The 72,089-nt window shown below is 35.3% G+C and overlaps 1 protein-coding gene across 1 annotated transcript; it reads left to right on the top strand.

Annotated features, from left to right (window-relative positions):
* The first annotated feature begins 20,033 nt into the window (after window positions 1-20,033).
* On the top strand, window positions 20,034-69,567 carry LOC145292110 (uncharacterized protein C6orf118-like). The gene is made up of 8 exons (XM_080138208.1): window positions 20,034-20,325; window positions 33,651-34,345; window positions 37,098-37,226; window positions 38,782-38,966; window positions 42,687-42,754; window positions 49,329-49,507; window positions 60,757-60,872; window positions 69,317-69,567. The coding sequence occupies exons 2-8, from the start codon at window positions 33,683-33,685 to the stop codon at window positions 69,444-69,446; spliced, it is 1,470 nt and encodes a 489-aa protein (XP_079994334.1). The 5' UTR covers window positions 20,034-20,325; window positions 33,651-33,682; the 3' UTR covers window positions 69,447-69,567.
* The last annotated feature ends 2,522 nt before the right edge of the window (window positions 69,568-72,089 follow it).

Raw genomic sequence — 72,089 nt, 5'->3', positions numbered from 1 at the left:
TTATTTTAATTAATACAATTCTATTTTAATTAAAAGGTTAATTTTAAAAACTTACTTTCATTTATAGTAATCATAAAAAGTTTATTTTAATTGAACGATTGCGAAATCTTATTGGAATAGACATGGTTGTGCATGCTAATTCCTTTTTTTTTTTTTACATTATTAGAAGAAAGTCAATTGTAAATTAAACAATTAAAATATGTATGTAATGAAAGCAACATTGATCGCCATAGAATAATTGATGTCATAATTTTGAGTGTAATTTTACAAAGCCGATTATAGGCAGTTTTTTTTTAACGGATAGATCAAAAGCGTAAAATATGAATAATGAAAGTAATGTCCAATAATTAGGAAAAAATAGCAAACGTTTACTCCAAATTCTATGGTTAACATTTTGGAAGAATGGAATCTTTTTTTTTTTATTCCATTTCCACCCCAATCAAGGCACAGTACCACTTTGGTGTAGAGGGCACTATCGGGGTCATAAGTTGCAAGGTAGGGTAGCAATTACACTTGAACTTCAGCATGTCAGTACAGTTGGGAAAGCAGGAACCCAGAAGGGAGTTCCAAAGTTTAGCAGTTCTGGGGAAGAAACTATTAGAGTAGAAGGCCTTACATCTAGGGATCTCTACTGTGTAGAGGTGGGATTTTGCTGTTTGTCGGGGGTATTTACATTGAGGGGGTACAAGGGCATGTAGTTCGTCGGAGCATCCACCATTAAAATACTTGTAGAACAGGCAGAGGGATGCAACATTTTGTCGATGGGACAGAGGCTGAAGCCTAGACGACAGTTTAGGACTTATCAGGTTGGTGACTCCCTGTCCAGGAGCGAAAGACTAGCAGCAGATGCACCAGTCCAAATGTGACAACAATATTCCATACATGGGCAAATAGCGGCCTTATAGAGGTACAGGATACTTTCAGGCATAAGTAACTTTAGCCCATCTTCCTTGCAGCAGCCTTGGCAATGCTCTCAATGTATCTGTTCCAACTTATGTTCCCTGTGAATATTAAGCCAGGGAGTTTGAAAGAAGTACTTTCAGGTAATGTATCTTTAGCCATAGTTATTGATGGTTGGGAAGGTTTCTTGTGATTATTGAAGGAAAGCTTAGTCTTGGCAGCATTGAATGTGACCATCCATTTTTGTCCTCATTCCACTACAGATTGGAGGTTTCCTCTAACGTTTCTACCATTTCAATTTTAATCTTTTAAAAATTAATTATTTTCTAGGATATTTTTTTTCTTTTCAATTCAACAGTTTATACTATGTATTAATAAGAAGTTTTGTTTCAAAACATAATAATGTCGAACTTATTTACATTATTTCTATTTGAATTCATGGTAAACATAAAAATGTAACCTCAGCATATATAATGTTAAAATCTCGAAGGACCGTAATGCATTTTGTTCAGATTTCATAATATGAAATATCGGTGTTGTCAGGTATGAAAAAATATTTCCCCTCATATATTTTGAAAACTGTGTTTAAAGAAATAAATTAATCCTATGGTTAAATATTGATAAGTTTACATAAAACTTATTATAACTTATTTCACACCCTTATGCTGACCAATTTTGTTCTAAAATTTATAATGATTGGTTAATTAGTTTCGGACTTAAACCCCCTCCCCGTCCATATATATAATATATATATATATATATATAGTAATTTATAAAATATATATGGCGATTAAGCTACACTGAATATTCGGCGTTTTGTCCACTCTAGGACTCCTCAGGCTTATGTGCGAATTCTAGAAGAGCATATAAAAACGATAAACAACCACAGAATTCGCGCATAAGCCTGAGGAGTCCTAGAGTGGATGAAACGCCGAATATTCAGTGTAGCTTAATCGCCATATATATTTTATAAATTACTAACTAGCTCTACCTACATATTGAGCACTTTTGAAGTAAATACTTAAAGTTTACGCATAAATCTATACTTTCGTATATTAATTTTATGTGAGTAAATTAAGTAGTTATATATATATATATATATACACACACGTATGTAACTTTATATATAGATAGATAAAATATAAGTGTTTATAGATATAAATTTTTAAATGCAATATTAAAGAATGACACATTTATATATTTTTTTTGCAGTGTCTTTCATTGGAGAAAAATATGTTTAATATTTGTTGTTGAATGTCCACGGAATAAAATACTATTGTTTAATGTCGTTTCTAAAAGTATATATAGGGTGCAATGATAAAATTGTCGTCCTGAAAAAGACGACATGATTCCATTTCCATTTGATGAAAACTGGTCTTATTTTTTTGTTGCAGACCATCAGTTGCAGTTGGTAAGTTGTGTAGAAATCCCAAGAGCGATAGGAGCCTTCTATCATGTCTGAAGGTGACACAATGTTCAACTAGCGAGATCAGAGCAATTCATGCTCTCTAACCATCCAAGTTATGACAACAGGACCATTGCCAGCACCCTCAAGTGCATCGCTGGATTGCCACGAATAACAGGGATATGGTCAGGGAGAAAAATACAAAGTTTCTGGCCACAGTTATGGTCTTTAGTGTGGTTTCAAGTGAAGGCCACATCATGCCCCCTCACATCTTCAAAGTCGGTTTGAAAGTCAACACCAAAGTGTACCTGGATGTGCTGAAGAGTGTGGTGATCCCATGGTGCAATCAGGTGGCCGCTGGCAGACCCTGTGTGTGGCAGCAGGACTCTGCGCCGGCGATAAGTTCAAAGAGTCCCAGGCATCGCTTCAGAAGGAGTGCTACAACTTTGTACCCTTCTCTCACTGCCTCCTCTTCTCCCCTGACCTGAACCCGCTGGACTACTTCGTTTAGTCATACGTCGAGAACATCACCAATATAACCTTCCACAGCACCAAAGCCAGCCTGATCGCTGCCATCCACCAAGTATTCGCCAAGCTCCTGGCGGTGTTTATGGAAAAGGTATGCTTCCAATTCTGAACCCGTATGATGTACTGATTGAGGCTGAAGGCGGCTACATTGAATAAATGTCAGCTCTACTACATAATCAAGTTACCTGAATTGATTTTTTCAATAAAAGTTTTAAAACAAAGCTGTATTTTGTTTTCTTAAGGGTGACACTTTTATTGTTCCACCCTGTATATAGTCTTTTTAAAATTATTCATGACTATATCTATCTGTAATTTTCTTTGCAACTATTCAGTGTTTTAATAGTTCGTCCACAACAGAGTAATATAACATTTGTCTGGAGGGTATATAGTAGCAAACTGAACCCCTTTTCAAAATCAGCACCTTAATTGTAGAGGTGTGTGGATGCCAGAAAGCTTTCTACTTTAACAGCTTCTCTCCTTGAACCCCTTGCCTTTGGAATTCCCTTCCTGCTCCCTGGTTCCCCTGACTGTACAAGCATGCAGAAATTTAAATCAAGTGTGAGCAAACATTTTGCTGCTCAATTCCTCAGTTTTGGATGTCCCTATAAATATGTTGGTTATTTAGCGTGTTTACCGATTTAAAAGTCTACAGAAGTAAAGGGCGTTACTTAATTTGAAAACCTCGAAATATTAGGTTCCTTTACAAATCCTGCTAATATTATATTCCTTTTCTTAATCTATTACGAAGTTCCCTTTCAGTTTCTTTTTCATTTATTTAATTTATTGTATTAATTTACTTTCAATATTAATTATTTCTGTAAAAAAACAAAAAAACGGAACACATATAAGTTACATTGACAGACAGTGTCCGAGGGCTGCCTCTAGGTCACATAACTCGTGTTTATCACAACTCGTATTTTAATGTTACCATTCCAGTCTTCATAATTCTTCAACTTATTTTTTGTTAAAAAATAGGATGCATTACTTTTGTCTAAAATACAAGAAAGTGGATCCTAAACCTGTAGTTCATTTTCCTTTGGCCTCACTCTTTAATGAAGCAGTTTCAATTTATTTAAAGGATATTGACAGATGTAAAATCCTACATATCATTGATTATGCGACAAAGTATAGCGCAGCTATAAGAATTTCAAACAAAGATAGCACCGCAATAATTCGCGCAGTTTTTACGTTCTGGATTCCGTGCTTTGGAACTCTAAGAATTTTTTTAATGGATTTATGCAGATGATACTGCCATCTATGGAAATATTTCAAAGGCCGCCAAAGATAAAGATCTTTCTGATTCTATTTCCTATGATCTATAGTGTGTGTTGTACAATGGGGTAAAAATTACTAGTTTCCTTTAATACATCCAAAACTAAACTTCTATCTTTTCACCACCAACGCTCTAATCCCCACTTGGCCCCAATTGAAATGAATGCCTCTCGTTTTGAGGAAGCATCTTGCTTTGATAAACTTCCAGGAATTACCTTCATTCCTTACCTGAAATACAAAACTTACATCAGATCCGTTGCCAAAATCGTTGGAAAAATGGTTGGGTCATTCTATCGTTCCAGAAAATATCTCACTCCCGACATAATCCTCTACATATACGGTAAAGGCTCCTTCAGTCTTAGACAGATGATGGATACTCACTGCAAGGTTGCCTGCACATGAATTTTTTGTGGCAAGAGGTACGCAATTTTCAACCACATCTCTCCCGAGTCGACATCGTTAAATACCAGTGGCAAGTAGTGTATATATATATATATATATATATATATATATATATGTATGTTCAGAACGACAAATGCTGAGATAAGCAGAGAGCACATACAGCACCTAGAATTCTCAAATGGTCACCCATCTTGTACTAACCAGGCTCAACGTTGCTTAACTTTGGTGATCTGATGATAACTGGTGTGTCAATGCGATTATGCCATATAACATGTACACAAGCCAAATATATCCTAAGATAGAGTACTGTTGCCACATCTGGGGAGGAGCTGCTAAGAGTACCATTTTTCTGCCTCGACAGGATACAAAACCATCTTCAAAATCTAGTGAGTGAGGACCTTTTCACCTGCCTGCTTCCTCTTTCTCACATAAGAAATGTCACGAGTCTCTATTCTATCATTACTTTTATAATAGGTGCTCAACTGAGTTTCAATCTATGATCTCCTCCCTGTAAAACCTTCGCAATAAATACTCGTCTTTCTACAACAACATTCTACAACTTCTCTCAATCTCTATCTGTACCTAAAACTAAACGAAAATTCCATGAGCAAAGAATGTCCACCATAGTATGCATAGGTATAGTCTCAGTCAGTTACTCTTTAAGAAAAACCTAAATTTACCATCTATATTCAATGATCGACCCCCAGCTTTGGAGATAATTTTTACAAGTGAAATTGTGGCTGAAAATTTCTGCTAACAAAATTGTCAGGACCTGTTTTCTATCATAGATAAATGCACCTGCTAGGCGATTTAATCATACACTAACCAATCAACTTTCAGGGCGCACTGATTTCTTCAGCCTCTTTGGAAATCATAGTAAGTCAGCAGAGAGAACACTGGAAAGTAATGAGAAAAGATATCCCTTGTCTCTGTCTCTGTCCCTCTCTCTCTCTCCTTTACCTGTCTCTGTCCCTCTCTCTCTCTCCTTTACCTGTCTCTGTCCCTCTCTCTCTCCTTTACCTGTCTCTGTCCCTCTCTCTCTCTCCTTTACCTGTCTCTGTCCCTCTCTCTCTCCTTTACCTGTCTCTGTCCCTCTCTCTCTCTCCTTTACCTGTCTCTGTCCCTCTCTCTCTCCTTTACCTGTCTCTGTCCCTCTCTCTCTCCTTTACCTGTCTCTGTCCCTCTCTCTCTCCTTTACCTGTCTCTGTCCCTCTCTCTCTCCTTTACCTGTCTCTGTCCCTCTCTCTCTCTCCTTTACCTGTCTCTGTCCACTGGATAATTGCACATTGGCCGTCTTAGCCTAAAGATAACTGCTGACTAATCTTTGTCAGCCTAAAGAATTTTCCTTTCTTCACTTGGACATTGTCCAACTTCTTACACTTATGTAGCAGACGAAATTGCTACAAACATAAGCAGGAGTGAATTCTCACAGCTGGAGATTTTGATTACACTTCCTTCCTAGCTTGTCCAATCAGAAGCCAGCTTTTAGTTACGTGACTGAGTTTATAAAAGGTTAAAACGGCAACACACTCTCTCTTTTTCTTCCTAGACCTTGGACAGACAACGATTCCATGTGGAATGGACCTGCCACCTCCAACTTCTCTCTTGGGACTCAACAGAACCTACCCGGCCTTTGGGCTCAGGGTTCAACTAAGATATAAATACAAACAAGTCAACATAGTTATCTCCACATGTGGTACACAAACTCTCTTTTTACCACAGATCTCTCTAATCTTTTGTCCTCATCTACACACTGACTTCAATGCATTACACACACGTTCTCATCCTTTCATTGTGTAAAAAGAAGTTTTGTTTTCCCTTATGTGTGAAGACTTCCATTTACTACTAATATATATAAATGCATCACAAATCCATGAATGGTGATCCCGGTTTTAATTTACAACTGCTGCAAGTGTTACATATTTGGGACTCTACACCAGTAAGTAGCAATTAAGTCAGCTAGTGTGAATTTTGATAAGGGTCACCTTTAGTGCATGTCAGGATAACCTAGCTGCAAACAGAATGTACCCAGAGACAAGCGACATGAAGTGGGCAACAGAGTTCAAACTCCATAGAGAAACAGTTGAGCACTATCAGGATATGACAGGGCATCACGTTTTTGAGCAAGAAAAACAAAGGTTTTCTGATCAGTCTCTCCGTTGGAAGTGTGCAGACAAGACATTTGTTGCAATATTTTTTAATTCTAATGGGATATGATCCCACACGAGAAATTCTATTTATAAACGATGCTGCTAGGAACTGACGAATCAAATTAATTCACGTTCTGCCACCAACCAATCAGAAACCAGAATTGCTCCATAAAAATTAAACCTTTTCTGTAGCAACTTTGCATATGTTTTCTCTGTGTCAACACGGGAAGAATCTTTTGCTCTGTGGCTTCCAACTCAAGAACTGTCTACTGAGAACCACTAATCTCCAGGACTTATGTAGAACATCTAACTAATCGGAAACTGTTGTGAAACTAAACATGGCTTACAACTCTAGATACAATACTAATGTAGAAATAGCCAAAGCTGAATATTACTGATGCCTCTGTCCATTGTGTCACTAATTTCTGAAGTTAAGGAATTAAGTTTAAGAAGGAAATAGGGTACTTCGCCACTTTAGTGTTCGTTTTTTCCGTGAGTTTTACTGGGCAACAGCTGGTGAATGATGGGAGCTGCTGGATTATATTGATTGAGTAAAAAGAGACGCGAGCAGGCGACCAGACAGTAAAAATTGAAAGAAAAAAAAGAAAGAAAACGAAAGAGTTAAAACATCTTACAGTTAACCACAGTCATGACTTTGTGGCCCTGACGATTAAGGCTACAACAAATTATGTGGAGAGGATGTGGAAGGAGGCAAAATGACAAAATAAAAGAGAGTGTGGAACCAACCTTGACAGTTATTTCAGTGAATTTATGTGGAGGCAAAAATTTGGAAAGAATCCTTTTATCTCTATCATAAAATGTATAGCAGAAAGCTACCCCGTTCAGGAACTTCCTCCTCCTCCTCCTTCTACATTCTCTAACAACCTTTCTCAGCCTACTTTGCCATCATCAGCGTTTACTTCAACCGGTAGAAAATACTATCCTTAAGGAAATAGCCTTAAAAATAACATTTAATGAAAAATATTTCCCAAATATACTTCCAAATCAAAAAAAATGTGTAAATACTTTTTCATTAATTTAATGAACGCAATACCAAAATTACTTTCCATACACAAACATATTTGTTTACGAATTCAAAGAAACAAAACTTTTATTACCCCCCCCCCCAAAAAAACAAATAAATAGAACAATAAAATTTCTGAAATTATTACGGTAGGTTTGTTTTCTTTTTTTTCTTTCTTGTTTGATTTATTGATTTTCGTTTGCTCAGTATAATCTGACGGTTTCAGTCATCCGCCGGACGTTGCCGAGCAAGACTTATGAAATAACAGACACTAAATTGCAGAAGTACCGGAAATAGGTATGTAGTCTCTCTCACCTAAGTCCATGCTCTCAAATAAAACCTTGAAGAAAACTCAGCAAACATCTTCCTTGTGCTTTTCCTGCACGAGACGTTTTATTTGTTTAGTTTAACAGACAAGATGATTGACAACCATTAGACGAAACGACCACATATGATTCAATCGTTTGCTAGGGAGAGTTTCTAAAATGATTGTTATGTCTTGGCACGACACCAGCTCCCTGGATATTAGACATGATCAAACGATAGGCACATCCCCTTTTTATAAAGGGGGTCGGTATGAGTACATGGCTAACAGTTCTGGTCATCGAGTCTTCACTGCATTGTTACGGCAGCAACCATTGTCGGCATTAAATGACAGGGATCGCTTGCTGGAATTGAACGCTGCATAGAATGAGCAAACATCTTTTTTAATAAAAATATATAATTATTCATTTTACATTTAACACTAGTGCAGCATATTTAAATTTGGGGATTGTCGACCTATGTTCGTCATCATCTGCCAAACTGTGGAGTTGGTAAGCCCGAGATTTTGAAATATCTGCTTCTGCCTGTATCTGGACATCTCCCCACAAGTGCAGAACTAGTCTGGCACAAGGTTGATTAATATGGGGAGCTGAGGGCTCCCTCGAAAGGGTTTCTCACCCATTATGCCACACACATATGGCTGTGGCTAAGAGAAACAGCAACGATGCAGAAAAATAAAAGGCCAGCACCCGCACATGTATATATATATAAAGACTTTTTTTTCATCTGGTTTCTTGATCACTCATGGGTGAGAACATAATGTGTGTGATTTCTCGTTGGTGAAAAAAATAAAACAAGTTGTTCTTCCTTCAACTTGTTTAATAACCAACAAGAACATATATTACACTTCCTAGCCAAAAGTGCAACATTTTCAATTGTAAAATATTTAATGGTCTTATCTTCTTTTAATGGAGAAGTAACAATATTTTCCCATGAAAAGCCGATTTTCAGATGAGTAACTATAATAGTCTCCAATCAGATTAGGTATAGGTGGAGAGAAAATAAAAAAAATAATGATTGAACAGAAATACATACTCAAAAATGAAACAGCACAAGAAACAATACAAGACTAAATCCAGAACTCCAATTCCCAATGTAGACCCTCTCTACCAGGCGTCTTTCTCCAACGTCAGGGGTCTATGTTCCAACCTTTCAGAGGTTGAAATCCAATTACAGGAGACCAAACCTGACCTATTGTTCCTGTGCAAAACTGGCATTAGACCGACTGTTTCCCTAGATGAGTTCACGATTAAAGGCTACACAAAATTGACATCCAAATCTGATCCTCAAGATCATCATGGGCATAGAATATGTGCCTATATTAGAGATGGTTTTCTATGTGACCGGGACATCTCCAGAGAAAATCCTAAATCGTCCTATATGTGCTTCAAGTAGCACTGGCTCACAATACCATGTTCATATTTTCCCAGCAAAGCAGAGGTACTATCATGGAGAGTATCTCTGAGAAAATTGATTACGTTTTGTCTGCTCATCCATCGGCTAACATTCTGTGGGATCGTTCTGGAGCTGTTTGGGCTTGTTCAATGTCAGAAGTGTCATATATCATCTCAATAACCTCTTCTTTATCGTGAGATGCATAGTTTGAATCATCCAACAGATGCTTTCTCATCTGATTAAAGTGTGTTTTATGCATGAATTTAAGACCTTAAGTGATGTACACCATATTTCCGATTCTTTTGTCTATTGTGCCCAGTTCCCAGAAAGGCGTTTGTTTGTATGTTTTATAGAAAACTTTTTTTTCCCAGTTCCATAGTGTTTCTTAAGCACAGTAGAAGGCCTTAATTTTGTTTCCTTTGGTAACAGTTTTCCAAATACTTCCATTTCAGCATAATCTTTGTTAGGGATAATGCTGATGGTGTGTTAGGATTAGATATGATCCTATAGACCTGTAGATATTGTTGCAGTGCCGTTTCTGTAGGTGTGCAGCATACTTTTTGAAGTGCTTGTTACAACATGTTAGTGAAATGTTCCACCTGTCCGTTTGATTGTGGGTGGTACTTGGGAGTTGTTACATGATTAACATCTCACAGAACTTGAAATCTGTGGATATAAATTGAGTCCCAATGTTTAATTACCAAGCAGGTGCCAACTTCAAACCAGGTAAATAATTCATGGGGGAAATTAATAACTACCCCTGTGGTGGGCCTCTTACATCTGAACACTTCTGGACATTTCGTATAGCTGCATATGTCACAGGAGTTTCACCATATCAAATGTGCTACTTCTCATCAAATAAGAAAAAGGAGATGTGTTAGTTCAGACATAAAGTCGAATCTTGAAATTCAAACCTGTGTACCCGGATAAGAGATGTACAACTGTTTCAATACATGTCATCCTGTCTTACATAACACATAGGACAGCTGGGGCTTTCATGAATCAATATAGAAACGTTGAGGCGATCATCCCTTTCAATGGTCCTCATAATATCAGTATAATTTTTTTTCCTCATGTTCCCCCCTTACAAAGTATATCGCCACTTAAACATAAGGACTACTATTTGGGGCCATGTCTAGGAAAGATTAGCAAGATATTTGTTTATGTTACATTTAAACTTCTGCATATCAGTACAGCTAGGAAAACAGGAAGCAGGAAGGGAATTCCAAAGTCTAGCTGTTCAAGGGAAGAAACTATTAGAATAGAAAGCTTTCTGGCATTTAGGGACAACAACAGTGAAGGGGTGAGATCTTATTGCTAAGCGAGTTTATCAGGGATATGTACATCGAGGGGGTACAAGTGAAACGAGTTCATCAGAACACACGCCATCAGGATGAGGCTTGACCAGACCAGATTTGATTCCATTCTTGCATTGTTTAGGTATAAGTCCTGTAACCTTTACCCAAGACTTTTGCTATTCCAGTCAGGAAAAATACTTGTCATTGCAGCACCTGCAGCTCCCTCAGTTTCAACAGCAATGATGGGCAGAACCACAAAGAAGAGCTAGAGTACTGTTGTTCACAAGAAGAAAAAAATATCAACAGAAGTCTCCACCAATTCTATATCCTCGAAATTGATCACTCAAGCAAAGCAATCTATTTTGGCAAAAAAGTAGCAATCTCCAGAGATGCAAACGTTTGAAGTTTTTGCTAACAAAATTTCTGCAGAGGAGTTAACTGAAAAGAAGCTGCAACTACAACCATCAACTTTCATAGCCAATATGACTGGTATAAAATAACACATTCAATCCCTTCTTCTGAGTCTGAAAGAAGACCATAAGTTAAAAGGAAGAGACATCAATAACCGTTGAAGACTGGCTTAGCTGAATCAGAAGAAAGTGAGAACAAAAAGAAAACAAAGAACTAAAAAGACGAGAATAAAAGATAGGAGGTTTTGTGATGTAGCGGGGTGAGTGTCTATAAACAGTGTCTATTTAACTGATTCTCTTTAATGTTGTGTTATATACAGTGATGATCATATTTTTGGCACGGTAAAATAAAAGTTAAATTTTGTCTAATAAATTCTAAAAAAGGGATTAAATTAAAGAAAATAACAAAGTATATTATGTATTTTTAACTGGCCTTTCCGATGCAGCAATCGGATTTTAGAAAAAATAAATAACAAAGGAACAACAAACATAATTGCAAAAAACCCTTGTTCAAAATTATTGGCACGATTTATTTAATAATCAATTGTATAGCCTTTGGCCTTGATTACCTTCCTCAGTCGCTTTTCATAGTTTACAACCAAGTTGTTGCACTCTTCAGTAGTAATTTTAGCCCACTCTTCCTGACAATAATCCTCCAATTGAATAAGATTCTTAGGCTTCCTTTGCATTACCCTCAATTTTAATGTTCTCCATAAATTTTCAATTGGATTAAGGTCTGGGCTTTGTGATGGCCACTCCAAAACATTAATATGATTGTCCTCAAGCCATTTCTTAGTCAGTTTAGCCGAATGCTTTGGGTCATTATCTTGCATGAACCACCAACGACGACCAAGTGAGAGCTCTTTAGCAGAGTCTTTCAGGTTTTCATCCAATATTTTAACATAATCTTCCTTTTTTATGCTACCTGTGACCTTAACAAGTCGCCCTGGTCCAGAGGCAGCAAAGGATCCCCAAAACATCAAACTGCCTCCACCGTGCTTCACTGTGGGTATGGTGTTCTTAGGCAGGAAAGCTTCGCCAGATTTTCTGTAAATATAAGACACTTTATTATGGCCAAATAACTCTATTTTCGTTTCGTCAGTCCATAGAACACGTTTCCAGAATGCAACATCTTTATCAATATGACGTTTTGCAAAGGCTAGCCTTGCTTTCAGGTGCATAGGCTTCAATAAGGGAGTCTTTCTCGGACGACATGCTTTTAAACCAGCTCTCTTCAAAACTCTACCAACTGTATGTCGAGATACATTCACTCCAGAGGTGCTCTGTTCATCAACAATCTCCCCAACAGAGATCCTTGGGTTTTGTTTTACTTGTCGAACAATTTTCCGTTCATCTCTTGGGGAAAGAATCCTTTTTCTCCCTCTACCCTCTAAACTCATAACGTGGCCTTGCGATTTGAACTTGTTTATTATGGCTCTAACAGTGGATTTGGGAAGGTTTAGCTTCTTTGAAATCTTATCATAGCCCTCCCCATTGGTATGGCATGCTACAACAAGCTTCCTGACGTCTTCGCTGTGTTCCTTAGTTTTAACCATGGCGATTGAAAATTATAATTTAGTCACTTATAATAGTTTAAATAAATCGCTATCTAAAAATTATCTGAAAAAAATTATTCACTGAATTAGCGTTAAACAAGCATAATATGGCTATAAAAAAGTTCAGAAAGCACGTAAACCGGAAATTGATTGATATTATACTGATACTAAAAGAAAAACAAAGCCGTGCCAATAATTTTGAACAAGGGTTTTTTGCAATTATGTTTGTTGTTCCTTTGTTATTTATTTTTTCTAAAATCCGATTGCTGCATCGGAAAGGCCAGTTAAAAATACATAATATACTTTGTTATTTTCTTTAATTTAATCCCTTTTTTAGAATTTATTAGACAAAATTTAACTTTTATTTTACCGTGCCAATAAATATGATCATCACTGTATACAGTGTGTTTTGTATAAATATTATATATATATATATATATATATATATATATATATATATATATATATATATATATATATATATATAGGTGTCTGTATTTCTTTCATGTGTCAATATATATTACATGGGCTCGTCTGGTTTACATGTATCATTTAGTTGTATACATAACAGTGTCATTGACACCTAATTTTACATGCATTCATTAGGTGTCAATGACACTATTATGTACACAACTAAACCTTGAAAGCGGAGGTTAGAGAAGAAAAGCCATGTAAAGAAACTTTGAATTCCTCACGCGAAATCATGGACCGGTCATGAAATAAAGGATGTCATCCTCTTTGTGTATCTGCGTCTTCATGTTGTGATTCAACAGAAAAGGTATTGTCCATTTATATTATAAGAACTTTGTGAAAATCATCATCTCAAAAATAGGTAAGAAATATATGTATCAATTTTTATAGAAACACTCCCGTTCATACAGAACGGTCTCTCTCTTTATATATACCTGTTTATGTCACCAATATGCTATCTCTTACAACATGAACATCTTAAGACATATGAACACTCAACACATGAACAAACCTAAGACTCTAATCTCCCACTAAGACTTTCTAATACTAAGACGAACAACAACAATACATAATATATGTTCTAATAATAACAACTTATGCAACATACAGAGTATAGAATATTCATTGTGTCCTACATGTATATAAAATGCTCATTGTGTGTGTGGGCGCCACTTCTCAAATATATTTAACAGATGTGATACATAAACCTTTACAGACAACTTTTCTTACAATAAACGGATAACATATATGTCTGCTTCTCTCAGACCAAAAGGGACACACCTTCTTATTTGTCTAAACCCTGAAAAAATGTCAGTTATATTCAAGTCTTTATTCATTTTATGGATTCCCTTGTCAGAGTTTGGCATGTTGAGTCTCTTTCTACATTTTCGCTGGTTCGTCTCCCTTCTGTTTCCAGTGGGGTCGTCCACACATCCACTCATTAACGTGTTTCTTGCCAACTCCTCAACTTGATCTCTGCTGACTAACTATTACGTCAGCAAAACCCCAACCACATGTAAACAGGTGACCTCTCACGTAAACCAAAATTTGTATTTACTTAACTAACCAAATTCTAATCTACTTTAAAATTCCTAAATCAACTTTGTTTATTTTATTTCTGAGTCAGATTCCTGACTGAACATTCCAAGCTATAGATCTACATTTTTCAAAATCTAATTGTTTAATTTTTCTGATAATAATAATAATTGACCAGATCACTCGGCGTTGCTCCAATATGCTAATATAATACTACACTTTAATCCCACTCTTCTTGCGATGTCATTATGAATAAGAACATTACTCATCCTTCTGAACCTCAAACCCAACTCGACTAAACAAACAACCTTTCCCTCTTTACAACTATCTCAGCTTTACCCAATGTGCAATCCTCATACAGATGAAATGATACTTAGCCAGAGCAGGAAATAAACCAATTGGTGTCATCTTCTTACTCACACTGTGAAAATCTGGAAACTTCCCTTCCTACCTGAGGACCAAATTTGTAAGACAGACCCTCTACATTCAATGGCAAATTTAACAGTGTGGCAGAGAAGAAACCTCAGACCATTGCAACTTCTGATCCGAGATTTAGATGTTGACAACTCCAATACATTCCATGATGTCCCTTTACTGACAACCATTCTGTGTATGTGGAGGACAGTGACAGTTGCAAAGAGGGTGATCAATGACTTTAACATCGTGAACAGTTTTGGAAAGGCCTGTTGCGAGTTGCATTCCAGTGAAAAGAGAAAAGGAACTGGAACAAAGATTTGAAGGAGGACACGAACACGCATGTGACGGGTATAAAGAGAAGTATATTTTATTTGGACCAGGAAGAGAAAGCGGGGAGTAAAAAGGGATTATGGGATTACAATGTTAAAAGGGAGGTAATCATAAAAGGGTCCATGATAAGAGTTATCGTACTTACTTTCAGCAAGGCCTATAGCATTTTCACCCAAGAAACTATAGACTATTTGTGATACTGAGTAGGTTCAGTGATCATGGTCTTATATCTAGCTGGTTTAAATACAAGGAGCATGAGATCCGCATGTGAAGAGTACATGTATGTAGCTACAATCGAGCAAACCCACTACTTGTTGTCTGAACATTTTTAACTAATGAGATTCATGTCTTTTCAGCAAATGAGAATCACTGGAGAAGAGATGTCTCCTTTCTCGTTTGTGATGGTGTATATTGCCTATATGAATGTAGAAAACAGGCTGATCATAGCCGATGTTGCCATAAAATTTTCAAATTCTCAGTTTCCACAGTTCATGCAACCAACACAATTTAGGAGATTATTTCCCTTTTTAAGTATTTATACATGTCTGTCATGGCTCCGAAGTGTGTTCTGGTGCTATGTTTTAAAAAATAAAAATGAAGGGATTCAGCATTAAATAACATAAAAAGAGGTGATATGCCGTTAAACAAAAAAGCAAAACAATCTTAATAAACCAAAGGATTTTCTGAATTTATTCCTAAATGGCCTTTCTTGAACCATATCGACCCCATATAAGGCCAGATTTTTCTCCAATAAACCAGTTGAGCTGAAACTGACAAGAAATCGGAGATGAGTATTGCCTCGGCTCCCACCCGCCTATCTGTTAGGCCTTGGGACTGCTGTAATGTCAACTCACTCATATAAATGTCAACTCACTCATATACAGTCATAAACATACGCACACAGACATTAATAAACAAATAGACACACAATTCGTATTACTTGGATTCTTCAGACTCCTATTCTCATCTTGAGTGTCATAGGACATCTATCCAGTCATGGCTGACTGAACGAAATCATGATACCCCCACGAATTAAATAAAGTGTGTCGTTCAAATTCCGTTCAGCAGAAACATTCACGAGTTCGATAAGATACACCTGAAGAAGGTCGGAGGTTACATTAACCGAAACATTGTGAAAATGGCACTCAAAATGAGAACAGTAGTTCGAAGAATCCAAATGATACGAATAATCAATCCCCATTTCAAAAATTCAGACATGTAATAGACACACAACTCATTAACTGTTTCATTATCATCTTCCCATCTAACTCCTAACCTTTCTCATTGAACTTTCTTTCTACAATGAAAAACAAATAAACATTGACTCTTATTAATAATTTTTAATCAAATGTAATTTGTATGGGTGGAGAAGTTTTCAGGCCAATGTAATCCATGGCTTTTAAATTATCGACTGACCTCTTCAATGTCTCGGCTAAAGAACCATTTTACATGGGTTCTAAAAATATTGATGAACATTGTTTATCCTATTCCTGTAAACTTTCATTTTAAACATATCTATATAAATAAAGGATGTAGATATGTGTGTGTGTTTGTGTGTGTGTGTGTGTGAGTCTGTAAATATTTAACTGATAAACTACTGGTTACATAACACTGACATAAACAGGAAACAATAATCATACACTAACGATGGTTTATTATGAGTAAAATCTTTGTTTGTATGGATGAATAACGCGTTAAGACATCTATCGGCAAATTGTAATGCAAAATATTCATTTCAACTTGTCAAAATATTTTTACTTATTTCTGCGCATGCCCAAATTTAGTTTATTTTTACAAGTTATTTAACATGAAATCTTTCTTACTTATCCCTCGATAGCTACATCAGTAGGAGACATGGCTGGAGCACTAAATGTTTTAGTTTCAATTCTAGCTGATGGCACCCAAGTTAATATTTTTAACTTTTGAAATCACTACTATACATTAGGTACAATATAATATCCAATAGAGAAATGTCTCTGTAATAATAAACACGAAATCTGCATGAATTAAAATATATTTAAACATATTTTAGGACTTGGCAAGGCCAGGCGCCCACCTCCTTCCCTGCTAGTATAAAATATCTATTTTACTGTATGCTAGACATTCACCCGCTCTCTCAGACATTTCAACCGAGAGATCGTTTTAAAATTCTAACCGTCCCATTAATTACAGTTGTTTGTATCTCGCTTGCACTTGGTTCACTGGGTATTTTTGCCAGGTAGTTTTTAAAATTATTTTTCATGCGGTGGTTGCTTCTATAATTATTAGAATTATGGAAATCTTCCTAAGATTCCAATTTCTTTCCATATTATACATAAGACCTTGGTATTTCGTTACCTTTTCCCTCTCAGCTCTGTTTAACCCAGCATCATTGGAGACACTAACTTCTACTAAGGTTGCTTCTTTCTCCTTCTTGTCCCCATATTACAATGCCATTTCTGGATACATAGCTGCAGGATTTAAATAGTTCATTGTGAATGCATGCCTCTGAACTATTTATTTTGCTTGCGTTCATCATACAACGTCTTTCACTGTCTAACATGTAATTATGAACCTAAAAACCGTTTCCACTGAAAATGTCTCTCTAAAATCGGCCCCTCCCAAAAATGCTTCCAAAAGAAACCCTCCAAATCCATCTTCCAGGATCTCCATTACTAAAAACTAAAATGGCAAGGAAACTTTCGCAACTTTCTTAGAGGCTACCTTTTCTTTTCTAGTAATTTTTTCAAATTATCGTATCTGTTCTGTCCTTGCTCAGAAGAGGAGAAACACTTTGTAGCGACAGCTATATATGGCTGGAACAAATCTTTGGCAGAGACATTCTAAAAGCAATCATCATTTTCAACACGCACTCGTATGAAGTACGCACAAGCTTACAACGTTGTAATGTGCTTATCCGCACACATGCGATAAATTGAACTATGTTATGCTTCACGTGTAGCAATACAACAAATAGTGCTAGGGTATTCTAGAATATGCGTATATAAGCTTTTGCCAGTGAAAATCAAACTGGTTTCTTTTCAGATTTCTTCAACTCAACCTGGAGCTAAGAGACTCCATCCATGCTGGACATTAAATTACATGAGGACTTCCCATGCATTATGTACCTTAAATTCTCAATATGGAAAAAAACATCATATCTAACGAGGTTTATCTTTCTTGGCAACCCTTTATTGCAAACTACTATTTTCATATGTATTAAACACACGCACGCGCACACACACACACACACACACACACACGTCACTTCAACACGTAATGATTTTATTTTCTCTCCAGAAAATAACCACATGTGCTCCCCCTCAACATGAAAATTCATAATCATGAACTTTTTGCCTTTTCTTCAAAACACTCATTAACAAAGATTGCCTAATGAACACTTCTTGTAAAAACCTTGACGTTGGAATAATTTGAATAACTTTTTTTTAAACAGGCTAGTAAATGTTGTTATTTTATCCCATTACAGCGATGATCTCGAGCTCTTATTCGAATGTCGTTATTTTTTCTGGAGTTATTCACGTCTTTTAAATTTATGTGGACGTGGATGTGACTCGGTAGAACCCTTGCGCGAACCTTTTTTAGTCTCACACAAAAACATGCATTTACATTTCAAGCTATATTACTTGTCATATACATACGCACACACAAACATATGCGCCCACGTCCACACACGTACATATATTCACGTTTGCGTACATACACTCACATTCACGTGTAAACACACACACACACACACACTAACGTATGCACATACACGCATGAATGGACAACGTCACTTCCCCTTTCAAAGGAAATCCACACATGCGCAAAAGACCACCGGAAACAAGTATAAAAGCAAGAGACAAGCTGTTTCCAGCCCTTTTCTACTTAGCTCTCGAGCTGAGCGGTCGTCGGACCATTCGCCCCCCCCCTGTCGGGGCGCCCATGCGTGTCATGTCCCCTGCTACTATGTAGGGGGCATGAGCTAACAGACAGTATGTACACTTTATACGCTTTCTCTCTCCATGAACTGGATTGACATTCTCACTCTTTCTCTCTCTATCTACAACTTGTTCCTGAGAATACCTTCGCATAGCTGACTGCTAACTGATGTCAACCCTCTATCCTTTGTCTTTGTCTACATGCTGGACTATCATTCTCATTTCTACTACATTACTTACTTCTTTTCCCACGCGCGAACAAACGATAGTGAGATGAATACGCATTTCCTTTTCTTTCTACACCACCAGTCCCGCAACAAACGATGGTTACACCCACGCGGACATGAACACGTGTTATACTTAAAACATCCATTCTTTCTACAGGAAAATGGTGACCCCGTTATTTTAAAATGAAATGGATGAGTTTGAACGAAACACTCATACACACACAGACTCTCTCTCTCTCTACAATAATAAACTTTCCCTCTCACCAGCTAATAGCGAGAGACGCACACCAAACTAAACATGTGTAGTACCCTTTTCTTTCATTTGTTTCTTCACGAAATAAATCCTAGCTTGTTTAATTCAATTTAACACGTACTTCGTCTCTTTCTCAATTCAATTCATTTTCCCTATTTTTCACCACCACTACAAAATGGTGACACCCGAACGTGAGAGAAACACGCATTTCCTTCTATACCCTAGACCGCTATACCATTCTGTAAATCAGAGATCTTTCTAAATTTATCTTTAATGGTCTCAGTGATACTCCACTACTTTCGGCATAGATATTCCTTCACTTGCAAACATGATCTCTAATATCGACAGATTCCGACTACGAATTAGTAAATACCGACTCACAAGCCACAGTCATATATCTGGTGACTCCCCCGTGAGTCTTATAACTTCTCCACAGGCAATTTTTTATTGCTGTCCTAATTCAGTGTCGTTTAAAGAGCTGGATTTCCCCTCGCATTAAGAGTTTTTTTTTGTTTAACTTTGACTTCATGCAGGTGCAGTTAAATAGGGACTGCATTAACCATGAAAAATAAACTAAAACTCCTTACTGAAGGAGAGGGTAATGCTTAGGAAATGACCCCTTGAGATCACCAGAAAAAGAATAAGTGTTTGAATAATAAAAAAAGTAATTATTTCCCTTGAACCCAAACTATTAGAGTTACTTCCCTTGAATCGTTGTTATGGCGACGATGAATTCGAATTTAATGGGAAAAACGTTTTCGTCAACAATGCAATTCATAAATTTGCAACAACAAAATAAAGTTTGTGCTTTATATAGAGCAGATATTTTCTGGTGGAATAGTAGCAGAAACTATTTTGTTTAGTTCAAAATATTTATCGATATGTTTTTTATAATTTTAAAAATAATATGCTGTGTTGGAATTTAAAAAAAGATTTTACGAACTTTTTTTTTTTCATAAAGTAAAAACAATAAGCAATTTGTGGTCCGTTGTCAATGATTTATTCACAGTAAGTAAAAATTTTTTTTTTTCTTCTTCTTTTTTTAAATTTTATTCACAATCAGGATTATATTTATAAAATTACTTCAAATAAATCACTTTTCTTGCATACGACTTTAAAAGTTTTGGACATATAATTGTGCTGTACAGTACAGTACCCACACTTACATGTTTATTGTTAACAGCTGGCACATAAACAAAATATATAATTTTTGCAGAAATAATAACGGTATTATTTAGAAACCCATTCTTAACATGGGGAGGAGAAGGTGTTTCGAAACTATACTGTAATTACGCCGAACAGTTTAATAAGCAAATATATCGTAAAAATGGAATTTAACTTGAAAATACTATTTAAAAAATTACGTGGGAACATAGATACATAATTCATTGTTTAATCGAGTAGGGTATTCAGGGCATATGTTGAGGTTTTTGATCCTCCTCTCTCGAAGAGAGATAAGTATCTGTAATTATAGTGTGCATGAAAAATACTTGAGGGTAGAGTTACTTGCTCAGTAGGAAAATTCGTAATAATATAGGTCTTGGTGGCCCTTCCATTCTGCAGCTAGGTGTGATTTGAAGCATTTACTGAGGGGACATTAATTTAACTCGTTCCAAACAGGAGTAACTCTGCTAAAGAAGTTCTGGCCATGTGAGCCAGGATGGTGCTGGATTTGCATCTTCAGGTTATGTCTACTTGTGGATGAGTTGAGGGCTGAAGTGAACGAGCAATTACCACAGTTAGTGTGAGGTCTTTTATGGTGGACATTATCGAAACCCTTTATTACCTTGTAGGTCTGTGTTATATCAACAAGTTGTCTGCGGAATTAAAGAGTAGGGAGGTTGAGATAGGCAAGACATTCAGGCTAAGATAAATCGATGCCTTGTACAAGTTGTGTTGTTCTACACTGGGCCCGATTCAAGGCGTCCTTTTACTTTTTTAATTTCCAGAACCATACCACAGAAGCATATTCCAAGTGTAGATGAGTTTAGGACATAGAGAAGCAGGAAAGATGTTGTGTCCAGAGTTGTAAAGGTGTGTTTGATGGCTTGGAATTCAACATGCTTATTGAAGGACAACCTTTATGTGATGATCATCAAAAACGCAAGTGGCCATGCGTTTGTGTTTTGTGCGAGCGATAAATAGGTGAACAACACTCTGTTGGTTTTAATGGGATGTGCACAAGAACCGCCGTCATTTGAAGCCGGAATCTGTCCAGTACAAAGAAGATATATGCAGATTGTGGTGCTGTCATGGTTGGTGGTTTGCATATAAGGACGTTTTTTTTTTTTTTCTGGCAGGAGAGTCGAGATCTGCGTAGTGTGGACAGTGCTTTGCGTCATATTAAAACTTTTTTTTTTTCTGTCTTGCTACACTTTGGTCAATGATCACATCAAGATCCCTCTCCTCATCGGCTTCATCCAGAGTGCAGCAACTATCGTCACAATGCCTCATGGTGTATAAATGTTTGGGATTGTTATTACCTAGATGCATCGTTGTACACTTCTCGAGATGGAACTGCATACATATGATGTTCACCCAGGACTGGAGTAGGTCTAAGTCACTCTGCGGACTGAAGTGCCAGGTATCTTGTGAATCAGTAATGATTCGAAAAATCTTGCTATCATCCACGAACATCAGGACGAAACTTTTCAGCATCTCTGGGATATCAGCAAGGAAGAGAATAAAGAGCAATGGGCCAAGAACAGAAACTTGTGGCACACCGTTAGTCACATCCACTTAGAGCAAGCTCTATTGACTACAACTCTGTTTTCGGTGTGTAAGGAAACTATGCAACCACAGTAAGGTATAATCCCTGATCCTGAAGGTACTCAATTGTGCAAGGAGTCGCTCATGTGGGATGGTGTCAAAAGCTTTAGGTTAATCTAGAAAGATATCAACTGGTAGATTATTACTCAGCGCTTCTGTCCAGATGCCCAGTGAGGTTAGTGACAGTTGACTTGCCAGAAGTAACTCCGTGTTGTTGTTGTTGTTCACAATTTTTTTTCTTGAGGTGATCAGTAATGCTCTTGAATATTGGCTACTCTATGATCTTGCAAACAAGTGATGTGAGAGAGAGACTGATCTGTAACTGTCCGCGTTCGACTTGTTGCCTTTCTTAAACATAGGGGTTGCAGTGGTAAACTTCTACTGACAAGGTACATATTTATTGGCAAGACTGATATTGAATAGGATGCAGAGGGAAGTAGCTGTTAATGTAGACATTGGTTACCTCCCTTGCTTCAGTTACATGGTTACCTCCCTTGCTTGTGGTGATATAAATAGGAGTCGGCCATCTTGGTTTAGTCAGTTCGTTCGTACAGTTTAGACAGACTACAAGTGTCTCATCAAATGGTAGCAGAGATATCCCTCTGTGTGCGACAAAACGAAAAAAAAAAAAAAAAAAAAAAAAAAAAAAAAAATTTTTTTTTTTTGTACAGCTTGTCTGTAGCACTAGACAGATCGGATATCGGATATGGCAACTTCGAACAAACAACCTCCATTGTTGGAGGGGGAGGATGTTTACGAGAACTGGAAACAAGACGTTGAAATGTGGTCGTTGTTCACGGATCTTTCTGAGGAAAAAAAAGGGCCAGCAGTGTTTTTGACGCTACCACCGAATATTAGAGAATGTGTCCGTGAATTGCCAGCAAGTGACATCGGCGGACGAGATGGCTTGAAGATCTTAATAAAGAAACTGGATGACATATATTTAAAGGATGAACACACGCGCGCTTACATGACTTTTAAGGAATTTTACACTTATAAAAGATCGTCAGGTACCAGTATAAATGACTTTCTTGTTCGTTATGAGTTTTTGTACCAAAGATTAAAAAAATTCTACATTATTCTACCGGAAGGAGTGCAAGCTTTTCTTGTTTTGAACGCGGTTAACATATCGGAAGAGAACGAAAAATTAGCGCGGACAACGTGTTCTGCTTTGACGTATCAAAACATGAAGGAATCGATAAAGAAAGTATTTGGTGACATTTATCGTGATGAAAATGTACCGGCAGTGAAATCAGAGCCCGAAATCGTCAACTATAATTATTCTAAACCGGGTAACAACAAAAGGCGTTTTCGTCGAGGACAATCTAATCCATGTGACCGAAGTGGAAACGTGTTGTTGTGTTACAAATGTCAGTCTCCGAACCATCTAATTAGAGAGTGTCCTAGAAATACGCCCAGGTTTACGGAAGCGACAGAACAAATACACATTACGTTGTTCATTCAAGAAAATATTTATTTGAACAGTACAAATGAAAAAATCTCAAATCTTGTAAAGGAAACATTTGGAATGGCAGTCTTGGATTCTGCTTGTACTCGCACACTGGCTGGCGAAGTGTGGCTTGATGTTTATTTAGATACTTTAAATGAAAGTGACCTGCAACTAGTGAAGTATACGAACTCAGACCGGAGTTTTTGTTTTGGTGATGGAGTGGCTGTCACAGCAATTAAAGTTGCTAAATTTCCGGTTACACTCGGAGGTATAAGAGTTTATATCGAAGCAGATATTGTGAAAAACGACTTGCCTCTTCTATTAAGTCACAAATCAATGAAGACAGCAGGAATAGTGCTAGATTTCCGGAAAGATATGTGCTGGATTTTTGATAAATGTATTGAACTAAAGACCACAACTTCAGGGCACTATTGTCTCCCCTTAACAAATAAGTTGTTGGATCATAGTGGTACTAAGAACATTGTATTACATGTTCAGAATTTTGGTCAGTGTTCTTTCACAGAAAAAAAAAAAAAAGCAGAAAAACTTCATCGACAGTTTGCTCATGCCTCGAAGGAAAAACTTGTTTCCTTGGTTAAAAAAAGTGGCAAATTCAATGACAAGGAATTTATAAAGGCGATTGAGGAGGTTTGTGAAAACTGTCAAATTTGCCTTAGATTTAAAAAAGCTCCACTGCGACCGGTTGTGGGATTGCCTCTTGGCAATAGATTTAATCACACAGTTTGCATGGATTTGAAAGAGTTCATCCACAATGAGGTGTGGATACTACATCTCATTGATGCCGCTACCAGGTATTCAGCGGCAACATTGATCAAAACAAAGAAGAAGGAGGAGATCATCAAAAACATCTTTATGATGTGGATTACCTATTTCGGATCTCCTGTTCGTTTTCTGAGTGATAATGGGGGTGAATTCAACAACGAACACTATAGACAGATGAATGAAAAACTCAACATAGAGACCTGTACTACTGCCGCAGAAAGTCCATTCAGCAACGGTACTGTAGAACGTCATAATTTGATAGTTGCTGAGGCAATGAAAAAAACAATTGACGATGAGAAGTGTGAACCTGAAATTGCCTTGGCATGGGCTATTTGTGCAAAAAATGCCCTCCTCAATTACTCTGGACACAGTCCAAATGAACTTGTATTCGGTTTCAATGTAAATACACCCTCAATTCTGACAGACCAGTTACCTGCTATGGAGTCCTCTACTACAAGTGACATGGTGAGAAAAAATTTAAATGCTCTCCATAGTGCAAGGAGAAACTTTTTGGAAGCTGAGTCCAGTGAGAGAATTAGGAGAGCTCTCAGGTCTAATGTCAGAAGATTATGCTACTGGAGACCAAATCTATTATCGGAGGCAGGGTTTTAAAGGATGGTGTGGTCCAGCAAAAGTGTTAGGCAGAGAAGGCCAGTTTGTCTTAATCAGACATGGCGGAGCATTTTATAGGATGCATCCGTGCCAATTGATGAAAGTGAATAAAAACAATGAAAAAAGAACAAAAAAAGCTGAAATGCTGGGAAACACTACAGAAGGGAAGAATGAATACCTTTCAGTTGAGGATGAGGAGTTGCAGAATCAAGTGGTAGAAAGTGAAGATATAGACAGAGAAGAAGTTGTTGATAGTTCTACCAGTTTAAGAGATAAGACTGAAAAACCTGGCCGAAATAAGACCATAACTTATAAAATAAATGGAAGTGGGGAGTGGAAGAAAGGAAAGGTTATGTCAGTACAGCCTAAATCAACTGGCAAATATAGTCATTGGATCAATATAGAACCTGAGGATGAAAACGAGGATCAAGTTTGTATCAACTGGAATCATATTGATCATTGGAGAGAAGTGCCCCAATATACTGAACAGGAAAATGTAGTCCTGCTCACCGCTGAACAAGAGCAGTCGAAAGCTGTAATGGATGCCAAGCATAAAGAAATAAAAAACATGAACACCTATGAAGTATTTGAATGTGTGCCATACACAGGTCAAAAAACAATATCCACAAGATGGGTGATTACTGAAAAATTCAAGGATAATCAGAAAACAATGAAAGCTCGCCTTGTAGCACGAGGCTATGAAGAAAATAGTAATCTGAAAACGGACTCCCCAACATGTAGCCGTGAAGCTATGCAAATGGTCATGCTAACCGCATCAATAAAGAATTGGATGCTGCAGACCATAGATTTTACCTCAGCCTTTTTGCAAGGTGGTATTTTAGAGAGAGATGTGTACCTGAGGCCACCATCTGATGTTTGTCCTAAATCTCAAGTGTGGAAATTAAAAAGATGCATCTATGGATTGAATGATGCTCCACGGGCATGGTACAAGAGAGTTACTCAGGCTTTGATTGAATTAAAAGGAGTAGCAAGTGCTTATGATAATGCATTGTTTTTGTGGCATGATATTAAAGGAAATTTGACTGGAATTCTTGCTATGCACGTGGATGATTTTGTTTTCTGTGGAAACACAGAGTTTGAAAGGGATGTGATTGCAACATTGAAAGAAAAATTTAAGGTGGGATCTCATGAAAGTGGAACATTCAAATATGTTGGACTGAATGTTAATCAACAGGAAAATGGGATCACTGTAGAACAAGATCTATATGTATCTTCCATATCTCCAATAGAAATAAGCAAAGGGAGGTACAGAGGAAAAATGATGAACTGAATGAAGAAGAAAAGCATGAGTTGAAGAGACTTGCAGGTCAGATGATGTGGGTTTCAACTCAAACACGCCCTGATATAGCTTTTGATGTGTGTAAAATGAGCAACACTGGAAAGCATCCCAAAGTAAAAGCCTTATTTGAGGCGAATAAAGCCTTATCAAAATTGAAATCCAAGAAGGGTTCTATAACATTTCCAAAATTGGGAAAGCCCTCAGATTTACACATTTTGTGTTATACTGATGCCTCTTATGCCAGTCTGGAAGATGGATCTTCACAGGGTGGTTTTGTTGTCTTTATTGGAGGAAGTACTGACAAAATGGCCCCCATGTGTTGGGCGTCAAAGAAATTGGACAGAGTGACAAAAAGCCCATTGGCCTCAGAGACTCTTGCTCTGAATGAGGGAGCTGATGCTGGTGTTTTGACTGCGGTTATGATACAAGAGGTATTTCAGTTATCTAAATTGCCAGACGTTCTCTGCAAGACAGATAATGCATCACTTGTGGAGACATTGAATTCCAACAATCTGGTAAGCGATCGACGATTGAGAATAGATGTAGCAAGGCTGAAGGAAATGAAGAGTAGAGGAGAGATACAGATAGAATGGATCAAGGGTTGTGATCAGGTCTCTGATTGTTTGACCAAGGCAGGAGCTTCGTCTGAGCTTCTAAGGGACTTGTTAAATCAGAAATAAATTATTCACTTGAGGACAGCAGCAATGTTAATGTAGACATTGGTTACCTCCCTTGCTTCAGTTACATGGTTACCTCCCTTGCTTGTGGTGATATAAATAGGAGTCGGCCATCTTGGTTTAGTCAGTTCGTTCGTACAGTTTAGACAGACTACAAGTGTCTCATCAAATGGATGCAGGCTAGTTCCTTGAGGATCCACAGGTGTATATGATCTGGCGCTGGTGATTTGTCAGTCCTGGTGGATTGTAGTTTTTTGGTTATGTTCCGAATCCTTATGCTTGGGAGTAAATGATGGAAGGGAAGATTATCTCATTTCATGAAGACACCGTAGCACTGTTTATTCAGCACATTGCCTCATACTTATTGTTGCAGGCAAAGAATCCTTCTCCTTTATAAAGATCTGAGATATGACGCACGATTATTTTCCTGCTATTTACGAAGTTTCAGAAAGCTTTACTGTTGGAATGTGTCTCTCTGGTTAATTTGGACTCTAAGTTTTTCTTAACTTTTCTACTTGTGTGTGAAGCTTCATTCCTGGTTGTGATGTACTGCTGGTAGTTGAGACTGCCTTTTATGTTGACGTAGAGGATCTAGGAGTGTTTTTTTTTTTTTTTTTTTTTTTTTTTACATGGTGGTCACCACTTATCAAGGCCCGGAAGCTACTCAGGAATAAGAGTTATTGCAAGTACAGTACGTTAGTGTTGAAAATTTGATGAAGTGTTTACTTAAGGGGGCGGTTCATTAGGAATTTGTTTACGTTGGACTTGAAGACATCCAAGTTGTAGTCAGGTGGGAAGCAGGCAGACTGTGTTTTTTCTTATGTTCATCCACAGGGGTTTTCTCATGGGTCTACAATCCTTGTAAGTGTGCATTTTTTCATAGCATCTATGATAGATGATTCCAGAAAGTCAGCAATTGCTTGAGTACTTTTGACCCTTAGTGTGTCTTTCTAGTTCAAGTTTAGCATAGTTCCTATAGCATTGTAATCCGCCTTATCAAAGATGCAGCATATCTTGCTAGGGGTAGTGTACCGATGGTCAAATGAGAACTGGAATGTGATGCCCACATTATCACTTGCTCCCAACAGATCAAGGGTTGTTAACTGATCGACCATCTCAAACTTATTGCTAAGCACAAGATCATTACGTGTGGGGTTTGGTCTCCCCTAAACCTGGTTGGTTCAGTTACATGTTACAGGAAGTAAGTCTAACTGATACACTCTACAAACCTGGAAGGTGGACTGCTGGGAATGACATTCTTAGGGAGTTCGGGCATGGGAGTCCAGTTGATAGTGGGATCATTAAAATCACCTGCTAAAAGTTTATGTGAACAGTTCATGAAAGATGCCCAAGAAAGAATCCTTCATCTAATGGGGTAATCACTGATGGGTTACCACTTTTGTAAAGACTACCAACTAACAACTCTGCATTGTCTTTCCCCTCGATGGTGATCCATGTGTTATCTTTATACACAGTGTTGAATTCTGGGTATATCTGCCTGGCGTTAATTGAGGATATGGCGTAGATGCAGGTGCTCTAGGTATTATTTGCAAGCAAGTCACTAGTGAAAAGATCATAGCAATGTTCAATGTAAGCATATTTGGTATATGCCCTAACTTTGGTTTGATTTCTGTAAGTAGCAATTTTTTAAAAATGTCAAAATGTCGCTTGGCATTATTTCATAATAACTGATTATTTCATAAAAACTATTATAATAAAGAAAAAAAAAATGACAAAAATGCATGTAACACGCACAATGAAAGTGATTTTCAAATCAAGATGTCTGTCTTCTGAATAATGTAGTTATTCGAAATCTTAACCCATTTTCCTAAGTTTGTCTTCATTCTAAATAAAAATATAGTTTGTCTTCATAATTAGAAGTTGATTTTAGAAGCAGAAACATAGAACTGAAAAATGAAATGAATTCATTGTCATGCATATTATTGACAATAGTATTTTCAAGTTAAATTCAAGTTTTATGATACCCTTTTTTATTAAATTGTTAGGTGAAAGATCAGAACAGTTACAAAGTTACGAAACTCTTCCCATGTTCAGAATGGGTTTCTAAATAATAACATTATTTCAACATGGTGACATTTACTTTGAATAAAATAATCAAAAAATAAAAATTGCTGCTGCAAAAATAAATGATAATTTCAAAATAATAATTATTTTTTAATGATTTCAGAATTTTGAAGAAATTGTTGAAAAGAATAAAAAATATTTTGATTCATTTTCCAAATCCAGTTCAGTGTTTTGATTTCTTAAATCAACTTCGAGATGAACTATTTCGTTTGCAGTGATTCAAGTCAAATCACAACGACAGTGAGCTATTTGTCACATTAGCCAGTGACTCAATAGTAAAAACAATAAAGAATTAAAAATTCTCTCGTATATTTCGTTCAAATTTGGAATAAAACTGATTGGTCTTATATTGTATTTCGTTGTCTTAAAATAGAACTGTACTTTGTTTTTTCAATGTACATAAATTCGAACTTTTATCTCAAATTTTTCTCAATGACGACCATTTTCTAAAAATACATCTTATTAAATTTACTTTTTTGTTGAACTGTTCAAAATCTAACTTTAAATCAAACATTTTTTATTGTTTTTTTATTGCACAAAACTTTGCTTTTTAACACACTCAACTTTCTAAACATTCTGTTCACGCAAAAAGATTTAATAAAATTTTAATGAACTTAAAAACCAAAAATGTCAAAGATAAAATATATTAGCTGATAATTTTGTTACTTATGCAGTGTAAGGTCCATGCTGAAATAATAACGTTATTATTTACAAACTTTAACATGGATAGGAGAGGTTAACTTAAGTTGATGAACAAAGATACATAAACATTAAAATTAACTTGAAAATCCAATCTAAAAAAAAAAAAAAAATAGCACAGTCTGTATTCTGCATAAGTACAGGTCTATATATCTATAAAAGTGAAAGTGTCTGCCTGTCTGTGTACCTGTGTGTCTGTGTGTGTACATTTCCCTATGCAATAACTCCGTCAATTTTAAGTCTACAGACTCGAAATTTGATATACAGGGTACTGAGATTTGGGAAAATCGATGTGATCGGTTTTCGGCCAGAAATTTCGCGCTTAAGGGGTCAAAGTTCAACGATTTGACTTTTGAGAACTACCAATCTCCTCCGAAAATTTTGGGTCTAATCACTTGAAATTTTAGATATACATTCCTTGGACATGGATCTAACTTAATCACTTGATTTGTGCCCCAAACAATATATTTTAAGGGGTCATAATAGGGGTCAAAATTAAAAAAATTGACCGCCTTTTTTTTTTTTTTTTGCTCAATATACACCTCCAAATAACCGGGCAACGCCGGGCACCTATGCTAGTAATTTAATAAAGTGAATTTAAAGATTAAAGGTTTCTGAATAATAAATACAATTAAAGACTAAATCAATTTTACTGACAATCTAGGCAAAAAACAAACAAAATGTGAAAATAATTCACATAGAAGATAGGCTGTAACAGACACGAAATTTGTAATGCTTAGACACTTATTTTGGAGAAATTTCTCGATTCTGTCAGGGCTTGCATATTTTTGTATGTCGATTAGGCTGGTAGAGATCTCTCCAAGTTTTCCATCCTCCTTGACCAAGTCGTCAAGAATTTGGAATAGTAAATTGCACTTCCCTGTAAAGTAGAAAGTTCAACATAGTTTCAGGTCAGAAATCGTGTGAATAAATTCAAGCTCCCTACAATGGGAATTCAGCTACAAAAAGCATGAATTCCCTATAACGTTCTCTGTCGGATAAAGTGGAAAAGTTCCCTTGACAGAAACATATATTTTGCATCTTTCACATCGACGTTCAAACTGGAAACTTGGGAACTAATTCAAATTCCCAACAATGGGGAAAGCATGAGTCTCCAAAAAGCTTTCTGCCGGAATAAAGTGGGAAGAGATTCCTTGAAATAGAAATGATTAAATTACGTCCATTCAGTTCAACGGCAAATTAGCAAACTAATTTCTCGTGCCTTTAAATTTGGTGCCTCTCGTGATAATCATGTTTGAATAAAAAAGGGGAAAAAGAAAACGTTCAATACAACTCCAGAAATGCAATAGCGGAAGTAACCAACAATCACAAAGTTGTCTCCTCAGCAACCCACAAGGCTAACATGCTTGCCAGTCGGTTTGCCTCAAACTCCACACTGGACCCTTCCAACCACCCCCTACCTGACTTTCCTATGCGGACAGACGCCACGCTAGACGATCTGAAAACCACCCCTGCTCAGGTGCATGCTATCATAAAAAACCTTGACACTTCAAAAGCATGTGGACCCGATCTTATCCCAGCTGTGCTATTAAAAAAGTGCTCAGCCGAAGTAGCTCCAGTTCTCTCCAAACTCTACAACAAATGCCTTAATGAAGCTTGCTTTCCGGGCTGTTGGAAAACTGCTTCTGTGGTACCAGTATTCAAGAATTCTGGCGAAAGGACTGACCCATCAAATTATCGCCCTATTAGCCTCCTCCCACTTTTTGCCAAAATATTTGAGACCTTAATTAACCATGCTCTAGTCCATCACCTTACAGATGCTAAACTTCTGACTGACAAACAATATGGATTTAGACAAGCCCGTTCCACAGCAGACATCCTAACTGTAAGCTCTGAATGTATATACCATTCACTGGACAAAGCGGGGGAGGGCAGAACGGTAGCTCTAGATATATCTAAGGCTTTTGACAGGGTATGGCATGAGGGTCTCCTCAGGAAAATTAGATCATACGGTATCACTGGTAGAATACTTAACATAATTAAATCCTTCTTAGATAAGAGAAAAATCCAGGTTGTCCTCAACGGTCGTACATCTAAACAATATGATATAAATGCTGGGGTGCCCAAGGGTTCTATCCTTGGACCTCTATTGTTCCTGATATTCATAAATGACCTCCCCGACAAAATTGCCTCTGAGATGGGTATATATGCTGATGACACTACACTCTATGGCAGGCACGACAGGAAAACGAATGAACACATTTCTAAAGAAATGGCAGAAACACTAGAGGAAGACCTCCAATCTGTGGTGGAATGGGAACAAAAGTGGTTGGTCGCGTTCAATGCTGCCAAGACTAAACTAGTTTCATTCAATAATTACAAGAAACCCTCTCTACCACCTATAGCAATGGCCAACAACTCTTTATCTGAGAGTACATCTTTCAAACTCCTTGGCCTAACGTTCACAGGAAACATGAGTTGGAACAATTACATTGAAGGCATTGGCAGGGCCGCTGCAAGAAAGGTGGGCTCTCTCTGCCGTGCTAGACAATTACTAATACCCGAAAGTATCCTGTACCTCTATAAGGCCACTATTCGCCCATGTATGGAGTATTGCTGTCACATCTGGGCTGGTGCATCTGCTACTAGTCTCTCGCTCCTTGACAAGGTTCAAAAGAGAGTCGCAAACCTGATAGGCCCTGAACTGGCATCTAAGCTTCAGCCTCTGTCCCATCGACGAAATGTTGCATCCCTCTGCCTTTTCTACAAGTATTTTAGTGGTGAATGCTCTGATGAACTGCAATGATTTGTGCCCCCACGACGTGAGCACCCTCGACAAACCCAACAGGCTGCTAAATCCCACCCCCATGCTGTAGAGATCCCTAGATGTAAAAGATCTTTTTACTCCAATAGTTTCTTCCCCAGAACCGCTAGACTCTGGAATTCCATTCCAGGTCCCTGCTTCCCCAACAGTACTGACGTGCAGAAGTTCAAGTGTAACGGTAACCTAGTTGTTGCCCCTGATAGTAGCCCCCTACACCAAAGTGGCAATTTGCCTTGTTTGGGATGAAAATGTAATTAAAAAAAAAAAAAAAATTTCAACTGTCGTTATACTAAAATTGAACAATCAGTTCAAAAGTAATTTCTCGAAAGTATCCTATATCATAAAGTCACCTTTCGCTTGTGTATAGAGCATTGTTTCCACATCTTAGTTAATGTACAAACCACCAGTCTCTCCGCCCCTCCCTCCCCCTGGACAAAGTGCAAAAAATGAATTTCTAACCTCGTAAGTCCTGCCAAAATCATTCACCCTTTATTTATGCCATTCACTCTTCTTGCATCTAATGTACAAATATTCACAGAACTCAGAGTTTTAGTATTATAAAAATTATTTAATCAATAAATGTTGAAATTAGGTAGAAATTAATTATTTAAGAGGACGCCTCAACAGGAACTTGAAAACGACCATGTTATAGGTAGCAGCTCTGGGGTGTTCCATAGACGAGCAGTTCTGGGGGGAAAAACTTTGTTCACGAAATTTTTGTTTAGTTTTAGGGACAGATAGAGATTTAGGGGAATTGCTGATAATGGTTGTAGCTAGTCAAGTGTTTGTTGTGAATTTTTTACAGGAGGAAACAGAGTAAAGTTCAGTTGAGCACATGCCATGAAAATAACAATAGAGCAGAGATAGGCTAGCAGTGTCTCTTCTGTGAGAAAAATGTAGCAGGGAAGAGAAAAGGATATTGTCCACTAGATTTCAAAGTTCATTTTGTACTTTGTTTTGGCAGGAAAGGAAGCTCTGAGCAGCCTTTCTTCAGATGTGGCAACAGTACTCCATCTCAGATCCAAAGTAAAACATATTTCAATCCAGTTAATTTGATTTGCAGAAGAAAACAACTGTATAGGTCGGAAGTTCAGCTAGTAAGAAGAAAATCCTTTTTATGAATAAAAAAAAATGTTAAAACTAACCAGATTTTTTCTTTCTTTTTTTTTTCAGTTTCATTTCATTTTTCAAACTAAAGAACGCAAATGAATTCTCCAAAGAAATCCAATTGCCAAGTTAGTCAGAGGAGAACTGAAAACCCAAAGCTAAATACAATTCTTGACATTTTTGAGAATGCTAACAAAAAGGATGTCTATGATTATTCGATAGGCCACCTGAACGAGAACCACTTGTACAAATTTCCCAAAAGTGATCTCTCTCACCAACCATGGCGCACCTCCAGTCGGGATAAATGCCCAGTTCTACAAAGTTGTTCAAAAAAACAGCAAGGGACATCGAGTCATCGATCTACAAAGAAAGTCAGCATTTTAAAACCCATTCAAAAACAAAGTTCATCAACCCTACCACAGATTAACCAGAAAATTTCTCCAAAAGAATACTTGGACTCAAAAATCCCACTCAACGTCAGCCCAGGTGGTATTTCCATCAATGTTTCTGATACAGAATGCTCAGAAACAAGAGAAAGTCCTGATTATTTTCATAATATTTATGCTTTTCAGCCTTCAGCTAATATTTCTTGGTTAAAGAATTTGGTTGTTCCAAGCCATATGTTGAAAGCAACAAAGAAAGATCATTACGAATCAATGAAGGAGTTCCAAACGAATGTGGTCGGCAAATTAGGAACCTTTGATCGGAACAAATTGACTGGTTCAAAAATGATCAGCAGAATGATGAAGAAACTCGAAATGGTAAGAAATTGTGAATGTTTTCGTTGTTAGATGATTTCCAAGAATTTCTTGGAGAAAAACTCTCCCTCTGTTTGTCATGATTTAGATAAAAAGAGCATTTGCTTTGGTCTGTCACATTCAAGTTTGAAATAGCATTTTCTTTGGTCTGTCCTGTTCAAATTTGAAACAGCAATGTTGTTGGTTTATCATTAAATAGTATTTTTGTTGATCTATCATACTTCCATTTGAAACAGCATTTTTTTATGTATTGCATCACCTCTAATTTTGTGTTGGTTATCTGCAATTGTGTCCCGTCTGCATTTCTATGTTCTTTAATTGATACCTCCTGGCACAAACCAGCATCTCTTCTGGCCCAGGTGTGATGTTGGATGGTCCGCATTCTTCTGCCTCAACCGATCTCTGTGGGCTCGACAGGAAATACCCTTGGACACAAAGGGATACCTCTATCAGGAGATGGTGAGAACCATCTTTCTCTATAGCTGTGAGACACGGCCTACAAGAGTAGTGGCTTTGCACAAACTGGAAATTTTTGACAACTGTCTTTGCAGTATTTTATGCTGCCGACGGGGAGATTGTGTTTCGGTTTTTACTTTCTGACAAAGACTAAACTTATGCCCGCTACTGCCTGTACTTCTTCAACAACATCTCTTGTGGTTTGAACATATAGCTCGTTGACCAGAGGAAAAGCTTGTTCACAAGGTCCTCTCTCTCCTCTCTCTGCCCGACTGGCACAAATGTGCCAGTGGTCAGCTGAAAACCTGGACGACAACACTTGAGGATAAACTTGCGGTACTATTTGACCCACAAGTAGTTGGCCTCCAGCGTTGGAATCGACAGTGGTTAGACATTTCCTGTGGCCTGGCCCAGAATCATTGAAACTGGACTGTAATGGTTCAGGATGCAGTTTGTGCTCAGAAGGAAGCCGGCTCAATCCAACCAGAATGATAGCCATTCTAAGTACAAGTAAATGCAGACCAGCATCATTGTAAAATACCACACAACAGGAAGTCAAAATTCAGTTCTTTATTAAAACCTAACTGAGAAAGACATCTTAGTGAAACCTGGCATCAAATTGCTATCTATAATTAAACTTCTTCTACAACTTTGCAGCATTCAAGATGTCTGTTCTCTCTGAATTCTAACTGGGTAAAAAGGCCCATTTGATTTCTCACTTTCTCACCTCATGATGCCACAGTCACACAAGACGTACTTTCCCATACTCTTCAATATACAACATGATTTGTTACATTTAAATTTGAAATAGCATTTTCTTCTGTCTGTTCTGCCAAAGTTTTAACTAGTATTTTATTTGACCTGTTCTGTTTGTTTCAAATAAAGTCGAGTTTCATCACAGATTGAAGAATATCAGTTCTTATTTATTCATTCCCAGTTGCCCTTTCTAAGCAACATTTATTTTTCCATGAATGAAAATACACTTATAATCTTGTAATCTTTGGCCTTATCTTAATTATGTAATTATGTATTTGCCCGTTTAAAAACCTGAACCATATTCATATTTCGTTAGAGTCACATGAGACTTGCTCCCATTGATCTTCAATGCACAACATCTGATCTGTCACATTCAAGTTTGAAATAATGTAGATTGTTCAGATCGTTGCTATTTGTGGAAGGGCTTTGTTTTCCTTTCGTTTGACTTCTGTTTTAGAAGCTTGTTTTATAGTACATGCTAAGAAAGGCTCCTAGATTTGAGTTATTAAAAAAAAAAGACTCAACTAGCAAAACATTACCACATTATCAAAAGATATGAGAATGATACGATGAATGTATAATGAGGGGCTTAAAGATAAGCTTAGATCTGATGATCAAATCTGAACAATATAGGATGAAGCATGCAGAACAGGAGACGTTGATGGTTTGGCCACATTGAAAGAATCGATGAGAGTTCATGGGTTTATAGATGTAGAACAGTTGATGTAGGAAGTTCAGTTTGCAGGAGAAGGCTAATAAAAACGTGGGAGGAAGTGATAGAAATGAGCTAAAGAGAGAGAGAGAGGGGGGGGGGGGTCAATAAAAACCTGGCCAGAGATAGGTTAATTTGGAAGTCTACTTTTTTCAAACTATGCCAGCATGTAGAAAAGGACGTTAAACCAATGATGATGATGATGATGTTGTTTGCATAAGAAACTGAGACACAAGCTACTTCGGCAATGAAAATGGAGAATGTATCTGTTAAATATAATCGTTTAATTAAAGTTAATAAATGTAGAACAGTTGAAGTAGCAGATTCAGTTCACATAGGAAGGCTAAGGAAAAACATGGGAGTAAGTGATAAGAATAAGCTTGAGAGAAAAAGGGATAAATAAAGACCTGGTCAGAGATAGGATAGAGTGGAAGTCAATTTCTAAAAGCCGTCCATGTATTCATGGTAGCATGTAAAACGGATGTTAAACCAAATATGATCATGATCATGATCATGATGGGAAAAAGTGATAAGAATGGATTTGAGGGAAAGAGGAATTAATAAAGACCTGGCCAGAGATAGGTTAGTTTAAATGTTTGTGACATGTCTAATGTATGGCAGCATGTAAAACAGACATTAAACTGAATAAACCAAGTCTCATTTTTAAACCTTGATTTGAGACGTTTAATAATATTTGGCCGTACAAGTTTTATATTAACAGAAATAAATGCATCAATTAAATGATATTACTTTAATAAAACAAGAAAAGCTTGTGTCTTTTTGTTGTTTAATTGAGATTTTCATTTCTTATTCCTTTATTGACTGCCGCAGAATCTGAAGCAATGTCCGCCAACAGATGATGGATCGTTAAGTTTGAAGCGATTGGAATGTTTTAGCAACAGCTTTGAAGATTTAATTGCAAATTCGCCCGCATTTGGAAGCATTTTAAAGGCAATTAAGGTCAGTCGGTCAAAATGAAAATTTTATCAAACACTTAACAAAAAAAATTCCAAAATAATTTTTAAAAAATTTGTTTTTCATCAAAGATAGATTTGTTTCATTTTGGTAGATTTTAATGTTGTGCCGTTTCATTAATATGTTCTTGTTTTGTTATAATTGCTTCTTGATCGCTCACCAGCGATAACATACGTGTGCGTAAGTATGCGTTCATCAGAAACGATATGTGCGAACTGTTCGTTTAATGTTTATCATTTGAAAATGTTGCAATATAAGGAGGGTATTACCCTTTGTTAAATATTCTGCACCTTCACCCACGTCACATTGTAAATTTTAAAATAACACGAAATCTCTTCTTCTCTTTCCTTTGTCTTTTTTTGTTTCTTCTTTATTGTTCATGTCTATATCATCTCATAAAAAAACATTTAAAATAACATTTTAGTTCATTTCTGAGGAAATCTTTTGTTAATAAAGATGAAAATAGAAAAAAAAAAAAAAAAAAGGTCACCATAGCAGTCAGTTTGATTGCAATATTTTGGTCTGCCCACTTTTTTCATTCTCTTTAAATATATGTGGAAAAAAAAAATAATGCAAATTAAATAAATTAATTTTGTTTATTATTTGGATTATTCAGACTACTGTTCTCAGCTTAAGTATTAATTGTACAACCTTTCAGTTGTTGTAACCCCTGACCTTCTTCAGGTGTACTTTATCAAACTCAAGAATCTTTCTGTCGAACTTGAGAATTTGTCTGTCAAAATCTTTCTGTCAGACTCGGGAATCAGCACGGAATTTCAAACAGAACCCTTTATTTTATCCGTGAGGCTAGTATGCTCTTGTTCCATCAGCCATAACTGGATAGAAGCTCTAAGTTATTTGCAAATGTATTTTTTGGTGTTGCCCACACTCAGTGAATGGTTCCACTCGAAATTCCTGAGTTCCACAGAAAGATTCCCAAGTCTGACAAGGTGCACTTGTGGAAGGTCGAAGGTTACAGGGACTGAAACGTTGTGCGAATAACACTCAAGAGTTTTCAATTTAATAGGTTCCACTTTGCCAACTAAACTCCAACCCCCGTTCCATCGCCGCAATTTTGCATCTCTGTGTCTGTTTTACAAATATTATAATGGAATGTGCTCTGATGAACTCGTTGCAGTTTTGTGCCCACAACGTACATATCCCCAATAAACCCGCTTAGCAACAAAATCACACCCCTTCACTGTTGAGGTCCCTAAATGCCAGAAAGCTTTCTACTCTAATAGTTTCTTTCCTCGAACAGCTAGACTTTGGAATTCCCTTCCTGCTACCTGCTTCCCTGACTGTAATGATATGCAGAAATTTAAATATAGCGTAAACCAACATCTTGTTAATTTTTCCTATGCATGGTCCCAAATAGTAGCCTCTTACGTCCAATTGGCAATATGGTTGAACGTCCAATTGGCAATAGGGTTGAACGTGAGTAAAAAAAAAAAAAAAGATGGTAACAGTAGTCCGAAGAATTGAAATATAAATAAACTAATGTAAATGAAATGAATGAACAACTTGATTTAAATGACAGGCAGAATATGACAATTACATTTCCTATTTATTGGACATCCACTTGAGTCACGGCAAGATCCTTCAAGAAGAGGTACAACAAATGTCCCAGGGAAGCCTCCCTACTCAGCTTTCTTTATCTCAGGCCAAACAGAAACTGGAAGAGCTTGAAAGTTCGGCTGTCGAATTGCTACAAACAACGGCAAGGTGAGAAAAAAAAATTCTTCTTTCATGTCAACATAACAAAGATACAAAGTAAATTAAATTAGTTACAATGAGAAAACCCAACAGTAAGATATCCCCCAACCACTTTTTAAATGTGACATATAAGTAGATTTGCCAGTCAAAAATGCCCTTCTTTTCAGGGACACAGTATTCAGTGACGAATGTTTCTCCTATTCTTTCTTTCAACAAATCAAAATGAGAGATAAGGACTTTAATAATAAAGTAAAAACAAGTCAATATAAAAATATCATGGAAACACTCTTCGAGTCTTTACTCCCCTTGAATATAGCAACAAGCAACTAATCATTTTCCTCAGTTATTTCCCTTATTGTTGGAGTTATTTCCCTTGAATTTCACTTTAGGTTCTCTTCCATCATTATATTTGAGTTAATATCCGTTTTATATTGCTGGCAAGCATTGGACAGATTTTATAACTTGACTTCCAAATGAACCTATTTCTGGGCAGGTCATTATTTATCCCTCTTTCCCCCACGTTGTTACAGCTAATGATACACATTATCGATTTAATATAAAATAAAAAATGAGTTAGAGGATCAAGTATTTTCTTTAGCAGATTTATTCAACAACTTACAAAGCAAAATGGTAAGGTAGATGCTGATGAATGTGTGATGATTAATATTCTGTGACGTGAGACACATTTTTTTTTTTTTACCTTTCAAAAACTGTCATGGCAGGTTTATTTTTTAACAAGGGCAATAGCTACCTCTTTTCCAGCCCCAGGGAAATAACTATTATTGGTACTCATGCACTTATTGATCCATGCTGAAATAATAACGTTATTATTAAAAAAGCCATTCTTAACATGGGGAGGGGAGGCTGTTTTGTACCTATTCTGCACTTTAACCTTACAACTGAATAAAAAAACATATCATAAAACTTTAATTAAACTTGGAAATACGATTTAAAAAAAATAGCGCGGATCAGTAAGTGCATTAGCACCCTATTATTTTTAAGTTGTACTTAACACAAGTCCATCATTATTCTTTCCTCCCATATTTTCATTGAAACTGTGAATTGAACTTACTACCTCAACTGTTCTACATCTAATTATCCAAGAACTTTGATCCATTCTTTTAATATGACCATAGCATCATTGAAGTGTACTCTTCTGCGTACATTTTCCCATATTTGTTACATGTTTGCTGTGGCCAGCTGTTTAAAATATGTTTGTCCAGACTATATAATTGTTAATATCTACTTTTGTTGCTGGTACAAGATATATACACACTGACAGCGAGTAAAACCGCAACACAATTGATCTATAAGAATATATTGCTTTTATTTCAAACCAACAAATCAGATTTTGATTATAAATTATTACTGGTGTTTTGACGTTTCTGAAAGGCGCATGAGAGGGGTGCTTGGTTATGACAGATGTCGGCCAGTGAAGAAATGTGACAGTCTCGCTTCTCTCTGACCAACTGACACTTTGTGACGATTTATTTATATAAAATTCTTTTCCTATGGGAATGTTTAATATTTACTATTGTTTATGGTTTCAATCCTTTGACCGATATCCTCTCACATATTTCAGGCTCAAATTATGCATTCCATTAGAATATCGTGGAAAGTCCCGCATTCTTCAAATGGAATACATTTGCATGTGTGCAACCTATCAAATGTTTTTCTTCCCGGGGTTGCCTACCAATATCCAACATACTGTCTAGATTTAATCTTCCTCTGATGTCATCAGAACTAAACCTGTTTTTAAGATTCAGGTGGAGTAACACATGCTTCTCTTACTCAACAGTTTTATGCATTTCGCTATTGCTCATCGTCCGATATGTAGTTTATTGTATTGTTCATTACTTTAATTGTTGCATTTTCTGTCATACATCCCAATGTTTGGTGAACAAATATAAGCTGGTGCTACAAGATCAGCTTGTCTGAAGATATTGGCTTCTTGAGACGAAATGCACCTAACATTGATGCTTTTTGTTTTTCTACTTCCTTTTGCAAAACTTAATTATGTTCTGCAAAACCAAAACCAAAAACAACAAACCACCTTTCCCTCTTTTCCTTCTTCCTATTTCTCCTTTCTCTTTCTATTTCCCCTACTTCCTGACTGGTTTCTTAACTTAAAATCTACCAAATATTAATGCTGTAACCCTTTTCCCTCTCCCATTGCAAAACTCATTCATGTTCAGTAGGACAAGTAACAAAAACGATAAAATCCACTATAAAACAACCAAACCAAACTACAAATTAATGATTAAAGATACAAACAGCTTGAAGAATAAAAACCTTCTACAAAATAAATGGATGCAACATGAATACTATTTTCAAAATAACTGGATTTGGCATTAAATAACCTGAAAATGGTTGATATGCTGTAAACCAAACCAAACCAATATGAGGTTATGTCCTTACCAGGTGTGTTAAGACTAACTCCTATATATATAGATTTGTAATTACCACTGCTGTTGTTGATCCTGTGTATGGCCTTAAAAGACATCTAGTAGTGAGGGCTCATTTAATCGCTGTGAAGTTATCATTCCTCTCAAGTACACTTTGGCCCAATGTTACTAGATCAGTCTGTCTGAAGATACTGGCTTCCTGACTAAAACTGCATCAAACATTGATGTTATTGTTTTCTTTTTCTTTCTCTTTGCAAAACTCAATCGTGTTCTTCAAACAATAACAATTTTTTTCTACAAAACAACCAAACCAAACCAAACTAAACATCATGAATAAACAACTTGAAGCATAAAACCGTTTGCCAAAATTACTGGATTCAACATTAAATAACTTGAAAAGGGTAGATATGTCATAAAATAAAACAACCAAACTGTTGTTGTTGTTGTTGTTGTTGTAGTAGTAGTAGTAGTAGTAGTAGTAGTAGTAGTAGTAGTAGTTGTTGCTACATAACTACCAATCTTCAATTTGTCCCTCCCTTAGTAGGGCTAGGTCTACAAAGTCAGAAAAGTTATTCTTTTTCTATTCTACAACAGAAATCACCTGCTACCAATTTGTGGTTTATTGCATTGTTTATCATTTTGATTATTACATTGTTTGTCATTTTGATTATTACATTGTTTGTCATTTTGATTATTACATTGTTTGTCACTTTGATTATTACATTGTTTATCATTTTGATTATTACATTGTTTATCATTTTGATTATTACATTGTTTGTCATTTTGATTATTACATTGTTCGTCATTTTGATTATTACATTGTTTGTCATTTTGATTATTACATTGTTTGTCATTTTGATTATTACATTGTTTGTCATTTTGATTATTACATTGTTTATCATTTTGATTATTACATTGTTTGTCATTTTGATTATTACATTGTTTGTCATTTTGATTATTACATTGTTTGTCATTTTGATTATTACATTGTTTATCATTTTGATTATTACATTGTTTGTCATTTTGATTATTACATTGTTTATCATTTTGATTATTACATTGTTTATCATTTTGATTATTACATTGTTTGTCATTTTGATTATTACATTGTTTATCATTTTGATTATTACATTGTTCGTCATGCATTTGTTATTCTCTGCATCCCATTGTCTGGTGAACGACTAACTACCATGGTTACTTTTGATCAATTTTCAATTTGGTGGTAGATCTACAGCAACATCAGAAAAGTTATTTTTTTCAATTTCACAACAGAAATCCCCTTTTGGCAAGAGTTATCGGTTTTAATATTTTAATATTTTTGTAGATTGCAGAAAGAAATTGATGATGAAAATGTAATTGCAAACGCAAAGAATTTAGGAATCATAAAAGAAGGTGAGAGACAAAAAGGTTGTTTTTTTAATAAAGAAACGAATTTCATTAATAACAGACGAGTAGCTGTCTTATCCGCCATTTTGAAAGCAATATAAAAAAAACAAAAAACAATTCAAACTTGCAAGACTTATGTTGTCATGCCTATAAATTACTATTAATCACTTAAAAATGATTTTTATTTTTATAAAAATAAAACTACTTGATCAATTTATGGGAGTTTTTGGAATATGATTCTTTTGATCCATCATGAGTACACAAATCATACAGATTTTTTGGTGCTTGTGTAAATTGGTGAAAACATTATTACATACTTACGTGTCATATCAAAATTAACATAAATTCCAAAAATTACAAAATTGATACAGAAAATGTTCTAGATGCATTTTTAACAAAAAAACTCATCCAGAGTTATGTTGTCATTTTACGTTTTAAAATGGCACACCCTTAATTTAAGTCAAGGGAGATAAGTCAGTTGTTATACAGAATTAGTTGCACACAACTCTTCCACATTAAAACATATGATAAAACTCGAGAATTCGATAAATTCTATTTTTATTTGTAATTATTTGTCTACTAGATTTTTTTCATAATTTTTGGAATTTATACTAATTTCAACATGACACATAAGTATGTAATAATGTTTTCACCTGAAATGCATTGATTTAAAACTTCTACACAAGTACCGATTCTTCTTTACTTTTGTTTTTTTTTAATATAGAGATAATTCTGGACAAGAACCGTTTAATGCTAGTATTAATTGACAGCTCAATCATTTCCGATCTGCTCTGTAAACCACAATTGGAAACATTCGGATATGGGTCCTCTCCTATAAAAGTACCTAATAATTCAAAAGTATGAAATTGGCAAGAGACAAATTCACTAAACTAATTAGATGTAAGAAAAATGTCGGCCATAAAAATGACATTCATGGAAAGACAGATTGAAGGCCTCATGTGGATCATGTATTTGAACCTTATCCACAGGTGGCTTTCGGGCCTTGATAAGTGGTGACTCCCTTAGAAAAAAAAAAAAAAAAAAAAAAAAACCGTTTGGTATAAATTTGTGGAGAGATAAATATTATTCAAGGGAGACAACTTTTCACCATGAAATGAGATTTACCATATGCATTTTCTTGAAAAAATAAATCTTAAATTTATGGGTAGCATATAATTTGCTTACTGAACAATTAAAAAATGCTATCGATTAAGCACTAAATGGCCAGTAAGATGCTTTTTTGGAATAATCATAAAACTCTAAATATTGAACTTCAACTAAATGTAATGTTATCTACTTAATTGTCATGTCGAAATTAGTAGTTTACTAGCAGGCTTCACCGCATTGCCCAGTCATAAAATATGCTTAAATATGATATTTCAATTTGTACAGATTTTGTATTTATTATTATAGAGCCAATTCTCTATGATTATTATATCGTACCCATATATAATAGTGATTTAAAAGCTTTTTTTTAATATATGACTTGAATACCATCGTCTAGAATCCAAACATTTAGCTTTCTAGCAATAGTCGTTAACATCTGAACACATGTATATTAAACCTTGACAAATTAATGTAGTTAAACGTATAATGTATAAACGTATATTTGCACATTGTAGAGCATACACATTATGTCGAACTATGTTTGCCAAGTTCTAATCGTTTTGACTCCTTAACTATTTTTCTGGTTAACAAACAAATCGATTTTGTTCCACAGGTCCAAATACCTTATATGTCAAGTTTCAAGTCTGTGGACCAAAAATTGACAGAGCAGTTTGGTAGAGACCATTTTGCACACTAGCAGACAAGGTCACTTTATATATATATATGTATATATATATATATATATATATATATATATATATATATATATATATATATAGTACTACATTATTACATAAAACATTTACTTTCACAATCCAACAATCTGCCGTTATTATTTTGAAATCTTCTGACTTCATGCAGTTACCTCCCCTGTTATCATAAAACCTCTTCTGGTTATTATTTAAGTAAAACTTGTAATTTTTTCAAAAGCAATTTTCATTAATAATTAATTTTCTATTTTATCATTTTTTGTAATTTTTGGATATTTCGACATGACAATTAAGTAGATAACGTTGCTTCGAGTTGAAATTCAATTTTTCGATTGTAGTTATTATTCCGAATGAGCACCAAAAATGCTTCTTGAATTTTTAGGGAGGGCCCTGTTTGCCATGTAAGTTTTACGTAAAATTGTATTAATTTTTAGATTTGTGCTTAAGCAAAAAAATCTAAAACACTATTTCTCAAAAATTGAAGAGTAAGTCTTATAATTTTGCTGGCGCTTCTACACTATCAGAACGAAATTTTGTAGTCGATAAATGGAGTTTTCAGAGAAAAAAGAAAACAATGGTTTCTACTTATTTTTTTTTGTCAATTCTAATAAATTACAATGTTATCTGGCAAATTATGCAGTCAAAATTACTTGAATATTACTGAATTATTAAAAAAAACAAAACAAAAAAAAACAGCTTCAATCGTGTTAACAGGTGAAAAATTGCATCCATCTTGTTTTATAAAATAAATCGAAACGGGAAATTACCTCCCTTTTGAACTCTCCTGTGTCTTACATAAGCAAATACGATCGTTTTCATCAAATTCTATTTCTATTTTCTTCAAATAAATAATTTTCTACCTGATCGATTTTCGTAATTTTTGGATATAATTATCTTAAAAATACGAGGAATACGTAAATATCATTGTTTTCATATGAAATTCAGTATTAGATTTCCGAAATTTCATTCTGATAACATAGAAACGCCATTTTGCTTGTAATAATCTGAAGACTTGTCATTTAATATCGATGTAGTAATTTGAAGATTTAAAAAAAAAAAATAATAAACAAATAATAACACACTTTTTTTAGAAGTTAAGGGGAGGTAATGGTGACATACTATCCCCTATTTTACATACGTTGGTGCATTTAAAAACAAAAATGGTCTCTGTCCCTTAACTATAAACTATGAATGAGTTATCGCTCTTAATCTCTTTTTCAACTAGTTTATAAAAATGACGACTATAATCTAATATATAAAAGACTATATGTCTGTCTGTCTCCATATTTTCACACCATCTCCTCTGAAATTAAATATCGCAGAGTGGCGCCAGGAGCCTAAAATTATTGGATTTTTACGAACCGTTCTTTTATGGGTCTTTAGCCGGTTAAAATAGTTTTTAAGGGGTCAAAAATGGATCAGAATTGAAAAAAGTGTTATACATTTGATACATTCATCTTAGTTTATTTTTAATCAGTTCATATGCGTGTTAAGTGGTAACGTCACCAGCTTTGCATACTACAGTTTTGCCTTTTTTTTTACTTTTGAAATTACGACTCTATAATAATATATACAAAATCTGGACAAATTAAAATATCATATTTAAGCGTATTTTACGACCAGACAAAGCCGAGCGCCCCCCTCCTAGTCTTTCTTTAAAAGTATTTATTTATTTATTTATTTATTTTTTTATTAAAACACGCTGTTAGTAAAAAAAAAAAAGAAAAAAAGAAGTTACTTGAGAATCATGCTGAAACCCATTTCGCTATAAGTAATTTAAGCATCTGAAACATTGATAAACGTTTCTGCATAATTATAGATTTAAAATTTTACAAAGGGAATTAGTTTGTTATGTTTAAATGTGACACTGATTTTTTAACTTGATTTGCTGTTGTTTAAAAAGATGTTTCGACGTTATTGGTACCTTTATTAGGTACTTTCAAACCGTTGTGTAAAACGTCATCATTATAGACAATAAGTAGTGACGTCATCATTTCGTGTGTTTGGGTCAATTTCTATGGAAGATCATTTATGCAGAAATTTATGAATAAATAAAATGTACAATAAAAAAAAATGGATGAAAAACAGTATAAGACTTACTTTTTATAAAACAAATAGATTTTTAATAACAAAATTAATTTTAACCTGTTCTGTTGATACATGTATCTAAAAATATTGCTGCTTACGGGCGTCTATACATTTTAGGAAAAATGCGCAAATTTTGATTATCACCTCTGCATTTTATATAATTAAGTCCAAACGAATTTTTTTTAGTTGATTTTGCTTTTGTAATTTTTATTATCTCAAGAGTCATATATTCTATTATATGAATGCATTTTTTTTTATTATTGGAAACGTGTTATATATAAAAAAAGCTGTTTAAACTTCATATCGTGTAATATTTGAATTTAATATCATTTAAAGCTTTTTAAAAATAATTATGTTTTATAATTCTGTTTTTTGTTGTAATTCAAATAATTATATTACCGAGAAAAAAAAAAAATCAAGAAAAATTGTTTATTTTATTTTATTTTTTTTTAACATATTGATTTTATTAATATTGATTTTATGTCCAATTTTATTTACAACATTTATTTTAATATATTGATTTTTTTTAATATTGATTTTATGTCCAATTTTATTTACAACTTCAGGTAAGTGAAAAAATGACGGGATTTTATATATATAAGCAACTATTTTTTTAATTATTTGATCTTTTCAGTTTTAAAATATGTTGAAATTTTTATCAACCTACATTTATTTTTTTTAATTTTTCGTAACATGAAATATGGGAGGGGGTAGAACACCTAAAACAAAACTTTCCTCTAATATATTTAACGAAACCTACTTTATTATGTAAGTTTATTCAATAATGAATAAATATCGAAAGATTTTAGGAAAATATGACGATTATTTGATTTTTGCTAAATTTTTAAAACATGGGTGTGTCAATGGCTTAAAAAACGTTACTACATAGGAACGAAGCGTCGATAATGTAAACACGATTTTTGTCTCGCATTTTCATTATTTTTGTATGCTGTAATTTTTTTTTTTTTTTTTTAAATATTTAAAGTTTATTTGTAGCTTTTTCTTCTAAATGATAAAAAAGTTAGAATGATAATATTAAATTAAATTACAGTTACATCGTTTTACATACAGGGAGGGGGGGGGGGTAAAACTGTGGGCGTGCATTAGAGGTAACTATTGTAAATTATTTAAAAAAAGAAAAAAGGGAATAGGGTTAGATTCTAAAACTTTACTCAGCCTACTATATACCGTAAAAACCGATTAATACTAAGATGAAAGTTAACTTTAATTATAAAAAAATGTAAAAAGACAAGAGTAGTAAACGTTAAAACATGTCTGGCCGGTTATATCAAGAAATCATATCCGTTTTAGAACTCACAGAAATGAGATTTCAAAACGAGGCTGAATTTTCCGGTATTTAGAGTTATCTCCCATGCATTGCTAAGATTTCACATACACACTTTGTGTTTTATGTAAAAGCTTGTTGGTTGTTATTTTACATTTTTATTCTTCTGACATTTTTTTTTATATACCGATTACCAATTTAAAAGTTAAATTTCATTATTACATAACGTAATTCGTTTTGTTTTTTTTCTTCAACATTTGACAAAAAATTGGTCGCTTTACAGTATTTATCAACCACTTGTTTTTGGCAAGTTGTTGTTAGAGAATTCCATTTTTTAATTTTTTTTTTTTTTTACTGAATATTTTAAATTTTATAGTGGGGATCACTTTTCTATATAAATTTAGCATAAAATGATCAAACATTTTCTGACCATTAGCAACTTCCCGACAGAATAGCATGTAAGTGATAATAATAGTTATGATGTTATTACTAACCATTTTTGAAGGGGTGGGGAGGAATGGAAGGATCGGCTGTGGATATAGCAGTAAATTATGTAATCTAAATAAAAATTCACATAACTTCTTTTCACACTTATTCTTAATGTTCATGTGTTCTCTAAACTGACAAACACTTAACTTGCTATCCTCTCCAATTCGCTATTTTTAATACAGCTATTCCACTCATATGCAAATTAGTGCTTTATATTTTTAAACCACACACCCCAATGATAATTAAAGATCATTTCACATAACATAGTTCGTATCCAGAGTGGTACTTACATCGCTGGTACTTCATACGCATCCAAACTTAACTAGCTCTCCATACATGTCTAGAATCAACTAGCATTCCATTCACAGACTCAATCAGCTCTTCATATATGGTTAGATTCAATTAACCCTCCATACGCAGCAAGACACAACTAGCTCTCAATACATGGCCAGACACATCTATTACAGGTTATTAAACGCCAAATCTTATCATTTTGGTGAAAGATTTTATGCTTTAATTTTTAAATATTCTAAAATATTTATTTATGGTGTTTGGTTTGTGTATTTTTTTTGTATTTTTTTTGTAGAGAAAAATTGTTATTTTCATTATTTGCTTTGCAGAACATGATCGTTTTGGAAAAAAACATTAACATCACTGTTTGGTGCATTTCAGACAGCTTGATTTGTTAGCACCAGATAGTACATCTGGAAACCTATATTGGTTGATCTCCATCTTGGCTTTGTAGATTATTTTTCTTACTGTCTTCCAAAAGATCTTTTTTTTTCTTTTTGATAAGTCTAAGTTTTGTAATAATTTCATATTTCTGAATTGAAAGCATTTTTGTTGGTTTATTTATCTATTTATATATATATATACATTTAAAAAAATTTTTTTTTTGCAGAATTGGTCAAACCGATTACCCCTCAGAGTTCTGTAGATGTGTACACAGAAGTGGAATTACTGCGGGTGGCCATTTTGAGTCGGATGGATGAACTGAATAGCACGAGGGAGAATATTTTAGAGAATTACGTCCCGATTTCTGTTTGCAACAACCTGGAACATTGCATCAAAGAAACTGAGGTTTAAACTCTTTCTTTTTCTCTAGTCATTTTTAGTTTACCCAATTGAAATCTTTTTTAATTGTATTTGTTTATTTGGACTTAATAATTTCTTAAAAACATTTTTCTTGGCACTATACTGTATACATTAGTTTAACATAATATTCTAGTCCATTCTACATAGGGAACAGATCTCTCACAAACGTTTTCCTTTCTTTGCAGTCTAGATCCAATACTAGTTTATTTGTCATGTCTCACTCATGTAACCGATCAACTTAAATCCTAACCTTAATTTCTAATAAAAATGTTTTTTTCTTATGTTATCTAATTTCGACATTGAAATGTTGTTTTTTTTTTTTGTTTTTTTTTTCACATAACACATCCCATACTACAACTGAATATGTATCGAAACAATTGCACTTAGAGGGACAGTTAGAATCTTAAAAAGATCTCTCGGTTGGAATATATGAGATAGTGGGTGAATGTCTGGCATACGGTAGGATTTCCCAGTCTCCAGTTAGAACAAAATAAGAAAATTAAAATAAAAATTATTCCAGTAAATATGAGAGCAAGTGGACTTATGAAAAAGAATTAAAAAAAAAACAAAAAAACTACCTGATGCATATACCTGGAGAACCAAGTGGAAGAGAGATACAAAGAATTACACTTAAAGAGAATTGGAATCTTAGAGAGGTCTCTCGGTTTGAAATCTCTGAAATGGGAGGTTAATGTCTGACATCTAGTAGGATGCTCCTTCCCTAGCAAAAAAAATAAAAAAATAAAAATAAAGAAACTTTAAAAACAAAAATAATCTTCTGTCCTACATGCCTACTTTATTTACTGCGCAATTCTACGTTTGTCTTCTTGTCCATGAATTTATCTTTCTGGCACCAACATAAGTGACAGAACCGTCAATTTATTCATTGATTCAAATAATATATTATATTTATATTAGAAATTGGAAATAATCTTGACTTGTGTGTTTGCCTTTAAGGAATAGAATATGATCTCTAATCTAAGTAGGCCTCGTTTCCTGGGAGATCATAATTTTAATTCTTGAGTGAAGCAGAACTGCAACACGGCAGTTATAATAGAAAATCCACATTCTCCAAAAGTCCACACTTACCCATGAAAGATTATTTATTTTAGAAATATAAAAAGAAGGAAAAATAAAAAATAGAAAAAAAAAACGCAAAAAAAAAAGTCAAAATCTGGCAAATGTAAACAAGGAATTATCAGATTGTAATGGAACTTTCCATTCTTTAAGACTTAATAAGCAATAAAATAAAAGCACAATAAGGGATTTTTTTTAATCGGTAATGTAGTCCCCCTTCCTCCTTCTGACTTCTTTCCATCTGTCAATAAGTTATTTAATGTTAAAATTACTTGTTTTGAACAGAAAAAGAAAAATAACTTTAGATTTGTACTTAAAAAAGACAACAAAAAACAAAACAAAACAAAAAAACACAAGATTTAATACAGGAAACAAAGCAATGGTTACAATTAAGATAAAATTGACAAAACCTGAAAGAAAATGAAAAATATTAATTTCTGTATGTTTCAAACATAACTAAGAAGTTAGAAACTTTAAAAACTTAATTTGAGGTTTACAGACAAAATGAACAGAACTTTCATTTCAACTTGAAATATCAATGAAAATTTTATCGTTCACAGCATCCCTAAAGATGTCGATGTTAACATGAATGAATTTTTAAAAATATGCTAAAATTTCTCTATTTGTACCTATTTACTATGCCTCCCCACGGGACAGAGTTAGACACCAGGGTCGTTTTTTAACGTGGAGAAAAGGTACAAAAATAAAAATTGTCTCAGTCGTGAAGGATTTCTCCTCCACCGAAAGAGAACAAGAAATAGAAGTGCAGCATCTGAAGAACAGATACTATACTTTGATCTTGTCTTCGTTATTGTAGCGAGAGATAAGAGCTAAGCTTTTCTACTTCTGAACCCACTCACGAATTATTTCTGCAGCACCTTGGAGGCCTCCTCACTTTAGTTTTTCACTCAGATTATTATTTTTAATTTGTAAAGAGATGGTAGGTAATGTGTTGGTGCGATATTTGAAGAATATGGTGAGCGATGTATGATTCCCAGGCACTTTTTCCAATAGGATCTTTGGTATCTTGTGTTATCATTAGACAATTTATCAAATCTTTTCAATTCATAATGAATGGTGGCATGACTCACACTGAAATATGTGCTTCATCTTCTGAAAATTTTTGCATCAATTACAGAATGTAGTCTCAGTTTTTGAATCTATGAAAACCGTGTTCTTTCAGCCACTATTCAATCACTATTGATGATATATTAGTGATTCCAATGAATACTAAAGTGCAAATGGCCTTAATTTGCTTACATTCTCTCCCTCTCTGCTTTGTTGGAATTCACTTTCCTCCTCAATTCCCAAAGCTAAGTATGTCTTAACTCAAAAATATTTCTAATCAATAGAAATATTCCCCTTCCCAAAAGTAACACATACATGCGAAAGTAATAAGCCAGTGCAAAGTTGGAGACTCCCATAAAGTGAGGAGACAAACAGCCCAAACTATTCAAACTTTACTAGTCATACTTGCATGAAGGAACCTAAAGATCTACACAATAACTCACCCCTGTCTTTGGCCAGGATGTCAAGGTTATCTCATGCACATATATGTACACACTACAAGAACGAAGATAATGCACACACATACACAATGACACACTGCCAAATACTCAAATATGCACATATTCACACAATGAACATTTTGATTTTATAACCACTATCACTCAGATTCCTTACATGAACATATGTTGAACTATGGATATTTTCATTACTGAAAAATAACTTTTATATTCTTTTTCTTGTATAAAAATGTTTTATTATAAAATTATGTATTTCTCTAATTTCTCTTTTACCAAACTTTCTTTTAGCTATCATCTGTTACCTGGTGATTTTTATTATTTTAATGTTTCATTTTATTTCATTCCATTATTATTGATTCATTTTTTATATATTCTTGGCTATACACTGTAAAGTGTCGGCAAGATGACGTATATTTGAAAGCACACACCGGTTGCCGTGAATGTCTTGTTTAAGTAGCCTGCTCTCACCTCTCATGCAAGCGAGCAAGTCTACTTCTATGGGGGTGTGACACCAAGGCCACTCCGGTCTTGTAACTGAGTGTCTTGGATTTGATACCCACCTCTACACGCCCTCCCCTTTCCGGGGCCACAAGATACTCACATTGTGGTCCAATGATTTGAGGCTCTGGAGAAATCATGCAATCTGCCTCATGTCTGTGGGGATAGGTTCCTGGGTGGTCGCGTTACCCTTCTGATACGATGCATTGGTTGGTCTTCCTCAACCTCCATCATCCCAGGGGATGCTGTGTCATCCACCTCCATCCGTTCTGGTAGAATGTCGGATGTTTCGGGCTGATGTTGATCTGTACATGTGGGGGACCATTGTCCCGGTATTTTGGGTCCTGTTAGGTTGTCTCTGGTATCCAACATTCCTGGTGGCTCCGCACGTATCGAATGATAAGGGGTATCTACCACAGGGTTTATTCTTCGGAGGAATCTGCAATTGAGATGGGTTACCCAGTTACTCCCGTCAATGCATACATTATACTGCCGGTTACCCAGCGTTTCCACCACCCTTTCCTTTTTGCCCATCAACGTGGGTGTGGACCAACTTGGTTTTGAACCTGCACTATTTCCCCGATTTTCAGTTCCTAAAGTGGGTGACTTTTTAGATGGTATTCCCTTCTCATTCCGTAAGTGTCTTTCTGCCATTGCTGTTTCTCTCTAATGACTGATTTCTCTCCAGCGTTTATGGATTCGATACTGGTCAAGCCGCAATTGTGACAAGTCATCTTTGCTGCTGGGCAGCCTCCTCATATTTTTGAGCCATGAGGGTGTGAGCTCTTCCCACAACATTTACAGGATTCAGTGTCTCTTGGGGTTGATACAGTCTGGTTCTCCCGAGGCCGTTGCCTGCGGCACGACCTGTATGCTCGTTGTAGTAGGGTATACACTACTGTGGAGATGGGGGATAGACTTGTCCGTGGTCTCTAGGCTGACAAGCCTGTCGAATTTTCTCCCAGTGTTGTAAGCATCACAGCCTTTGACAGCACCTTGCTTTGATGCTCCAAGTTTGCCAGCACTGCCACCATTTGTCCTGTTACCATATCGTTGGAATAGCTGACTTTCCGACCATATCCTATCCCGTTTGGATAAGTCACTGAAAAGTCGCAGAATTTTGCGACTGATCGAAGTTGTGCCATGAAGTCCATAACCCATTTCCCCTCCTTCTGCCTTACGTAGTGGAATTCTTGCCAGTACACTTCTTTGTGACGGCTACAAGCTTTATGTGTCATAACAGCTGTTCTTCTGTGATGGAGTTCAGTATTCCTGCTCCTACCATGTTGAACAACAGCCGGTTTATTTATCGGGAACAGGCCGTTCTCAGCTTGTTTCTTAACGCTGTTGGCTCCATCAACCCACACATCTCCTTGTATTTATTCCAGGAGTCAATGACTATCGCCCAGTCACCATCACTTGTTCAGTTTTATAGTAGGTCTGTCGGGTCTCCTTGTAAGTGGCTTGCGGGACTATCCTCCGTCTCTTCGTAGGGCGATGTTCTCTTGCTGTAGCTCGAGGATCTGTTGAAGTAATGTTGTGTTTGTTCGTCCATATTTCAACGTTGTTTGTAGCAGGTTTCCTATATCGGTGACGCCATGTAAAGTGTCGGCAAGATGACGTATATTTGAAAGCACACCAGTTGCCGTGAATGTCTTGTTTAAGTAGCCTGCTCTCGCCTCTCATGCAAGGGGGCGAGTCTACTTCTATGGGGGTGTGACATCAAGATCACTCCGGTCTTGTAACTGGGCGTCTTGGGTTCGATTCCACCTCGACATACACAAAGAACTTCAAGATGGCCTCTACCAAAGCCAGGAACCACGTCACATGTTTACCGGTTATCTTGCTGCTACACTTGCACAATTTCTTTTTTTATTTATTTATAAAAAACGCTAGGGATATCTGTGTAATAGGTCACAGAAAGAGCACTTGTGATTTAAAGAGGGTTATCTCCTGAAATTCCCTCTATGGCATTAATAATCCAAACAGAGGCTGTTGGTAAGATTAAATAAAGAAACCAATGAATTAGAATGAAAATAAAATCTAAAACATGTGCCAACAATTTAGCAAAATTACTGATGAAACAAATTTTGTTATTCAACCTATTCGATTATTATATTGTGGAAATTTGTGTCTTTATTTTATATAAAAATGATAACATGATGAATATGTTCTTTGCTTGGATTGAACACAAGAAACAATACAATGGCTACAATTAAGATAAAGTTGACAAAGCCTGAAAGAAAATGAAATGTATTAATTTCTGTATGTTTCAAACATAACTAAGAAGTTAGAAACCTTAAAACTTAATTTGAGGTTTACAGACAGATTGAACAGAACTTTCATTTCAACTTGAAATAGTAATGAAAACTATCGTTCACAGCATCCCTAAAGATGTCGATGTTGATATGATTGAATTTTTAAAAATATGCTAAAGTTTTTCTGTTTGTATATACAGAGATAAGAGCTGATCTTACCTACTTCTGAACCCACTCACCAATTATTTCTGCAGCACCTTGGAGGCCTCCTCACTTAAATTTTTAATCCACTTATTGAAATTCATATACAGTTGCTTTTAAGTGTAGAAGTAACATTTGGAAAAATAACTTAGTAAGCATGTCTGGAATTGTGGCCTAAACTAAAATTTGGTCATACTTCCAACATTTTTTTATAAATCGCTATGAGGTTAAAAAAAATTGTATTTCTTCTTCCTGTATATTTTCATAAAATAAATGTTGAATATTTTATTAAAGTTCGGTATTTTTTTTTTTTTTTAGAGTTTTGGTAGTTTTTTTTTTCTTTTATTATAGAAATCGCTCCAGACAAGGCACAAAGTCACTTGATGTAGGGAGGTAAAAAAAAACATTACTTCGATGTCAAAAATCTAGCCAATGATGTGTGAGATGGATAGATTTTGATCCAGAAACAGCAATTCTTCTCCCTTTGTCAGAAACATCGCTCGTGACATGTGAGGACTAAAAGGAAAAAATTAGGGAAGTGAGAGTTACGAGATTGCCAAAAATAAATTCAAAGTCCCACAATTAACTTTGTACTCTCCTTAAATACCCGAAAGCATTCTTCATGGACATACTGAGCATGCAACAATTTTATAATTAACTAGCATGCACATCCGGTATTGTCCAGGAATGAATGAGAGCCTTTGTGCATTCCAGCTCCCAGCCCTGAACCCCATATTCTTTATTCCTTTAAAAAAAATGAACAGATTGATTTGTTTAGAAAGAGAAGTCTCTAAGGGAGTATATCATAGATTTTGGATAAAATGGGAGTGAGTGTGGGTGGGGTAAGCCTAAACCTCTTGTGCCGACATTTACTGAGATTATATACAGGGTGTCCAAAAAGTCACTGGAGGTTGAAAATCTTTTATCATTTTACCATTAATGATTATTTTTGTTCTCGATTTCAGATATTTTACAGATAATTTTTTGGAAATTAATTACGGATAAATATAGCACTGAACAACGTATGTAAGTTGTGAAATTGTTTTACCAAAGTCAGGTGTCAAGTTCAGTGACTTTTTGGACACCCTGTATTTAACAGAAATTCGAGTGAGCCGGCACTTACTGAGATTATATATTTAACAGAAATTAGAGTTCTTATCAATTCCTAACCACCTGAATCGACCTAACAAGAATTTTCTTTCAATCTATTATATTAAATTTAGCTCTAAAGTATTTGAACATGCTACTCCTTACTTAACTTGTACTTGAAACAGCATCCACCCGGAGTTTGTTAAGCTGGCTCTGTCCATCCTGACCACTGCATCCTTCACAAAGGTTGACAAAGTCTGACGATTTGAAGTCAATAGTTAAGTGATTTTTAGCTACTTTCTGTTCCCACATCAAACCCTCTAGATTCAGGAACCCAGATTAGATTTGCATGTCAACTTTCATCATCATCAGCCAGATTTTTCTTTGTCCACCACATTGCTTTTTTCCAACCGTGTAGGGGGAGGGGGCGGCTGGAATAACAGTTTCATAGATGCATTCTCCTAGTTGTCAGTTGAGAACATGACCCAGCCACCATAGACGTCTCATGAGGATGACTGGTGTTTTGAACATATTGTTGTGAATTATAACTCTTTGTTACATAAATAAAAAAAGGTTAGACAAAATTGGGAGGTTAGTATCGTTGGACGTCTGTGGCTTCACGTCTAACAAAATGGAGAATATCCATATTATCTAGATACAAATACATTATCTCGAGATATATAGTGACTATTATCTGCGAGTATGGATTATGCTTTACATATGTTATATATAATTTTGTTTTTATGTTTTTTTTGTGTTCACCAACTATTTTTATAAATTACTCCCACTGATGAAATTGTGTCCGAGATGGATATATTTACTGATGACACCATGCTCTATTTCGAATATGTTGGAAAAACGAATACATTTGAACAAGGTAATCATTTTAGAAAATTACCCTCAGTCTGTAGTAAAATGGGGACATATAATGCTACTAAGATAAAGCTTCTTTCCTTAAAAATATTTAGGAAACCTTTTCAACCACTGATTGCTATGGCTAATAGCATTCTACCAGAGAGTTCACCATTCAAACTATTTGTCCTAACATTCACAGATAACATAGAATTGGAGCAAATAAATAGAAGACATTGCCAAAGCTGCTGCAAAGAAAGTTGGAGACTTTCTACTGTGCTAGAAAACTACTTGCATCTGCTGGTATTCTATATCTCTACAAAGCCACCATTTACCCAGGCATTGAATATTATAGTCACATTTGGGCTGATGCATCAACCACTAGCATCTCCCTTTTGTAACAGGGACCCAAAAAAGAGCCTCTAATTTAATACATCCCACACTGTCTAACAAACTACAATCCCTGTCCCATCACTGCAATATTGCATTCCTATGCTTGTTTTACAAGTACTTTAATAGAGTGTGCTGCACTGGTGCACTTCTACATAAATATCCCTGATCAACAGGTTAGCAACATCTCACCCGTTTACTGTAAAAGTCCCAGATGCTGGAGGGCTTTCTGTTTTTTGTTTTTTTTCTTAAAAACCTTTGGAATTATCTTCCTGCTTTCCGTTTCCCTTACTGTACAAACATGACGAATTTTAAATGTAATGTAAACAAGCATTTCACTACACAACTCCTCACTTCAGATTTCACTAATTAACAGTAACCTTTTATATCTCAATGGCATTGTGCCTTATTTAGGACTAGCAAGGTTACTCAGCATTGCCTGAGGTAAAAAGTGTAATACTAATACTGTAATATTAAAAATACTTTCTCCTCCCTGTTTTATCCTTCCTCTACCCAACCTCTTTTTCTTCGATACCCAGCTTATTCCTCTCTTTGAGGACGCACGTGTGCGCGCACACACACAAACACACACAAACACACACACACAAACACACACACACGCACACAAACACACACAAACACACACACACACATTCTTTGATGAATGCATCAGTATAAAGGAAGTAACTCCTTTTTAAAAAATCAGAGTTACTTCCCTTTAGTTAGTACATAATCTGACTGAACTCCCACCCCTCCCAGATGAAATCTGCACCAGTTTAGGATAACATCGATAAAGAAAATACCAACTTTATGCTTACATTTTTTTTACATATTTTTACTTTTTTACACACACAAACACACACACACAAACACACACAAACACACACACAAGCACACACACACAAACACACACACACACAAACAAACACACAAATACACAAACACACACACAAACACAAACACACATGCACACACAAACACACACACAAACACACAAACACACACACACACAAACACACACACAAACACACACACACATAAACACAAACACACACACACACACACACACACACACACACACACACATTCTTTGATGAATGCATCAGTATAATCTGACTGAACTCCTACCCCCTCCCAGACGAAATCTGCACCAGTTTAGGATAACAGCGATAAAGAAAATACCAACTTTATGCTTACATTTTTTTTACATATTTTTACTTTTAGTCGGACATACACAGACACAGACAACTGCCATTTATCTAATAGATGATCTAAAATTAAGTTAGAAAAAAAAATTCTGCAATTAATGCATAAATTATATTTAGCAGTTCCTTTCTTAGTACTCCTAATATTTTTATTTGGGAGTTCTACAAAGTAAAGAACTGTTAAGCAAACAATATTTCTCAACACGGGTAACCAAAAGCGCGATCGTTTTAAAACGTCTAGATTGAAATCATATTCTTTTAAAGAAGGAAAAAGTGTTAAAAAATAATGATTTTAAAGTTGTAACTAAATTTACCATTCTAGAACAAAAACTTTAACACAAAATTATGCATGACATAAAAAAAACAAACATAGTTCACACTAAAAGCATATGGTTGTTCTCCAGCTTAAGGTCAGATAATAGATCTGGATAACACTGATATTTGCTTTTTTTCTAGACGTTCAGTCATGGATGTCCGACAACCTTCTGATCCTGCCTAATCTGGGTTAAGCTAAACAAAGAGTTTGGTTCTTGTCTGAAATTCCTTATATATTAAAAAACCAAAATAAAGAAAAATCTGTATGATGTATGCATCCGTGACGAAATGAAAATATCATATTCCAAAAATCATATAAATTGATCGAGTAGTTTTATTTTTAAATAAAATCAAATTTTATGAGTAACAGAAATGTGGCTGGTTTGTCTGCCATTTTGAAAAAAACAACAAAAACAACAAAACAAAAACTAAAAAAAAAACAAGAGGGATAACGCAACAGTAATTCAAAACTTGCTAGATTTATGTTGTAATGTCCACGAATTCCCATTAATCGCTTTAAACTGATTTTTTTTTACACAGTGGTCACCAAGGCCCGGAAGCCACTCAGGGATAAGGGTTATTGCAAGTACAGTACGTTAGTGTGGAGATTTGATGAAGTGTTTACTTAAGGGGGCGGTTCATTAGGAATTTGTTTACGTTGGACTTGAAGACATCCAAGTTGTAGTCAGGTGGGAAGCAGGCAGAGGAAACAGAGTTCCACAGGCGTGCAGTTCTAAGAAAGAAACTTTGTTCATGGAATCCACATTTTGATTTAGACACAGATAAAGAGTGGGGGAAATTTTGCACAGTGGATTCAGCTAGACGGGTGTTTTTCGTGAAAGATTGGCGAGGGGGGACCAGAGATTGGAGTTCAGACGAGCACCTGCCATGGAAATAACGATAAAACAAGGATAGGTTGCAGGGTAGAGAAAAGGGCATCCCCCACTAAGCCACAAAGTCTATTTTGTACTCTGTCAAGGCAGGATAGGCTGTTTTTAGCAGCTCCTGCCCAGATATGGCAGCAGTATTCCATCCTTGGACGTACTTGGCTTTTATATAGATAGAGAATTGCATCAGTAGTGAGATATCTTCTGGAGCGGTAGAAGGATCCCACCATCTTTCCAGCGACCTTGGCAACAGACTTTCAGATCAGGAGTAAAGGACAAACAAAAAGGCAACAGACTTTCATATCAGGAGTAAAAGACAAACCCAGAAGCTTGTCAAAACACGGAGCTTCTCCTAGACGAGAGCCATCCATTTCAATTGATGCCAAATGGGGATCAGAGCGTTGATGATGTAAAGATAGGAGTTTGGTTTTAGATGCATTAAAGGTAACCAGCCATATATAGCAATAAAACTACTTGATGAATTTATGTGATTTTTGGAAGATGATATTTTCTTTTCAGTATGAGTAAGTGTATCATACAGAGTTTTCTTAATTTTGTTTTATTGATATAGGAGAAATTCTGGGTAAGAACCAAGAGTTTTAAGTGACAACAATATGTTCCAAAAACTTGCATCTCCTTTTTGTCTTTGTGTAACTAAAATCAAATGGAGCTTTCATGAACAGAGTTTATTTCCAAGATACACCTGAAAACAATTTGGAAAATACATCGGTCGAGACGTGTTAGAATAATATCCAAGATGAGAAAAGTCATCCAAATAATCCGGACAATTGCTCTTCATTTCAAAAACATAATTACAAAAAAAAAACCCAAAAAAACGTAAAACTGATTTTCAATCAAACTTTTATTAGCTAATAAGTCATTTTTCTCGATTCAAAACAAATTAAGTAATTAATGAACTGATGCACTTTTTTTCAGGTTGAATTACAAAAATTAATCAAACAAAATGAATATTACGAAAGAAGCAGCAGTGAAATGGAAGGTTATTTGAAGGAAGCCATTGTTGAAGCGGACACAAGTGACCGGGATGTTAGGTAAGGAAAAGACATCTTGTATTGCTGGACAAATATTAAAACCTATATTTTTATTTATATTGTGTCTCCAGCTTCAACACCTGTTACAGGATATTCAATAAAATTAGGTTTTTATTATTGATATTCTCTCTCTCTCTCTCTCTCTCTCTCTCAGAAAATTTCAAAATTAAAGAAAGGGTTAATAAAAAACTTTTTAAATTCGAAAGAGATGAATTATAATTATAGAAAACATATATATATATATATATATATATATATATATATATATATATATATATATATATATATATATATATATATATATAATATTTTTCTTTTTATTTATTAAATATTTAAATATTCTAAAAAATATTTATATGTGCTTAAAATTTTATCTATGGACTCGTGTTTTTGGGTTCACCCTTCATCAGCATGGATCAACCGCCGAGGATAGAACTCACAACTGCACTATCTATCAGCAGTCTATGATGTTTGATCTATGCTGATAAAGGGTGGACCTAGAAACGTGTCCATGGAAAAAAATTTATGTACGTAAAAATATTTTTCAAATATTTTTAAAAAATAAAAATATTTGAATATTTAATAAATAATAATAAAATAAATAAAAAATATGCCTCATAAAAAAGGGTGACGCTAAAAACGAAAACAAAAGTGAAAATTGAATACAAAGTGCAACGGTTCAAAAAGTCGCTTAAATATTGCTAAAAAAAAAATACAAATCTTATGCATATATATAGCCACCCATAGAATACAAACATAGTACACCTGATATGTATAAGATTAGTTTCATACTCAAACATGAAAATGGTCCCCCTAAGGTTTAACCCCAATACATATACAATATATAATTTGTTTAAAATAGACTAAGGCTTTTTGTATATATATTTTTTGTAACTTGTAACCAAAAAGAAGTCTTATACAATTTAAGTTGATATGATAGTAATGATGTGATAACTTTTCCCCATAAAACAACATGGCCGCCCACAAAATACAGGCCGGCAAAAGTTTTTTGCTTCTTCCTGAATTTTATGTATTACATTGTTATGCATTTTTCTCTTCACTAACTTTCTATTTGAATCCATGGAGGGAAATATCCGATGTTGACATACAAATATTAATTGTTCCCCGGCGAACGAAAACAGATCTGTAAAATGTATCAATTTTTTTTTTTTAATTTGGAAAAAAAAAATGATTGGTACGATGAATAAAACATTGGACTTTTGAATGTAGCAAAATTATTGTTCCTAAGAAATATTATGCACAAAGAGTAAAAAATAATCGCAAGAACATACTTTTTTTTACAAAACCTCTCTCTCTCTCTCTCTCTCTATATATATATATATATATATATATATATAAAGTCAGTCAGATTTTCAAAGTTAGACTCAAATGTTGATGGTTCGATCCTCAGTGCACCTGATACTAAGAATACTAGACATTAATTTCTTTTAAGGTTGCTTCTTTCTCCTTCTCATCCCATATCAATATGCCAGGTTTAATAGCTCTGTTTTTTAGATACATAGCTGTCGGAATTGCATAATCATAGTGTCTGATGCATGACTTATTTCCAATTGTTCTTTCTGGTATATTTCTTAGGATTTGCTACTATATTCGATATTTGATATTTTACAGATATTTTGCAGATCGTCCAGTTGAGGTATTTACACATTCCGTTGTATTGTATCCATCCTTGAGCAGAACCTTACATTTGGATGTCAGGTGGCTCACACTCTCTACTTCTGTGTGGCAGAACCTGCATTAGCTGTCATTGCTGAAACAACTCATCTTCTTAAAAGCATTGGTCATCAAGCCTTGATCTTCAACAACTATTATAGCCCCAACCCTCCCAGATCATAGTGGAGCGATCTTCTTTTTAGTCAGTCTATAGAGCCGTCCTTATCTATATAGTCCTGGGTGATTCGTCCAGAAAATACTTGGCACCATTCTTCCATATTTTTGATGTACACACGTGTGTTTGAATCAACAGGACATCCAGTAATAATTACGAAACAATCGGATTCACAAATATCTACAAATTTTATTCTCACATTTAAGACAACATAGGAGGGTTAAACTAAACATGATATATAGAAGTGAAACTCAAAGACATAATTACAAAGTGAAAGAGTATATTAATTTCCTTGAAGAATACATAGAATAGAACAGAGAAAGATACACAAGTAAATATGACTTTATTAAGATATTCTGAACACCATTACAGCTGCTACCAGAAAAGGTTTTTGCAAATCTGATATGATCATGGTCCAAGGAATCAGTGTTATGTGATACTATCAGCATTCCTTTCCTTCAAGTGTTGAGAACTGGAGGAAAAGACAAAAATAAAATGACAAAAGATAAGGCAAAATAGGTTTATCAGGACAAACAAATGGATAGGAAATAGAGTTAGCAGAAAGACAATGAATAGGAAGTTGTTGACCAAGAAAGACAAAAGGAAGCTGAGGTGGGATCGTTAGTCAAGGTGTGGTGATGATTTGAACAAAGAAGGTCAGTATGGTTAGAGTTAGTTTTCCGTGTGGTCGTGAATTTTGCGCCAGTTTTGCAATGGTTATGAGCAGTTTGCAGATGGTTTTCGATTTTACAACAGTCACAAAAGTCCAATTGAAAACAGTTTTCTAGTTGGACACACTTGTGGACAGTTGCGAGTCGGAGACAATCAAACATAGGCTGTGGCTTGGAGCAGATGGAGAGATTAATTGATCAATCGACTAATGAACATAACCTCGCAGAAAACTAAGATGTGGACCTTAGTATGTAGAGTCGATGATGTCGCACACACTCAGAGTGCAACTAATATTTACAGAAAATTTGTGTTTTCTTTTGTTTCTATTGTTTTATTTATTTTTTTTTTTTTGCTTGTGAGTCAGTGCACCACTTCAGTAATTGCTAATGTGTAGGAGACATGGCGGTATGGCCAGAATCAAAGGAGAATATGAAAGAAAATAAATTTACAATACACAACATAGTCATATAGTTGTATTCTTGGTGATTTTGCATTAAATCGTATGCATTTTGATTAGTTGCTCTGTTAATAATTTCATGGCTGTGTTGTGTCCAAAGATTCACAAAACTTTAGTATTGTAGGAGCTGATCTTTTCCTCGCTACTTTGGTCTGAGAAAGCATTGCCTCATTCCTAGGATTTTTCTTTGTCTAACAGGCTGTGAGAATGTGAGCTGCAATAAATGCTTGCATACAACTTGGCATGTCAAAATCAACTAAGAGAAAAAAATTAAATGTGTTTGATTCCAAGTGATTTGAAAAGATTGTAGGGATCAAATGGAGCGATTGAATTACCAACCAAGAAGTTAGAGATCGCACTAACCCACAGGTAGTATCGTCAATAATCTGTAAACAATGTCTAGGCTGACTCGGACATACCCTAAGATTAGTCCCAGAAAGAATTGTTAACCAAGTGCTCTAATAGACCTCTGATGGAAAAAAGTAGGAGAGAAAGACTAAGAATTAACTGGACACAGAAAATCAAGAGATTTGATTGCAACAGGAAGAAACTGGAGGGACGCTGCAAATTTGAATTCAGATAAAAAATGATAGCATAATTTGACTACCTCATGCGTCGCAAGATGCAGGAGGTTCCAAGTCTAGGTCTAATACAAGAATAAAAAAGGCATTCTTGTTTTTAAAAATATGTATACTTTAGCAAATCCCTACATAGTACCCCAGTAGTTGTTGCCCCTGATAGTAGCCCCCTACACCAAAGTGGCAATTTGCCTTGTTTGGGGTGAAAATGTAATAAAAAAAATAAATAAATAAAAAAAAGTATATTTAATTTAATGCTGTGAGGTATTGCCTAAGCAAGAGATACAATTAGCTTATCATTTTTCAACCCTTCAGTGTTGAACCCCAGCTTGGTACTGATTTTTCCCACCCTGAAAAATCTTCCATACAAAAACCACCCCTAGCTTTGCATCACTTAACCAAGTCAACAACCCATAGGCAAGTACGGATGACGCACACTTAACCTTTGGAAAATTTACATATTATTGAGATTTTGACACAAGCCTTGCTTATGACACTCAATCTAGCTAACCGTAAGTGTAAACTTTTGACCTCCGCACATGTGTTGACATCCAAAGGTATTTCAAAACATGCCTCCACTTTCAGTTGTCGAATGATACTTACCATGGTATCATACAAAGATAGAGAGATGGTTAGACCGTATTTGACAGCCTGGGTGTCAACACCAGAAAGATGTAGCCAATTCTTTATTTCCCATGTGGGTGGAATTAAATATATTTTTCAACTTCTGGCATAAAAGAGTGTATTTTCACGTTGGTTAGCATAATTCAGGACAGATAACAGATATAACACGAGCATAATTCTGAAAGCAACAGGATTAATAAATAAATCAGTGTATAAAATGTTTAATTCTTGTGAATAACATTTGTAAAAAAAAATTTTCACTTGGCTTTCGGGATAAGATCAAAGTGTAGTATCTGTTCTTCAGATGCTGCAAGCAAAGACCATATGTGGGGGCGACCCCACATATAAGACCTTGGTCAATGTAGGGGCAACCCTTCATACCAATTGTCACTATCCAACTCCCCTACTCCCCGGGGAGTTGGTCCCCATTTCCCCTTCACTCCTCACATTAAAAATCGGCCTTGTGCCTAATTTGTTCGGTGGGGGAGCAAATAAATACCATCTGTTCTTCAGATGCTGCACTTCAATTTCTTGTTCTCTGTCAGTGGAGGAGAAATCCTTCACGACTGAGACAATTTTTATTTTTGTTCCTTTTCTCCACGTTAAAAAACGACCCTGGTGTCTAACTCTGTCCTGTGGGGAGGCATTGTAAATAGGAACATTTGTAAAAAAAAAGCAATGAATAAAAATGATTGAACTAAATTTAAAAGTTGAGTCATTTCTTTACATTTTGCATAAATTTGTTTATAAGGTGAAGAATTCCTGAATCATAAGGAATGATTTGCTTAATCAATTTTCGTGATGAAAATTTATTAAAAGTTTTCAAAAAGGATTTCATAAAATAATAATATAAAAATTGAAAGGATGTATCGTTTTGTTTCGCTTTTAACATTTGTTATTTGGTTTGAGTAAAAACTGACTATAGTTAGCATGAGTTGGTTTGTCAGTTACATTTCAGATTTGTATATTTGGATCATTCTACTGTTCCAGAAAATATGTGACACCTGATACTCTACTCTACTTTTATAAGAGTCAGATACGATGAACATGTACTTGTGTATTCATTACACAGGCCGTGATCGTCCCACTCATTGTGACGGTCTAAGATTATTGTTTGATTCCATCAGTACTGTAACAAAGAATTCTCATCTCAAAGTAAAGCCACACATCCAGTTTATAAACAATTAACAGATGTTTATATAATTTTGGAGATTATGGCTGATCAAACCTAAATATATAAGCCCCAGTAAGTTTTAGCTAAGAACCCCAGAAAGGCACCTTGATCCAACTGACTGAACCCTCAAAAAACCCAACTGATTCATCGAAAGTCCAACTCCAACTGGCAGTCAGACTGACTCCCCATCTCATCTCCTGGAATCTTTTCACCCCTGACTGACTCTGGCCTTTGTTAGTGGTCATCATTCGTCCACCCATGGAGTACTGCTGCAGCATGTGTGGAAGTGCTACTCAGAGCATGCTTTCTTACCTTGACAAAGTTCAAAATCAACTTTGCAATCTAGTGGGTAATGATTTTTCTGTTATTTACAACCCACACACAGAAAAAACTTTGCAAGTCTTTGCTAGACCCAAAATTCTCGGAGGAATTTGGTAGAATCTGCAAAGGTCAACTCTTTCAACTTTGACCTTTTAGCAGTCAAATTTTTGCCCCAAAACTGATTAAAATGCTTGCTGCATATCTGAATACCCATTATGTATTAATTTCAAATGTTTAGACCCAAAATTGGCTGAGTAGTTTGCTAGACACCACAAAGATCAAATCTTTTGAACTTTGACCCCTTGGCAGCTCAAATTTTCGACCCAAACCAATTAAAAAGCTTGCCCTATCTCGGAATACCCTTTATGTAAAATTTAAAATGTTTAGACAAGAAATTGACTAAGTAATTTGGTAGAGACCGCAGAGATCAAATTTTTTAAACTTTGACCCCAATTTTGACCCCTTAACATTTATTTTTTGGGCTCAAATCAAATTAAAAAGTTTGATCCATGTTTGATCCTACATTTAAAATTTCAAGTGTTTAGACCCAAAATGTGTGGAAGAGTTTGGTAGAGTTTTCAAAGGTCAAATCGTTAAACTTTGATCCCTTGACAGCCAAATTTCTGGCCAAAAGCCGATTAAAAAGATTTTCCCAAATCTCAATACTCCTTTTGTCAAATCTTGAGTCTCGAGACCGAAAATTGACAGGGTTATTTGGTAAGGAAATGTACGCACACACACACACACACGCACACACATTTTCACTTTTATAGATATATAGATTTATACATACACACAAGTTGTTGTAGTGGTAGTAGGAGTAGTAACACCCATGCTGTTTTAGTCCCAATAAAGGTTGAGTGTGACAAGATAAACACATTTTCTAGAAATATAGCTTCTTTCCAAGAACTTCCCATCTGTAGAACACATTACCACAGGATCAACCATCTCAGCAAAAATAACCTTCTTAGTGACACACAATATGGTTTCTGTTCTGCTAGATCTACAGCAGATGTGCTTACAGTTATATCTCATAGGATTCGCGAATCTCTCGACAGAGGCAACCTTTCTAGGGCAATTGCTCTTGACATATCAAAGGCCTTTGATAGGGTATGGCATAAAGGTTTACTTCACAAGATCTCCAGCTATGGTATAGCTGGAAATGTCTTCTCAATTATTAAATCATTTCTCTCTGATAGGTTCATAAGAGTAGTAGTTGATGGGGAAAAATCAGAAGCTCACAATATAAATGCTGGAGTCCCTCAGGGGGCCATCCTGGGCCCAACTCTTTTCCTGATCTACATTAATGATCTTCCAAATCACATCCTTACATCATTCGTAGACATTTTTGCTGACGACACTACCATCTATGGTAGCACATCTAAGACAGTAAACGACCAAGTTCTCTCCGATTCTCTCTCCTCTGATCTTGATCACGTTGTACAATGGGGAAAGGAGTGGCTGGTTACTTTTAATGCATCTAAAACCAAGCTTCTATCTTTGCATCATCAACGTTCTGATCCCCATCTGGCATCAATTAAAATGAATGGCTCTCGTCTTGGGGAGGCCTCAAGTTTTGACAGGCTTCTGGGCTTGACCTTTACTCCTGATCTTAAATGGAATACGTACATCAAATCTGTTGCCAAGGCCGCTGGAAAAATGGTCGGATCCTTCTATCGATCTAGTAGATATCTCACTGCTGATGCAATTCTCTATCTATATAAGAGCCAGATACGTCCAAGGATTGAATACTGTTGCCACATATGGGCAGGAGCTGCTAGAAAAGACTTGTTCTGCCTTGATAGGATTCAAAATAGACTTCGTGGCCTGGTGGGAGATGTCCTTTTCTCTTTGCTGCAACCTCTATCTCACAGAAGAGATGTTACGAGTTTGTCTCTGCTTTATCGTTATTTTCATGGAAAGTGTTCGACTGAGCTTCAATCTATGGTCCCCCCTCGCCAAACTTTCACAAGAAACACTAGACTAGCTGAAAACATTATCAATAATTTTCCCCACTCTTTATCTGTGCCTAAACCTAAACATAGATTCCATGATCAAAGCTTCTTTCTTAGAACTGCACGCCTGTGGAATTGTCTTCCATTTTCCTGCTTTCCAGCTGTCTATAATATGGTTGTCTTCAAGTCCAACGTGAACAAATTTCTGATGAGCCGTTCCACTTAAGTTAACAAATTTACCGAACTTCCATTACTTTCGATTACTATATTGTCCTTTTGACTACTCTACACTCTTTAACCCTTATCCTTGAGTGGCCTATCGGCCTTGATAAGTGGTGACGCCTATGTAAAAAAAAAAAAAAAAATTACTTCCTTGAAGATTGCATGGTCATCTTCAATTTTAATGTCAATAAACATGTGTTATAAACCGTCCTAATAAATCATAAAATTTTATTCATTCTAATCATTATTTTGAATCTTTTTATAATATTCTTCTGTTACCATTATTATTTTGTACTTGAATCAATGTTGGACTTCTATGTTGATAACGTTGTTACCTTATACACACTATGAATATTCATTTAAATATATAAGGTGCAGCATGTTACGCATGCGTCTTTGTGTCAGACTTAATATGGCAGCCAAAACATGTGAGGCAGTGTAGCCTTTTAGCTTTAAATAATTGACTTTCACTTATCCAAAATTCCTTGTGAAATAAAAAAGTTGCTCCTATAAATAAAAACAGTTAAAATTCTTAAAAAAACGAAGGAAAAACAACTATGACATATAAAAAATTATAACATTTTTTTTTCAGGAGAATCTGGAGAAAGATTTATTCATGTAAAAATCTGCAAGAATCAGATGAGATGAAGAAATTCCACAGAACTTATGAATCGGACGAGGATGATGACCATGAGAGTAAATGGAATTGGTACATCTCTTAATGAAACTCCAACAAAATTATATATTTTATTCTTTCTCCATTAATTGAATGTATTCAGCCATTTTTGCATCAATAAATTGAGAAAAAAAAAAAAAAAGTCCACTTTGACCAAAAGAAACAGTTATTTTTGTTCACCAATATTTTATCAAATTAAAACCATATATTCATTGAGACTGCCAGTGTGGTCGTCCTTCTGACTGAGAACAGTTGTTGCTGCATGCATAAATACCAACGATGAGTGCAGGTTGCTGCATCATAAACTTCTTGAGACATACAGTGGTGTGAATGTGGTAATTACAGCTAACATGGCATACTGGCAATTTGGTAACCATTTCACATGTACTCATTGGTGAAACACCAATGAGTACATGTGCAGCAGAATAAGGTACAGGCAAAAGGTGGCTTCAATGATTGCACACAATCAGACCATCAGAACACTTCCCACATGGGTGGTTGTGCAAAAAATGAGAACTCTTCTTAATCTATTTATGCTCTCTGGAAGTGAATTACTTCCCTTGGCGATTCTCTTTCTTTTTCCTCCTGCCATGTTCTAAGTTAAATAAAGCTTCCCAAACTTAATCTGGCTTTGACCTTTTCATGACAATTTATTTAACTTAGGACATAAAAATGGAGAAATACCTCAGACCCGATCGACTGGATTTGGACTCCACAAAATCGAACACTGCAGATATCTGGTTACATTGGAAAAAAAATCTTTCTACACTTTTTTGGAGGTGGTACTTGATTCTGAGCCTTCGAACAAATTAAAACTCAATTTATTGATCAACCTCGTTTCTCCAGTTTAAGTCCTTGCAATGTTTTAAGTTAAATCAAGCTTCCCAAGCTTAATCGGACTTCAACTTTTTCATTACAGAGGTAGGGTCTGTAAATTTTAACAAGTCTAAAAGCTACATCCATGCCTATCACCAGGAGGTTATCCACTAGTTTCACGTTGGTATGAGTAAACAACCACCATTTCATATATATATATATATATATATACATATATATATATATATATACAGGGTGGCTGAAAAGTCCCAGGACACTATACATGTATTTTTAATAAAACAATAATCAATAATCGCATGCTTTAGCTGATCAATGGTTTCGTATCTAATACCAGAAACTTGACTTTTAATTAAACCCCATAATGAGTTGTCTGGAATGGTCAAGTCGGGGCTTCGTGGTGGCCAAGCAAAAGAATTTGATCCGCGCCCAATCCATCGATCAGGAAACTCTGCATTTAGCAGCGCTCTCACAGGAAGTGCATAATGTGCAGGTGCACCATCTTGCTGTAGCCATACACGATCCTTAATACCAAGTTCTATTAACTTTTCGGCCAGTGTCCTGGGACTTTTCGGCCACCCTGTATATATATATATATATATATATATATATATATATATATATATATATATAGGACAAAAATCTATATTCCAAATTTCAAGATGTTGACCATCTTACCATTTATTTCTTTAAGTACGTTAAAATGCACAATTCTTGACAGCACCTGTTTCGTAGTGCAGACTCATTCATGTAATTATTATGTCAATTTTTTAATTTATTCCACTCTTAACTCATCAGAAGAAAACAAAAAAACTCATCAACTTTAAAAGAAAATAAAGGAATATGGGCATGATTACAAGCAAATCCATGGTGTAACAAATTGAAAAATAATTGCAATTTCTCTTCCAATTTTCGGATTATTTAGTTATCTTCAGTGTTAATAAGAATAACAAAATAATCCGTCTGGAGTGTGTGTTCATTCCACTTGAAATACTTTATGTGACTGAAAATAGGAATTAATTACCTAAATACATCTTTCAGTCATGTACATTATGAATATATCTTTCATTAAATCAAAATTTTCCCCCACTCTATATCTGTGCCTAAATCAAAACGCGGATTCCATGAACAAAGCTTCTTTCTTAGAACTGCAAGCCTGTGGAACTCTGTTCCGTCTGCCTGCTTCCCTCCAGACTACAACTTGGTTGTATTCAAGTCCAATGTTAACAAATTCCTAATGAACCGCCCCCTTAAGTAAACATTTCAGCAAATCTCCTCACTAACGTAATGTACTTGCAATAACCCTTATCCCTGAGTGGCTTCCGGGCCTTGATAAGTGGTGATCACTGTGTAAAAAAAAAAAAAAAAAAAAAAAAAGGGGGCATGACCAACACGAATGTGAATTAAATGGTAGCAGATTATCATATTTGGAATATCAAATGTCAAAAAAAAAAAAAAAAAAAAAAAAAAAAAAGGGAATATAATAGCGGTAATGTCCACACATAATAACTGTACCTATCATCCATAACTGTACCTATCCAACGCTCAGCGTTGCCTGGGATGCAGCAAAATCACTCAAGTCTTTAATTTGTTTTCACAATTTTAAAACTGATTCACAAAACGGTATCAAACTTTAGTTGTAAGGGAGACAACTCGTTTTATATTCTTTAATCAAAATGTGAATTATTTCCCTTGCTGATTTTGATTTTTCGTTCACAAGTTAAAATGATTTCATAGTATTAGTTGTCCAGCAGAAACTATATAATTTCAAAAGTAAATTCTCGTCAATCACGTTATTATACTGCCAATAAAATGAAGATACCTCTGTTAGGGTAGCTGCGCATGGGTTGCACAA

Source organism: Euprymna scolopes, chromosome 13 (assembly GCF_053919585.1).
Source record: "Euprymna scolopes isolate OS-2025 chromosome 13, ASM5391958v1, whole genome shotgun sequence".
Lineage (NCBI taxonomy): Eukaryota > Metazoa > Mollusca > Cephalopoda > Sepiida > Sepiolidae > Euprymna > Euprymna scolopes.
Note: the sequence above shows the minus strand (reverse complement) of the source record. Positions and strands in the feature narration are given on the sequence as shown.

Bases quoted from the DNA above. Each gene is read 5' to 3' on its own strand.
- LOC145292110 (XM_080138208.1), top strand. From the start codon at position 33,683: ATGAATTCTCCAAAGAAATCCAATTGCCAAGTTAGTCAGAGGAGAACT. The intron at 37,227-38,781 runs GTCAGTCGGTCA...TTTAAATGACAG, and splicing joins GCATTTTAAAGGCAATTAAG to GCAGAATATGACAATTACAT. The intron at 49,508-60,756 runs GTTTAAACTCTT...ACTTTTTTTCAG, and splicing joins ATTGCATCAAAGAAACTGAG to GTTGAATTACAAAAATTAAT.